The following is a 59,237-nucleotide window of genomic DNA, read 5'->3' as shown; positions in this document are numbered from 1 at the left end:
TATTTGTTTTACTTGCAATGTAAATTATTGTGCTTAAAAAGGAAAAAAAAAGAATAAAAATATGGATTGCTTCTTATTTGACCATTAGCTAACATGACGGAAAATGGAAATGTACTAATCAGCTTTACTTGGATAATTTTATCTCGCTTTACATCAACAAAATTACAGGTGATGCCACTGTCGATGAATATGACACTGGTTTTCCATTGATTGTTTATTATCTACCCTCAATAATGTCATCTCCTACTGTATCTCATCATCAAATTCCATTACATAAGCATCCAGAGATATTTAACTGCCTGTTTTTACGAACTTGTCATGGATAATACTTCTCAGAATATCTGAAATGAGTGGCAGGAGGCCTCTTAGGACCTATATTTGGTGGTATAGAAGAGTAAGATCTAGCTATTGTGTGTGTTGAGCTGTTGTTGGCGGAGAATGAGGCTGAGAAAATGAAGTACTGTTCAGACAATCCAAGGTTAAATTATATATATCGTTGGATTAGCCATTTGAGTACCCTGTAATATCATATTTATTGGTATATAATCACAGACTTGTCTTGTTTGAGTGTGTTAAACTTCTGCGCTATACTTGTGATGGTTTGGTCGGTCTTCTTACTTTATATGAAGAGTAGTAGGTTCGAGTTCAAGTCTTCTCGATTAATTTACTGAGTTAATGGAAAATGTGATGTACAGTGATGGAACGATTTGATTTTGAGAATCAAAATAATTAAAATAATTTGATCTATATATAATTGAAAAAAAGTTTATTGCTCTATATTTAATAAAATTTTGCTTCCACAATAATTTCATGCTATAATTAAAATGAAATTAGAGATAAAATACTTCTTTCACACATTTATTAAGATACTTTATTATAGACTAAAAATCTCTTCATGAATTATTACTAGTTTTTATGGAAGTGAATTGCATCTTCATGCATATGGATGTATATAAATAAATTGAAGTAATAATTATTGGTCATATATAAAGGATAAATATGAAAAAATAAATATTTATTACTTTTTAAAATCATAAATGTGATAAATATTTTGAAATAAACCATTTTCTTAAATATTAAAAGTACTGTAGAATGGAGGTTTAGATGCGAAAAGTATTATAGAATGAACGTAACAATTAATTTTATTTTTCAAATTTGGCTGTTTTATTAATCATTGGTACACTTAAAAATGTAATAATAAAACACGAGATCTTCTGGTTTCGATTAGCAAGTTTCGACGCTTTTTATGGTATTATGGGCACTCTGGACGTCGCGGAATCTTCTGGTTTTTCAAAACACGAGATCTTCTGTTTTGCAGGTGTCCTAGCTTGCTGTATCGCTTGTTACTGAGTATCAGTTGATGCTAATGATGCTACAAATCCTGTTTCGGTTTGTGGAGGCTCAGTCTGTCACTTCTATGCAGAGATGGAGCGCTCCCAGTAACGAGTTTATAAAGAACAATACTGACGCAGCTGTGCGAGTGGGTGTGAACTGTGGTTTTGGTTTTGTAGCTCGCAATTGTAATGGAGAGATTATGGCAGCAGGTATTCGCCGAGTAAGCAGGGATTTCTCCAGTGAGAATGCTGAGGCAGAAGCTATGTTGTTTGCTGTTCAACGAGCTGCGGAGATAGGTTTTTCGAAAATCATCGTTGAATCTGATTGCCATGTGCTTGTGAACAATGTGTGCGAAAAGAATGCCCCTGTGACTGAGTTTGGTAGGAGAATTCTACAAATTCTCACTTTGGTCCAACGTTTTGTTTCTTTTCAATGTCGTTTTGTCCGTGGTACATGTAATAAACTGGCCCATGAGCTAGCTGAATATGCTCTCTCTTCTGTTAGTGAGGAGCAAATCTGGATTGAGGACATTCCTCAACAGTTGATGTCTATTGTTACGGCTGAGATAGCCTTGACCATTCCTTAATGAATTTCGTCAAAAAAAAAAAAAAATGTAATAATAAATCGCCAAGTCTACGTTGTACTGCTGAGGTGTCAGGCTTATGAATACATCCCTCGGGAATTGTAATTGGACTGTCGGAAAGCGAGAGCGATAGAGAGAGGCGTAGTACACTTCCCAACGTAAAATGATTGATAGAATGAATGGATAGATATGGAAAATACTTCTACGTTCTAACAGCATACGACTCCAATGATTAGCAATTTTTTTAATTAAAAATTTTAAAATATTATTAGTATATCTTTTTTCAGTTAATAAAAATAATAAAAATTAATAAAAATAATCGTCACGGGTGAATAGAAAGTTGGATCTCACCCAAATCGTCCCATCTATCTGAGGAGAAATTTAGTTTTAAATTCCGGTTCGAAATTAATTGAAAAAAGTTACTAATGTTAAATTAGAACATAAAAAAACTTGTAGAAAGATATAAATTTATAATTATGATTTTGAAGGATGTTTCCCTCGTTTTAGGAATAAATTTTTATTATAATATTTTTGGGCAGTGAGAAAGATGATTCGATCTTGGATTTACTGTTAAGTTAGTTATACATTTGATGTGATTTTGATACGGTAATATTCAAAAAATATTTTATAATATATTATTTTTTTTTATCTTATTTTAAAATTTTATAATATTTGTAAAAAATATAAAAGTCAATAAGTACTGCAACATTTTTTTTCCTGTCTTTTACTTCTTTTTATATAACTACGACATATTCTCAAACCAACTTCCAGAAGTATAAATCAAGTTATAATTTCTCTTTATTCAAAAAAATAAAAAAAAAGTAACGGTATTGAATAGAGTGATTGAGACTCGTTCATTGATACGAGTGTTCTCCCTTAATCAAAAGTTTATGAAAATTAATATTTTAAGAGAGTATATATGGAGGTAGTTATAGAGCCAAAAAAAAAAAGACGGTTAAACATTTCCTCCAGGCAGGAGATATTCTCATAACGCAAAAAACTTTATTTATTATATGAATAAATTATAATGATCTTATCTTTTCTCTAAATTAATTTTAAAAAAATTTTAATAAATTTAAATTATCACTTTATTATCTTTATCAAATAAGATTTTTCATTAAATTACAGACAGATACCATCATCGTTTCAGAAAAAAAAAAAAAAAAAAAAACGTATCATCATAGATAAAAATAGACAGACAGACGAAGTATTATAAATAAATGATAATTCCGTTTGCTTAAATTCAAAATCCATCGGTTTCATTTCCTTTTGTCCAAATCGCAGGTAATCAATCTTTCCATTTTAATTTTTGAACTGATTTTCATCTTTCAATTCCTAATTTACTGCTGCTTACTTGACAGGTTTAATTCACTGGTATCTCTTCATTATTTGCTTCCATGGCGGCTTCTTCGGATTCTATCAATCCTCGAGGTCTTCTCTTTCTTCTCCTTTTCGCTTTCTTTCCTATTCTTTGCTTTGATTTTCAGTATTTAGTTACTTGTAGCTAAATTTCACACCGTGATCAACAGATGTTTGTGTCGTGGGTGTTGCACGCACACCAATGGGTGGTTTTCTTGGTTCACTTTCATCTCTTTCAGCTACAAAGCTCGGCTCTATAGCTATTCAGTGTACAGTGTTCTTGATTACTGTTTTTGTTATCTTGTATACGTATTAAATTTTGTTGAAATTGTAATTTTGATATGCAATTTGCAGCTGCTCTTAAAAGAGCAAATGTTGATCCATCACTCGTGCAAGAGGTCTTCTTTGGCAATGTTCTTAGTGCTAATTTAGGACAAGCTCCTGCAAGGCAGGCTGCTTTAGGTGCGGGTATTCCTAATTCAGTGAATTGCACCACAATTAATAAAGTTTGTTCTTCGGGGATGAAAGGTAGACTCTTGTTCTTTAGGGAGATGTATTTGTAATTTGCTGTTGAGTAATTACCTTTATTTCATTTTTTCTTTTTTGTGTGTGTTTTTCAGCAACTATGATTGCTGCACTAAGTATCCAAGCGGGTATTAATGATATTGTTGTGGTTGGTGGGATGGAAAGCATGTCCAAAGCACCTAAGTATCTTGCAGAAGCAAGGTTTGTATTTCTGACTTTCTGTTGTTCGTTGATTTTTTTAGTCTTTGTGTTTTTCCTTTATTCATGTATTTTTGAGGTGGATTGTACTTGTTGGGAGGTTCTTCATAAATTTTTTTTTTTTATTTTTTTTTTTATTTTATATTTTTTATTTTTAGGTAGGCATATACAGATATATTTTATTAGTATTTAGTTCATGAATCCTCTTACTTAGGATTGATAATTATGATAATGGCATAGAAGGTCTAGTTATTGGATTTTGAAGAAGATGAATTACTGATACCAATCATAAGTATCCATAGGAAAAGGAAGTATATTTAGGGGACTGTTTGCTGTTCAATAATCACAAGAAAATGGAGGAAGCTAAAGCGGGCCAGGAGGGGGGATTTGGAGGAAAATTCTTCTTGTAAGAGTTATAATTCACGAATTGTTCCTACAGATCAACAACGACACACCACAAGAGTACGTGCAATAAGGATGGATTCCAGTTGAGGGTAATACGGATGGATTCCAGTTGAGGCTTACTCCCAGCCCCATGAATCTGGTTTTGCTTATAATAGTTCTAGTAGAAAGCGAAAATCAATTTCTAAAGTGAAAATTGTGACCATTGATAAAAGAGACAACCGAGATGACAAATTCTGTTAGAGAATTTAGGCCTCAAACTTGTTACTCATATGAAAACCCATCTTAGGAAGAAAAAGAAGGTTGAGAGAACTACAGAAGTTGGCAATTTATAAAGATCATCGGAAACTAGGAAATTGTAGTGACGAGCAATGATTATCTCTGTGAAAGTCCCCAATCAGAATGTTATAATTTCTGGGAAAATTAAGGAAGTTATTTTCAAAGCTTTCTATTTCAAGCATTCTTGTCATGATTTATTGCCACACATTAACCATATGATATACTTCTGGTTTGAATATATTGCTGTTACTGCTTCATTAATAAAGCGTAAGTATCTGAATTTTAAATGAAACAGAAAATTGTTTTCCCTTATCTGCTATCACTGCTTCATTAAGAAAGCTTAAGTATCTGAATTTTAATGAAACAAAAAATTGTTTTCCCTTATGCAAGCTGTGTTTATCTCAAGTATAATGTAGTTATGTTTGTGGTATTGCTGATTTAATGGTTGATGTACTGTTGTTAGGGCTATTTCAATCCATTTAATTGCTTGATGGCTGATATTTTTATTTATCCAAATTTTTTTCATTTTGAGACCTATATCCTTTATCTGTTCTTACCCTGATCTCCAAACAGAAAGGGTTCTCGACTAGGACATGATACCATCATTGACGGCATGCTCAAAGATGGTCTGTGGGATGTATATAATGACTTTGGAATGGGAGTTTGTGCAGAAATTTGTGCTGACCAACATAAAATTACAAGAGAAGAGCAGGTATTGTTATCAGCATTCCATTTTTTCTATTTTTTAATTTTTTTTGCACCTATCCTTATGTATGACTTCAATATGTGCTGTAATATTGCTAATTATACTACTATAGCTACAAAACCGATGTTAAGTTCTCACCGTATATCATGTGCACAATTTCACAATGCTGATTTTTGTTATGATTAACTGCTTTTTCTTTCTTTTAAAAGATAGATATCCATTACTCTACATTTCTTACATTTTTTTACCTTGTAATAACTTATGTTTTGATGTTTTGTTTTTGTTTTTGCTGCTGATATACTCATGCTGCAGGATTCTTATGCTGTACGGAGCTTTGAGCGTGGAATTTCTGCACAAAATGGTGGTTTTTTTTCGTGGGAAATAGTTCCGGTTTGATCTTTGACTTGTGTTTGGAGGAAATAGTTTCTTTGAATAAATTTCAGTATTATTAACCTATTTTTTCTTTGCAAGCAGGTTGAAGTTCCTGGGGGAAGAGGGAAACCTGCCACTATCATTAATAAGGATGAAGGTTTAGGAACGGTATACAAAATGTCTAGGCTTTCAATTTTTCAATCTAGATGAGGCATGCAAAATTGTCTTAAGATGTTATTACATTACAGACCACCTTTTTTTGGATAACTGAGCAATTTTCTCTGATAAGTTCTATAAGTGCTGTACAAATCTATAAAGGTCAAGGTGAAGTATTAACTTAATCATTTGTTGGGTCTGGGCACTACGTAGCTTGTTCGTGGAGACTAATAGCTCCAATTTGTACTAACATGGTTTTGAGTTATCTATTACCAGATTTACTTGCTATAAAATGCATTCAAATTTTTTGCCCCTTCTATTCAGATAGCATATATGTGCTATTTATATCAGTTTCTGGTTTACTATTCAAGCTTGGGTTTAACTTAAAACTTGCTTGCAAATTTGCAACTTTTTTTTTTCACAAGTCAATTGATTTTCTTCTTCCATACTTGCTAGTTTGATGCTGCAAAATTGAGGAAGCTTAGACCAAGTTTCAAGGAGAATGGTTCTGTTACAGCTGGAAATGCGTCTATCATAAGGTAAATCTCTCCTCTCTCTCTCTCTCTCTCTATATATATATATATATATTTGGTCCACTAAATAAGCTACACAGTAGGTGTACCTAGAGATAAAAAATATCTGCTCTCTGAAAGAGACGGCACCCTTCCATTGCTGTAAAACTTCTGAACAAGTTGAGAGACTAATCCTGTTTCACACACACACACACTACATCATGAAATTATGGGCAACGTGTATCCTATTATTTTGTTCATTTTGCTAGATCCTATTCTCTGACAGAGGTCCTTTTATGGATGAGTTTCTAGGGTTGATATTTATTTGTGCTATTCAATGCCATTTAACTCAACTCAATTAAGCCTTGATCTTAAACTAGTTGGGACTTGCTATGTGGATCAATTTTCTCCATTCCACCTATTAGGGTTACATTTGAGACAAATGTAGGCTTCTAGATTCTTTCGCACCCTTCCATCATGATAATTCTAGGTTTGTCTTTTCCTTTCTTATTTCTTATAATTTCATTGTGCTCAACTTTGCATATTAGAGCATTTGTTGGTTCCTTAGGCACGTATTCTAAATATTCAATATCCTTTCTCTTAATTTTTCTAAATACCTTTTCTACATTTCTGTGAATGCTTTTCTTCCTTATTTAAGGATCATTTGTTTGTGTTGATTTCTGAATATTGAATCTGAATCAATAGCTTATTGAGCTGTGATTAAGAAGTTGCAAATAAAACTGACTGTTGAATGAGATTGTTTGGTAAATATGATATTTGAATCACCTGAATGAGTGTTTTCTTTTACATATTTGACATTCTAAGTACTCAACAATAAATAACATTGCTTACAATAAAAACAAACATATAAATTATTATTTATTCAATTACCAATAGTAAATAACTAATATATTTCTAAAATAATATATTTTTTGATAAATATTATTTATTTAGATATGCGAATACATGAAAAGTGCATAAAAAGTTGTTCAGCTTACAAAAATACATTAAATTTATATTGTGAGAGGGTAATTTTGTCTTTATATGTTAGAGGAGAATGGTACATAGTGTCATTTTCAATTGTAAGGGAACAATTTTATCTTTTCTTGCATAAGTTGTATAGCTTATTGAATTGATTTTGAAAAGAAGTGTTTTCATTCAGAAAAAAATTGGCTGCAAATTCAGATGCAACTTATTGGTTCGGCTCATATAAACAAAATTGTTTCATTGTTGTTTGACTGAATAAACTGAAGGTTCATAAGCTTTCGATAAGACAAAACAATTTCTTTGTGCATTCTTGTATTTTTGCATACCCATATTACCATTCTTACTCATGCTGTGCTAATCTTGTGCGTGTGTTATTCTTTTCTACTGCCCAACAATTTGCTGTACATCATAGCTGGTCAAGTTTTGATCCTAACTCCTATTAAGGAAAGTTGATAGTTGCCGCAATATACTATAACAACAATTATACGCAGTTACTTTGTTGAATTGTATAATCCCATTGTAATAGGGATTCTGTTGTAGCAAACCCATTTCTGCACGGATCTGATTTTACTCATTGATGAAACCATATGCTTGTAACACTATATATAATTGTTAATGACAATCAAAAGTCAGTGTGCCATTTTCAATCAGTTTAACAACTCTTTATAGTATCAGAGCCACAAATCAAGGTTTAAACACCAGTTTTTTTTTTCGATCCTCACTATGGCCACCCTGTCAGCATCATCTTCCTCCCTCATGACTCTTACCCCTCTTTCTGCACAATCAAACTCAATTCCTCCAATTACCTTCTCTGGAAAACACAAATTATTCCAGTTCTTTGCAGACACCAATTAATTCATCATATTGATGGATCCAAACCATCACCTCCTAAAGAAATTGACAATGCTCCAAACCTAGAATATACCTCCTGTTATATCAAGGATCAATTGTGTTAAGTTGGATCTAAGCTCTTTGTCAGAAACTGTTCTCTCTCAAGTTTTTGGTGCTAAAAATGCTCCTCATGCGCTGTCTCGGGACAGTGACTCCATAGCAACCTACATGGATCGTGCAAAGCACCTCTTTGATCAGCTGGCTGCTCTTGGTGCACCCATGTCTGAAGATGATCTTATTTATCATAGGTTGCGTGGTCAGTGTGCCATTTTACTCATTGATGAAACCGTATCCTTGTAACACACTATATACTGTTAATAACAATCAAAAATCGGTGTTTTCAATCAGTTTAACAACTCTTTAACTCCCTGTTTCAATTTAGTTGGTATTTTGCAATCATGTAGAGCCTCGGGTTCACAACCCTTTTCACGTATCCTGCTTTAATCCTATGGTTGCCTTTTCCTCTCTTCATCCTTTTCTATAATAGGGATCTGCAAGTGTGTTTTGAGGAAACTACATGATACTATTCTAGATTATTCCCACTTTGTTGTTATGTAGTGCATCATTATTTTGACTTCATGATCAATTTGGAATGCTATTGTTGATAGTGATGGTGCAGCTGCATTAGTGCTGGTGAGTGGGGAAAAAGCCATTAAGCTTGGTTTGCAAGTGATTGCTAGGATAAGAGGATATGCTGATGCTGCCCAGGTAGTTTATAGAATGTTGTATTTTTTTGGGTTCGGAAGGAGCTGCAATTCAGAGATCTTTAGTGCTGAAACAGTAATGTTTTAACAGGCCCCTGAGTTGTTTCCAACTGCACCAGCCCTTGCAATACCAAAAGCTATTTCAAATGCTGGTTTGAAGACTTCCCAGATTGATTACTACGAAATAAATGAAGCATTTTCTGTAAGAAATTATGTCTCCAGTTTATGTTTCAGTATCTTATTCAAGTGTTTATTTGCAAGCTATAAATGTTAATAAATTTTCTGCAGGTCGTGGCTCTTGCCAATCAAAAGCTTCTTAATCTTAAACCAGTGAGTTAAATAACAACTCGATTGTTCGTTTTTTTTACTTGTTTATGTACTCTGAATTTTAAGGTTGGGTTGTACTTTGGCAGTTGTATTCACTTGTAATCTTATGTTTGCACAGTTCAATATGTTGAAGTACTAACTTGTTGTTCTGATAAATGCAGGAAAAAGTAAATGTTCATGGTGGAGCAGTATCTTTGGGACATCCATTAGGATGCAGTGGGGCACGCATCTTGGTCACATTGTTAGGGGTAATTTTTGGAGGCTTTACTCATAGTTTGTTGGATTGATGGTGATTTTTGGTTTTTATAGTTTGTCTAAAATACTTTTTTCTAATCTCTCTCTCTCTCTTTCTCTTTCCACAAGTATGACTGTGAGTTAACCTTCTAGTTTTCCTTTTATTAGGCTCTCTCTTCCCCTTTTCTCCCTCAGGTTATAAACGTCCAGGAAGAGAGGCTAGCTGGTTGAGTAGATGGGAATCATTAAATTGAACTAGTTTTCATCTTTTGTGATTTGGAAGCACAAGGTTAAATGAATACATCATTTAATTGAGTATCTTGCAGGTGCTTAGACATAAAAATGGTAAGTATGGGGTTGCTGCCATCTGCAATGGAGGAGGGGGGGCATCTGCCCTTGTTCTTGAGCTCATGTAAGCTCTCTACACTTCATTAACTTTATATACTATGCTCTTGTATCCTACTACAGAGTGATAATGCAACAATTTGGAGATTTCTACAGTTAATTTGTGAAATTCTTACGTTAATTTTCAGTTGAATTTGTTGAGCTTAATTTGTTTTTCTTTGGCTCGGCATTGTGTCCCTTACATCACCTCCTTCGCCCGCGCCCCCCCCCCCCCAAAAAAAAAAAAAAAAACAAAAACAAAAAAAAAAGAAAGAAAAGATCATTCCATAAATAATGAAACACTTCCATTTTGCAGGTCAAATCCGACGGTGCGACGGTCTTCGTTATGAACAAAGTTGTTACTCTTACTCCTACATCAACAGCATATACTTTTGTGCAATTGTGATTTACTTTTTGCATGTTCCGTTACTTGAATAAAGGAAGATGTATAATAATATATTAATAAGCTCTGATTTATCTCTTAAGGTAAGCTTTTATAATTTTGTTTGGCGATCTGGATAATGTCAGTATTTATTACCTGATATTGTGGATAGCAGGCTGACTGAAAAGGAACGGTGTTATATGAAAATAGCCAATGCAATGCAACTTGTCAGAAGGTTTGCTTGAAGACTATGTTATACACAGGAATAAGCTAATATGTAGCTCCTTCCTACTCATTACACATTTAGGCTCTTTTTGTTTTATAGAACAATCAATATATGCATATATATATATATATGTTTTAATTATGTAATAATTACGGATGTGGAGAATTTTTGGATTTAAAACAAAAAATTGAATAATTGGCCTTAGGGGTATTCAATTTAGGTCCTATTTGACAATATTGTTTGTTTTAGTAATATTAGCTGTTTTAATTATTGTAATGACTATCAATTAGCTTTAGTAATTTTTGTGTGGTTTGATTGATCTTTTCATTAATATGAACAGTGAAATGTTCGAATTTAAGTCTTTTCGACCACAAGAGTCTATTGTTAATTGGACCTTCTAATGAATAAAAAATGATTACTAATTTCACCACATTTGTCAACCTGCCAGGCAACTTTCTTTATTGCTGATTTAGATTCTCGATCTCTTTTTATTTTAGAGATCAAGTTTAGCAGGAAAAAGAAAAAGAAAAAGAAAAAGAAAAACATTCAAATGGAATGCACGAAACTGCAGATTTTTAACAAATTGAATTTTATTATTTTAAATTAAATTGTTAAAATTGGTATGATGTGGAAGGTGAACAATATAATTGATGAAAAAATAAAATCTATATGTGTTGTTTTATGTTGTGCATTAATAGGATCATATCAGTCACATATGCCATCAAATGATCTTTGTTTGCATTAAATCTTATTCTAATTTCCTTCCATCTACTTATACCGCTAAACAATGGAATGAGAAACTGGAGCTCTGTATTGAAATTAAAATTTGAAATGCATTTAAAACATTGCGTTTGCCGGGAGTCGAACCCGGGTCTATTGCTTGGAAGGCAATTATCCTAACCGTTGGACTACAAACGCAAACTGTTAAGTTCCATCCAAATTTAAATTACAATACCAATACAAAAAACAAAAATCTGCAGTTCCATTAAATGGGTATATATTTTCTTATCTTTGCAGTTCTCTCTCTTTTTCTGGATTCCTCTCCTCTTTTTCCTTTGCAAAACCCTAAATCCCCATTGATTTCACGTTCTTATAAGCACTGAACCTGACAGAGGATTGAGAAATTTCTAATTTGAGTCATCGTTAATGAATAAAAAAATGACTACTTGATCTCCTTCTTTCTTATTAAATGGTTTGGGATTTTGAATTTCATATTAAGGTAATTCTTTTCAAAGCAAACATTTATTTAATTTTGCAATCAGAATGAATACAATTTCACCACATTTTTCCAAGCTGACAGGCAACTTTCCTTTATTGCTGGTTTAGATTGTCGAACTACTTTTATTTTTGAGATCAAGTTTTAGTAGGAAAAAAAAAAAAAAAACCTGCAGAATCAATGAATAAAAAAAGTATTTTAACAAATTGAATTTTAGTAAGTATTTTTATTATTTTAAATTAAAATTGTTAAAATTGGTGTCAATGTGGAAGGTGAACGACCTCATTATGTTTTGACCTAATCAAGAATGGAATGAGAAATTGGAGTTGGTTCGGTCATCACTGCTAATTATGTTTTTGTCTTTTGAAAAACAAAATCCTATTTTTACAGACACGAAGTATACCATTAATAATCACGCAAAATTCGCAATCTCTACATCAAAAATAGTATACATAATAAAGACCAAAACCTTAACCAAACCAACTTCTTTCTTTAAGGAATTTGTTTGTATCCAACAAATTTAGAGTTTTGAGACAGAGGAAAGAAAAAAAAAAAAAAAAAAAAAACACAGAAAAATCAACTTTTCTTTCAAAAATCATTCACTTATTCAGCGAATTCCTCTCCAGGAAATGCAAGATTTACATTTCCATCTTTTAGGTACTTTGTTTATATTTCATTTCATATTTATATTTTGATTTAATTTCAATATAAACATTTTTTCTGACGATTAGAAATTTATTTGCAATTCAAAGATATCAAATTAATTGATTATGAAGTTTCTTTCCTCTTCTTGAAATGATTAAGAGTTGGAACAACTCATTTTGAAATGATGTAAATTAAAATTGCAGGTAAGTATTGAAGGTGGAAAGGACTGAAAAATGGTAAACATTCGTTCAAAAGATTCACAAAAATCAGGATCTCCTCCGAAAGGAGAGGTGGGGGAGATTGACACGAGAGCACCATTTCAATCTGTTAGAGCAGCTGTTAATTTATTTGGTACAGTAGCTATCCTCTCTAAAGATAAAGATAAAGAGAAACCTACAGCCAAGAGAAAACTTTCTTCAGAGGTACGTGTGTGTATATATATATATATATATATATATATATAAAACATCATATATATCAAGTTTTATATATGTATGCTAATAATGTGATCACACGTTGTTAACTATGAAACCCTGAATATGAAGCACCTTTTGGTAGAAATCACTTTATCACCTTCGTGGCCTTATCCAGAGTAAATGCGAAATAATCAGACCAATAGATTTTGGATGTCGTATGATTAAATCACTTTATCGCATTCGTGGCCTCATCTGGCGTAAATCCGGAATAATCAGACCAATAGATTTTGGTTGTCGTATGATTTCTACTGGAGAAAAAAAAATGATACTATACATAAATAATGAATGATATGTTATAATATAGTAGATTAAGGGTTGATATTCTAACAAATCCGTTTGTTTTTCATATCTATATATATATATATATATATATCATTGTGACATTTAAGTTTCAAGACCTCAGCTTTAGCCATCAGACTAAAAGTTTATTATGTGTTTTAAATTAAATTATACTTTAGTCGTCCTTGAAATTTTAAAATAAATTCCACTTTATTCCGTAAATTATTAAATTTCACACCATGTTAGTGTCTACTTGAGCAACATTCAATTTTCATGTACTAATTTGCATGGCATGCAGAATGTGTTGGACAAAGAGACTCAACTATTGTTAGTTCAAAGAGAGGTTGACAAATACAAGGCAAAATTTCAAATGGCAGAGACAGCAAAAGCCAAAGCAGTTAGAGAGCTTGAGAAAGCTAAAATAACACTAAATGATTTGACTACAAGACTCAAAATAGCAAATGAGTCAAAGCTATCAGCTTTAGAAGCTATAGAAACTGTGAAGAAGCAAACCAAAAAACTTGAAGTAACGAAATCTCAGAGATATTTAGGAAATGCAGGCCAAGAATTAGAAGAAGCAAGAGACCACTACATGAAAATTGCAACTCAACTTGCTATTGCAAAGCAAGAACTTACAAAATTTCGCCAAGATTTCGATTCTGTAGCTGAGACGAAATCGGCTTCATTACAGCAAGCAGCAGAAGCAAAACGCTCGATGAATATAAATATAGAGAGAATTAATGAACTCTCGAAGCAACTTAAAGACATGCAAGAATCAGCTCAACAGCTAAGAGCTGCGTCTTTACAAGGTCAGGGACAAGCAGCAAAAATGGTAGCAGAAAAAGAAGCTCATATACAAGCTTGTAAAACGAGTAAACAAGAAGTTGAGAAGAAAATAGTGCTTTTAAGGAAAGAATGTAATGAGACTGAAAATCTTAAAGCTAAACTTGCAGAAAGAACTGAAGAAATCCAAATTTTACAAGACGAGATGAGAAAAGTACATGCTTTAGAAATGGATAAGGTTAAACTTGTTACTGCTGAGCTTAATGAAGCAACAAAGAGACTGCAGGAAGTTGCTATGGAAGAGAATTTGCTTCGAAATTCGGTTACTTCTATTAAAATGGAGTTAGAGGATGTGAAAAGAGAGAGAACTGAATTCGAAGAAAAGGTACTTGATAAATTATCATCTGAAGCTGAAAATGCAAGAAAAGATGTAGAAATGATACGTAGTGATATTATTAAATTGAGAGAAGAAAGGGAAAAGGCCATATTAAAAGTTGAAGAATCAAAAGAAAAGCTTGATATTCTTTTGGAAGAGCTTGAAGAAGCAAAAATTGCAGAAAAGACAGTTCATGAAGAAATGAAAAACTTGTCAAATGAAAAAGATAAAGCCTCTGATAATAATAATATGATAAATATTTCATTGGAGGAACTTGAGAGTTTAAAAAGGAAAATGGCGGAATGTGAAAGTATAGCTGAAGCAAAAGAGGCAGAAGTTAGAACTAAAATCGAAATAATTAATGAAACAAGAATTATAGTAGAAAAAAGATTAGAAGAAAATTCAAAATCAATTGAGGAACTTAAGGAAGCAACAGAAATTGCTTTGAGATCTGCAGAAATGGCAGAGTCTGCACAAAGTGTGGTTGAAGGTGAACTTAGAAGATGGCGTCAAGGTGCTTAATTAAATAATTACTCATATTCTAAAATATTAGGATTTAATACTCTTTAAGTATTCTACACAACGCCAACAATAGTAGATTTCAATTTTCATCTCTAAATTAATTCCTTGTGTTATTAATTCTTTTTTCTGTTTCTTTTTCCTTTTTAATTTTTCATTTTCAGAACTATGTTAATTAATTTAATTGTTTGTGTTGCTCTGATGAGTATGATGTTATGTAACCAATCATGGAAAGAAAGAAATAATAATGATTCATCTGAGTTTTTGTTGGATATATATTTGGACTCATGAACTTCATACTCACTTTGTGCCATTACTATCTCCATATTAGGAAAGGATATCGTAATAAAAGTCTTATTTCGGAATTTTGTTTTTAAAAATGTTAGTTTGACTTTAAATATTGAAATAATGTCATTTTCGTTATTCATTTACTATTTTACCCTTTTATTATCGTTGTTATTGTTGCCGTCACCGTTGTTACCGTCGATCACCGTTGTCGTTGTTATTGTTACTATCGCCGTTACTATCACCAATTATCGGCCGCTATTGTTGTGGCCGATCATCATTTGTTGTTGTTGTCATCGCCGGTCGTCATCTTTCTTGAATCTCAGAAGCTAAATAAGGATATTTTGGTGATTACTGATTTATTTTTTACGAATATTGACATTTTCTTAATTTTTATAATTTTTTTGACATTTTGTTAATGTAGAAACTTAATTTTTAATAGTTGTTAAGTTGCCTCTATTATAAATTTGTAAAAAATAAGTTGGTGGACGTCTTGTTAAAATGACAAATTCCTAAAAACATAACAAATTCCTTCCTTAAATCAACTTGGTTATGTTACTGTATGGTCTATAATTGATTGCTAATTAGATTCTAATTAGTCACTAATATATTTAATACAATAAATATTAATATTATTAAATCAATCTCTAATTGATCTATATCCATCCTAATTATTTAGCAAGAATTTAATTTTAATTAATAGGTTGCAATTAGTTCTACTTTTTCGTAATGAATTAAATCAATTATATTAATCCATCAATTCGGTTGCTATAATTTTCAAATGAATTAAATAATTTTGACAATCAGTCTTTAATTTTTAAATGAATAAAATAAAATCAATCACTAAATTGTGTTGCGTTGTTCGTTAAATGCTTGTACATAAAAAAGAAAGACTTGTTCTTATAGCAATTTCAAAAAATTTACAACTTGTGAAATATATCCAAAGCACATATTAATAATTTCCTACCTTCCTTCCAAGACACAAATAAAAATAAAATGGAAGGATGCAAAAAGTATTGTAAAATATTCAAATAAGTTAAATGTTCAAACAGATGAATAATTTCAAAATATAAAAAAGGAAGATAAGAACAACGCATTGTTCAAACGTATTTAAGTTTGTTATACCATCATAGCAATTCAGTAAGCGGCCAAAAACTAGTGTAGTGCTTATATCATGTTGAGGTAGTATTTATATGCAATGGACTAGGTGTAGGCTGTCTAAGATCCATTTGTTGCATCATCTGCAACTACCAAGCTTAAGCTCTCATCTCATCCGCTTGTTTCTATAGTTGCTCTTATAATGGATGAACTTGCTTAGTCAAAACTGGATCATGTGCATCTGGATAAGTAGCACTCACAAACGAAACACTGGATTGATTGTAATAAACAGAAACTTATGAGTCAATTTCATAAACCTTGCACTTTTTTTCACCTTAAATAGCCTCGAGATATCTGTGGGTCTCATCGACAGTATTAGCAACTCCAAAGTCAATTTATGAGGTCCTCTCCCTGAGAGTTTTACTGAACAAAAGAAGAAATATGAAGAATTTAGAGGTATAATCAAACGATACTTGATAAATTACTTTTTTTTTGAAAATTCATAAATATAAGGCAAAAGTAATGGTTATAAAGCTTGTCATCACATTGCGAGACCTCTAGTTTATGTAATTCTGCCCATCATGCTTTGAACGTATCTGAATATATTTATAAGCACAAGTATAAGCACAAGTTCTTTAACCTATTGAGCATTTTAGTGGAATATATTTACATCGATTGAATAAGCATTAATAATTATAATCATAAAGAATGGACACTGTACACATGGAAAGACCAGCCAGCAGATCGTTTCAAGGATCGTCTCGCCTCACATAGCAACAAATGTACTCAATTCGCTTTCCAAGTGTGCATTCCTAACTTATTCAATGTTAGGTGTCATTTTTCTTTTCCAAATGAGAGACACTTGTGTTACATGCAACCATGCATTCAAAGCACCACTTACCTACTTTTTTTGTTCTTGCATGGTATTTAAGAATTTGCATTTCAAAACCTTCTAACCTTCCATGCAATGGTAACTACCCTTCCACCATTCAAATATTTTGAAGGCCCACATAACTCAGAAACTCTCCTCCTTCCCTCTTTCTTTCAAACATTCCCAGTAAACTTCATCTCTTCAGCTGTTGGTCAACATGCATCCAAGACATGCCGCTTCTGCAAGATCGATTTACAAGCGACGTCGAAGATCTCCACCTCCTATTGCTTCCCATACTCTAGCCCAACCAAGCCAAGTTCGCCATGAATCGAATTCTCAGCCACACGAGTTTCCTCTAGTGCGACCGAGACGTCCAGTAAGACCCACTGGGTACTTTACTGAGACACTTCTAGAAAGGCTGAAAATAAGAGATGAGTTTATTGGGATTTTAGAAAGAACAGAATGGAAAAGCTTGTTTTTAGTTAGGTGTAGAACGTACAGGAGGTTAACGTTAGAGTCCTTGTCCCCTTTCAAATTTGAGTATTACCCTAAAAACCCAGACGCTTTTGGCCAAATCAACTTTGAAATGAATTTCACCCGATACCTTACTGCCATCAAGTCTATAAACTTACTTCTAGGGACACCAATGGACGAAGTAAGGGAACCACTAGTAGGATATAATGAAAATGATGTCTGGGTATTGCTTTTAGGGGAAAATAACACATTTAGAACCACTTCCACCGCTAATGCCTTGAGTAGGCACCAACACACAGGGAAAATAACAAGAGAGGAGCTTTTCCTCTTGTGGACAGCTTACAACTGTCTCAAAGTTGATGTTGCATTATTTTTGTGTAAACATTTTGCTAGGTTGCATCAAGCTGCCCATGCTACTATCATAATGGGGGGTTAATCACACGCCTAGCTATAGGGTTTAATGTCTTTGAGGATGGGTCTGTTGAGCGTCTAATAGGAGACGTTGAAAAAGATAAGTTTACAATGAGCACACTCATTGATATGAAGCTTGTAGCTAGGATTGAAGGGTATTTTTACTTTGTGGATAGCAATAGCAATATGGAAGGGGATCCCATCGCCATTGTAGGGAGGAGGTAACTGATTTGGAAACCAAAATGTCTGAAGGAGAAGAGAATGATTCTCTTATAGAAGAGGAAGAAGAATCAAATGAGGAAATATTCATACATATGAGGCGAGTTAACAACCTATAGACTTGAGAGAAGAGGAAGACCCTATAGAGGAACTTCCCATGGAAACTGAGCAAGCTTTGCCCATCATGCAAGGAGAGGCGCCACCTGCAACTAGCTCTCATGATAACACAGCAGTTTGCCTAGCTAGTATTGAGAGCAAAATCAATTTTCTTGTAACTCTCATGCTTCAACTTCTTAACTCTCAGGGGTTGAGCCCTCGAATTGCTACCTTTAATTTCTATCACCACTTCAGCACACCTTAAGCTTTTTTATTTTATTGTTAACCTAGGACATGGCCTGTATAAATGTTTGCTAAGCCATTTTTTGTTGAAAAATTATTTTGTTGTATATTCTTATATCCTAGGTTGTTTAAAAACAAAGGTTTGTATATAAAAATGAAATAAAAATGTGTGTCTATTTTGTTGTAACTTCTGCGACTTATTTCCCTTGCCTTTTCTTCGAAAAAGAAAAAAAATGATGCAAAAAATTTATTCTAAAATTTCCTTAGCAATCAGACCAGTTCTGGATCTTCAGCATGAAATAATCATTAATTATATTTTAAGTTATTGAAATATTGGCATTCATTTCTATGAACACCTAAATTTTACACCCCATATATCTAAAGGAAATTTGAAAATGCATCAAACCAGACCCAAACCAGTTGAACCAAAATTGGTGCAAAATAGAATGATAAATTGCATTGATTTGTCATAACTCTTTTCTAGATTGAATTTTTGAGTAAACTTGGTACCAATGAAAACTAGACGAAATGAACTTTCCAATGATATATTATAAGCCAAAGTTAGAGTGGAAATGAGCCACGAACTTAATTGTGCAGTAAATTTTTTGTGCCCCTTGACTTTCATTCTATGTGTATATATAGTAATAGTAAAATATAATCCCTTAATTATAGCAATTCAATTCCCAAATTATATCCCCAAATTATAGCATATCCTATTAAATGAAATTATATATTTACAATAATCATAATCTCAACAGCTGGTATTGACACCCCCTCTTAAATTGATGCTGGTGAATCAAGCAGCATCAATTTATTTATAAAAAACTAATGTCGAGCAACTGAGAGAGGCTTGGTGAGTATATCTGCAATCTATTGATGATTGAAATATGTGGAGGAGTAATAAAACCATTATCAAAAGATTCCCGAATTGAGTGGCAATTGATCTCAATGTGTTTGGTACGCTCATGATAGATAAGATTGGCTACAATCTAAATAGCACTAGTTTGTCAGCATGAAAAGGAGTAGGATCATATTGTTTATAACCTAATTCTAAAAGCAAACCATTGTAACCATGTAATTTTCAAACATATTGCAGACATGGCCGAGTGTTCCACTTCAGTTGAAGACTTGGAGACTCTGTCTTGTTTATCCAATTATAGAATGACGTGTATCAGGATATCTCGCCCAATATTAGTCACTATAATTAATAAGAGTAAGGGAAGAACCAGCTGGGAAAAAAAAAGACCATGGTGGGGAGTACCATTAGGATGGCGTATAATGCATTTTATAGTAGCCATATGTAAATGCCTCGGGGTTGCCATGAACTGACTTATCAAATTGACATTAAAAGATATATCAGGTCTCGTAATTGTCAAGTAAATAAGGCTCCCAATTAGTCGTCGATATAGTATGGGGTCTGGAAGAAGTTCAACCTCCTCATTGCGAAATTTTACATTGATTTCCATAAGAGTATCAAGTGGCATAGTGTTTTGCAATCCTGCTAATTGGATTATGTCATTGACGTACTTGTGTTGATTAACAAAAAAATTCCTTTGTTGCTTCTGTGAACTTCTAATCCCAAAAAATAAGTAAGAGACCCTAGATCTTTAATATGGAAAGAAGCAAGTAAAGATGTTTTCAGTTCTTTAAGGTTGCTAAGGTCATTACTAGTGATTAAAATATCATTTACATACACAAGTAACAGAACTATGCCCTGAGAAGTCTTGTGCAAAAACGATGAAAGATAATACTGACTTTGTTAGAATGAAATTTTGAAAACCAAGCTCGAGGAGCTTGTTTCAGCCCACATAAGATCATTTTAGATGACATACCTTATCAGGACCAGTTTTTAAACCTAGTGGTGGATGCATATAAACATTCTCTTTAAGATCCCTATGAAGAAATGCGTTTTTAACATCCATTTGATTAATAGACCAATCTTTAGAAGCTGTAATAGCCAATATTATGCGAACTGTAGTCATTTTGGCAATCGGGGCAAATATTTCCTTGTAGTCAATTTCATATTCTTGTTGATTTCCAATAGTTACCAAGCGAGCTTTACAACGGTCAAATGACCCATCAGATTTTAGTTTAACAGTAAAAACCCATTTACAACCAATGGGAGTAATATCAAGTGGACATGATTCAAGTTGCCAAGTGTGATTTAGTTCGAGAGCATCAAGTTCCTCTTGAACGACTTGTTTCCAACAAACATATTTGATAGCTTCTGAGTATGATTTTTTATGGTAATAGAGGACAATATAGCAACCATGGATGTGTGATTATCAAACCTGTTAGGAGAATAACCATACATGTCTGGAGCTTTTGAGACACGAGCAAACCTTATGAGTGTTGGAGCTGCAATGTCAGGGACTAGTGGCAGAGGAGACTCAAAAAGAGTAACTATTTCTGGGGCGTGAGGAAGAGAGAGCTAAACACCAGGTTGTTGGTTTTGCTCATCTTCTCTACTTCATCTTGTGTAAATAGTACCAGGTCAAAATCGTGTAATTAGAGTAGAAGTGCTTGTAGTAGAACTAATGGACTGATCCTTAAAGGTTAGAAGAAGAGAATGATATGAGTCATTGGAAGTGACAGCAAAAGAAGGATAAAAATTTTAGTGATCAAGAAAAATAACATTATGAGAAATACGAATCCGTTGAGTGGTAGTTCACATAAAACCCTTTTAATCTGGTGCATAGCCAAGCATTTTAGTGATTGTGGAGAAAGTTTGGTGCGTTCTTGATGACGAAGAAAAACAAAACATACACACCCAAAAGGATGTAAATTATTATAATTAGGTGGGCTTTGATGAAGGAGAAAATATGGTGTTTGATTATTGAGTGCAGGTGGAGGAAGACGATTTATGAGGTGGACTGCAATGGATAAAGCTTCAACCGAAAACTTTGGTGGAACAAATGATTCAATGAGTAAGGATCACACCACATAAAAAAGGTGGCGATTTTTGCGCTTGGCAACACCATTTTGCTAGGGAGTATATGGACAACTTCTTTGAGAGAGAGTATCCTTTGTTTGGAAGGCTTGAAATTGTTAAGACATATATTCCCCACCAAAATCTAAACTTAAAATTTTGATAGTTTCAAAATATTGATTTTCTACCAAGGCTTGGAAAGCATAAAAAACTTCAAATTTGCGATGCAAAAAATAGATCCAAGTGAAACGACTGTGATTGTTAATGAAGGTTACAAAATATTTATACTGAGCATAAGAATTAATAGGTGAAATTCTCCAAACATCACTGTGAATTAAATCAAAACAATGAGATGCATAAGTAGCATACAGAAAAGGTAGAGTTTTGCTTTTACCCATTTTGCAACTAGAACAATCAAAACTGACATTTTTATATAGAATTTTATGTCCCAACCCACCAGATTTTAACATAGATGAAAGATTCCTATCATTTGGGTGGCCTAACTTCATATGCCAAACTATACTCATCCCAGATAGCAATGGACAAAAATTGAAGACACATTTTTAAGCGTGGCCAGTTCATTAAGATTGAGAGAAAAAAGTATGCCCCATTTAGGTTCCTTTGCCATCGTCTTCCTTATCACCATCTCCTGCACAACACAACCAGAAGGAGAAAAAGTAACTTGGCAGTTATTATCAACCATTTGTCTAAACGATAATAGATTAACAGTGATATCATGAGCAATGAAAGCATTTGTCATGGATGGAGATGAAGAAATATCACTAGTAGCAATAATAGGAATATGATTCCCACTAGCAGTCTCAATTTTCAAGTTGCCATCATATTTTTTAACATTATGAAGATTATCAAATGATGGAGTCATGTGATTTTAAGCAGCCAAGTCAAAAAGCCAGATTTTAAAGAAGGGTTTATTTTTTACCTGTAATGTCGAGTGTAGAAAGAGCTGAAGAACTATATGTTGAACATTCTCTAAAGTTAGTGATTGGGCTGTTTGTTGAGAAACAATGGCTGATGTTAATTCAATCACAACCTTAGATGTTGAGGCATGGAAAGCATAAGGATTACAATTTTTTGGACGGTTTCTACATTTAGAAATAATGTCCTTTAATTTTGCAACAGTTGCAAAACTTTTGGAACTTTGACTTGCAATGTGGCAAAATCCCTTGCAACTGTAGCATTGAAGGTTTTTCATGTTTCTTGGTTTGCCTTGTGTAGCATATGCAACATTGAGAACATTGTTGGAATTCCCTTGTTGCTCTAAGATATTTTGTGTCATGTGATGTTGCTCTTCCCTGAGTAGTTCATTCAAACAATCATCCAAGGATGGAGGAGGAGACCTAAGCAACAAATTTGATCTGACAACCTCAAATTCAGGTCTAAGTTTCATCAAAAATCGATCTCTTTAACTGGTTTGATGAAGAGTTATAATGACTTCTAAAGATGTATCTGAAACAAAAGAATAAATAATGTTAGTATAATTGGTCCATAATGTTATAAAACCTGTGTAATACTCATGGATTGACAGCTTTCCTTGTGTAATTTGACATGTCGTATTCAAGTTGAAACCGCCGGGCAGAACTATTCTGATCATACACTTTATTAAGGTAATTCCTTATTGCTTTAGTTGTCTTGTACGGTCTTAAATTGATAACAATGGAAGGATCCATTGTTTGGAGCAGCCAACTTTTCACACGAGCATCTTTCGTTGCCCACTCAATAGCTTTGGTCTAATCTATTAAGCTTGTTGTCCATGCCATCCACAAGCCCTTATAATTCTTTTCCCTGAACATAAATTTGGAACTGGATGTCCCAAGCAAAATAAATCTTGCCCAAAAATTTTATACAAGGAATTTTTGATTTTCCATGACTAAAAAGCCAAGAAAAGTGCCAAAATGTCTCACAATTGATGAACCAAGAACTCAAATAGAAAGAAAAACAAGAATAGAAAAACAAAATGCCAACTAGGCTCTGATACCATAACAAAACAAGATTATTATACAGTAAACTTTTTGTCCCCTGGCTTTCATTTTATGTGTATATGTATTAATGGTACAACATTGTCATGCCCAACACCAATCACCAGAGGAATTGTCCACTTCACAGATGAAATGGGGAACTTCCCAAGTGGTCACCCATCTTAGGATTTTCATTAAACGAGCACACTTAACCTTGGAGTTCTTCCAACTCTCCAAGCCATTTCATCGAAAGGCACTTTTGTTGATTAGTTTCTCCCTTTTCAATATATGATTCGATTCATTCTTGTGTCCCGTAGTCGGAATATCACAAACATAATTCCTTGATTACAACAAATCAATTCCCCAATTATATCCCCAAATTACAGCAGATCCTATTGAATGAATCATAATTTACAACAATCATAATCTTGATAGCTAGTATTGACAGAACTATCCAGATCAAGAAAAATCAAATCAAACTAGCTAGGGCCTTGATCGCTTATATACTAATGGCTTATCGCCTAGCCTAGCGGTCGCTGCTAAAGCCAGGCCGTTAACCGCTAGTGTTTGGGCGATGATCGCACAGGCACAATGCGATTTGCACACTGAATCCCACATCAGGAAACATGCCAATCCTCCTTCACTCATTTTCCTATAAAATGAGCCTCCATTTTCACTCCAAATAACTAATCACTATGATTTACATTCTAGAAACCTTAATTGAAATGTTCCTTTGGATTTAACTCTCTTCTCATCTCCTACTCTTTTTGAGCATTCTAAATTGGCAAAACGATATTCTCTTGAATTCACTTTTCCCCTAATCTATTTTCTTCTATTAGAGGTCCTTTTCATGAGGAATTCCACTATAGTTTAAGGATTTTCCTCGCTTTTGGTTTGGTGCTTCTTTAGCCATTCAAATCATCACTAAAAAGTCGCTTCAATGGTTCAGAGCCTCTTTGCTTATCCAAAATCCCAAGTCTCTTATATATTTTTCTTTGAAAAATTAAACTATTTCTATGCTGAAGGTCTGAGAGAGAGATTCTAAGCTCGCCGATCCTGCTAAGAAGGAGGAGCCAAGCTAAGTTGCAATACGAAAAAGGCTCAGGTACGTTCTTTTAAGTCCTTTCTTTTTCAATTAAGTCCTTTACTTTACTTTAAGCTCTTCTTTTCCTTTCAATTTTTATCAAATTGGCAATGAAAGTCTAAAATATGATAATTGAAAGATAAAATATTTTCTAAGTAAAATCAATCAACCCCCATCTTATGATAGATAGAACTGTTTAGTCCTAATTTCCATTTGAACAAATAATCAGATAGGTTCGTTTAAGAAACTTGAGCTACGAATTAGCATAAAACTCTCTTTTGTCATTCTCTTATTTCTATTCTATTATTTACTTTATTTGAAAGATGTGTGATTGTGTTAGAATCCCAAAAGGGGCTAAAAGTAGTACTCCATCCTTTATTTTGCTTAGTTTAATTATTATTGCTTTATTTATTATTTTTCTTTATTATATTATCTCCATGCATAATATTCTATTTCACCTCAAATCTCTTTTAACTGAATAAAACATTAACTTAAGGCCAATTGATAGACTGTTTCAATTAGTTGATATTTTTACTAAGCCATTGCCCAAACCTTCTTTTCAGTCTTTTGTGCTCAAGCTAGGAATGCTTGACATCCATTCTCCGGCTTGCGGCGGCCGCGGGAGGGGGTGAGATACAATAGAAACCTCCTTAGTCATATCACATACTCTTCATGATCTAAGCTTCTCGAAGAAGCTATATGATTCTATTTATTTTAGTTGTAACAAACTAATAATTAGTTTTGATGAGTTGGCAGAAGTTTTATCTTTGACGCCTAAAACTCTTTCATCTATGTATAGTTTCTTCAATAAGTACGGTACTTTAATCTCCATTTTTGTTCTGCAACAATTATTTTACAATGAAATATTTATATAGGAAATCATTACATGACAGTTGATTTGGAAAAAATATATTTTAGTAATTTTACTTTAGCCATATTGAATTGAATTTTCTACACTTTTAATTGTATTTATATTATATATGCCCAATGCTCGTTTGTTTATCATATATTTACCTTAAATTGTCAGCTTTGCCCCTCTATAGTTTAGGGCCTCCGATGGGCTGAGCGTTTCTCCAGCATACTACGCCAAAGCTGTCTGCTATAGCAGGCCCAAAAATACTTCAAGAAAGGCCTATTTCACCTCTAACAGTATTGTATTAACAGCAGCAACGGCGGACGAAAGCAAGATTCTTCTTTCATCCTTACCTCAGTGCGGCAATAAAGCAAACACCTCGACGACGATTCTTCAAATCGAATAACAGTGGCGCATAAAATCTTGTGGTTGATTTACTCTTTCTTTTCAACCCTTTTGCTTTTTTGCTTCTTTTTTTATTTATTAATTAATAAGTTCTAGGTTCTTCATTGAGCTCACTTTGTTTTTTATGATCTGTTTCATTAAATATGGGTAGTTTTTATATCTTCTTTTTCCTTGCAATGCGTGCTTTATTGAACGCTTTTGAATCCTTTTCTCTGGATCATTTCGGCTTCCGGATGATGCTAATCCATGTCTCTTTTGTCTTTGATGTTGTACAATACAGAGTATTAGATTGATTCTTAGCCTTTTTAGCTGTTTAGTTTCATGTTCATTGTTTTCCTACTAATATCCTAGTTGGATTTAATTTTGTGAATTCATTTGGAATTTCATATATTTGATGTTTGATGCGAATGAAAAGGTTGATTTCACTCATATAGATTCAATTTTATGAAATTTAACGAAATGAAACAAAATTTTGTCCATTTATAGATCAATTTTATATTTTGAATTTATTTGTACTAATTAGAAGTTTCTCAGATGTTTCTCTGCTGATGTACATATGGTCCAATTCATGGTCCCCATTGCTGAAAATGAATGCATCAATCAATAGGAGATAAGCGAAAACTTTATTTATTTATTTATTTTATTTTATTTTATTTTATTTTTGGTGAATTTGCATTATAGTGTTTCTATGTGCATCAAGGTTTTCAGTTACGATCGAGTGCTAGTGTATCATGGATAAATTATAGCTGTCGTTATCAGTACCATTGTGTAACTGTTATGGTTATTCATTGTTCTGTGATGGTAGATACGTAGACCGTGATGTATATTTCAACCTCATTACTTGCTTTTGATTAACTAGTTCACTTTAGTTGATAAACATTTTAGGGTTGGCCACTGCTACATGCACATGCACTTATGCTTGATTATAAGCAGCACCTTCAATAATGAAGTGTATTCTTTACGGTATATCTACATCTTTGGAGGTTGATAAGAACTTGTCTGGGAACATATAGTTCTCGATTTTGTCTCTGTCCTTGATTTATTTTGATCATCATGCAGCTGTCAGTTGCATACTTAATGGAATTTACCATTTGCTAGCACTTCTATGTTAAATGATTTGCACATCTGATTGAATGAAGGTACTTTCAACCTGTGGGAACATGCAAAGTATAAGAAACTCCATCTTGAGCCATGTGAGGCTGAGAAGTTTTGCTGATCAGCAATTGCTTGCTCAAAGAAGAAACATTTTCAAGCAACTGCTCCAGCAATTTTGTGCATTGAGTGGTCCCAGTCCCGATCAAATCATGGATCAGGTGGTAGGATTGGTTAAGAAATTTGATAAAATTGATGCCACTAAGGTGAATATGCTCATTTCCTTTTCAATTTATTTACTCTCTCTTCGTATGTTGGCAGACCACCTTACTTTCTATTTAATTTGAAATTAAATACGCCATGTGATGATGCTGATTATCTAGTTGGCACATGACATAAAAAAGGAAGTTTCACCTATTGGTGTAAATTAATTTCATAAAATTTTGTGGACTTTGTTCAGAATTTCACGTTTTTATGTTTGTTAGAAATGAAAATGTTCAACTCTAAAGGCTAAGTTAAATGGAACTAACCTAACTAAATCAAATTCAATGAATTCTATGCTTCATATTCATTTATACCAAAAGAGGGTTAACTTTTCCTTTTCTTGGTTATAAAAGATTGAAAGGAATTAAATTGGTTGTACCCAGGTTACTGAAACAGCTGATTTTCAAAAAGACTTGTGCCTGGACAGCTTAGACAGGGTGGAGCTCGTTATGGCTTTTGAGCAAGAATTTTCCATTGAAATCCCTGATGAAAAAGCTGATAAGCTTACTTGCTGTGCTGATGTTGCAAAATATATAGTTTCTGGGGTGGAGCAGAAGTCTTCCAATTCCTGAGTTAATTAATGGTTTTAGGATTCACCAAGGATGATATACCATGTAGATTTTTTATGTGTTTTCTTTTATAATTCAAAAATGTCTCTCTTTTTGGTATTAAATTGTTGCCTATACATAGCCATTATGTCACATATCATCATTACTATATATTTATCATATTTACATGAAACCATATTTATATGCATAGTCTCTCTCTCTCTCTCTCTCTCTCTCTCTCTCCATATGATTTGTAAAACCGACAGATTGAAATTGAACCTCTGCAACTCATTGCTGTGACTAACGCGCCATCCAGATAAGCTGCAGCTCTCTACTTAGAAACAAAGTATTTATGCAACTTGTTTATAGTTGCTTTCTCTGTTAAGGCAAGCTTTTAAAGATCTAGATTTCAAGTCCAGAAATTTTATCTTTTCGGCGGTGTAAACGCGGATGCCATCGCCAGCAGATGATAATGTGAGTGCCTTGTGTTTTCTTGCAAATGCTGGTTTGCAGGCTGAGTTCTTTGGTATTCTCAGAACCTTAACTGAACATGTGCTTTCCAAATTGGGAATTGCATGGAGATGGGAAGGAAGGTCAATTTGGAAATCTCCATATTCATCGGTCACTGCCTGTGCAGAACTTGCCTTAATCCACTTCCCTTTCATGTCACAGTTGATGGCAACCAAAGCACCTATCAAGACCAAATTGGGATGTTAACAAAATTCAAATAATTAAAAGAAACAAATAATTATATCACTATCAGTAACCAATGAAATATGTCAATATTTCTTTTTTGTTGGTATAACTAGAATGTTTGAACCTCACAGTCCGTATAGAGTAAATGTTTTTTTGGCTTTTTCGAGCTTCCTAGGGATCTAACTTGTGTTCTCACCTTTGAGAATTAAGATCTCTTACCGTCCCAAATGACACCTTATTGGCAAATATGTTAATAGTTTGCTAATGATAATTTGATTACTCAAATATACCTGAGTTTAGGGTGATATTATTACATCTAAAGATTATTTTCTTTACATATTTCCTTGTTATGTGCAAGTTTATATACATCATCTTGTGCATTGCTTAAGTTTATTAATAACAATGGTTCAACTGTTTTAGCTGAGCATAAAACACTGCAACTTAAGTAACGGATCCTTTGAAAGAGAGGGGTGTTTATGTTGTTTAATTCCAACACTAAATTCATTAACACATGTTCCTTTCAACCCTTGTATGCCTATTAGAAATTAAATTTGTTTTCAATCAAATGAAAATCAAGAAATAAAATCTACTTATGTCCTAAAAATGGTATCCTTTCTTTTAATTTAAATAATCAATTTATTTCTTAATTATGAAATTGTCTTTTCTACTAAAAATTTATGGTGAGAAGTTGCTAATTGATGTGGCTTATATATGTATCTTTCAATTCTAGGCAATATGTTATAAAATGAACATAGGTCAAAGGTAAAGTTGGTTAGATCTTAGCTTTTATTCTTGACATTCTCTACCTGAGCAAACAAGATAGGAGCAAAAATAATAAATAAATAGAGAGTATTTAACAATCAATTAGGACCTCTCAATTGTAAGTTATTTTTATTTTTACTCAAAAAAAAAAAGGGCGGGTGGAGGAAGGAGAAGACATTTGATTCTCTAACCACCAGGATAATGAGGTATCTATGCATTTGATTTAACTCATGATCAACAATTATTTTTTTTATGGTAAATTAATCATATTCATTTATTTTTTTCTAAATAAAAGATCTCTTAATTGTCAAAAATATAGAAAAATTTAAAATTGAATGATCCAAAGTTTAGGTTGGAAATTAAATAGCCTTTATATGTTCCATTAATTAGTGAATGGAGAAAATGATGAAATTATCAAAATTAATTAGGCACTTAAATGCATTGGGGAAAAGAAAAAGTTTATGTTATGCTTATTTTGGCAATTGTCTGAATAATGTTTGCTGTGACCCTTCACCTATAAATGCACACATGACTTGCTCTCTAATTCTCTTCTGGGTTTTCTTTGATCACAAGTATGAATGAAAACTACTATGCATCTGTGTTATGAGGATGATATGAAATGCCCTCACAGAATTAAGTATTACCCCTATTGTAAAAAAATATAAAAGAATTAAATTAAAACTTTGGAAGCTTGTTTACTTTTTGAAATATATTTTCAAATTACTCATTTTCTATTATTTGATTGCAATGTGGAAAATTACTTTAAAAATTTTAAAAATTTATTTTGTGTGATTATAAATTTATTTTAAAGTATAAAAATTTCATTATTTAAATTTATTGTAAATATGAAAAAATATATATAAAAATGATAAAATTGTAGTAGCAGCTGGTGATTAGAAACTGATGAATGGTGACATAGTTTATTACTGGCAATGGGTAATATTGACCATCGATAATTTGTGGAATAATAAATATTTTTTTAGAAATATTTTTTTAATATAATAATAGGTTTCTCAATGTTTGAAAAATATTTCATCCCTTAAAAAATAAAGAAAAAATCATTTCAAAAGAAATGATTTAATTTTCCTTTTAACTAGGAAAATATTTTCAAAAAAAATAGAGACTTGTTAAATTTACTTTCACAAATCATTTGAACTTACATTAAAAAATCCAAAAGGTAAAAAAAAAAAAAGAAAAGAAAAGAAAAACACACTAGCTCCCATCTCAAACTCTGTTAATGAATCAAGATTCTTTTGTTTCTCTTTTGTGTATTTACAAATAACTTACAAAGAATGCTTTATTAAGAAATTATTAGGAAGAGAGAACAATTAATAAACAAAAACATTTTGAAGTACTAGCATGAAAGTATGCAAGCTTTTATGTATATATATATATATATATATATATATATTAGATGATTATATATATGTATATATAGACATGCATGGACACATACCTGAAAGCGGCCATGTTTGAAGCTTGGGTTGAGAGTGCAAACAAGCCTCGCAAAGAATTGATCCTGTGATAAGCACAGTAGATAGCTTCTCTTCTCCATAACCAGCAAATCTCACCATTTCTTCTCTGCTCGAAAACTCAAAACCTTCTGCCATTGACGATGAACGTTGAAGGAAGATCATCATCAACAAGAAGTTGAAGGTCATGGAAATGACCTTCACGACATTGCAGTAGCCGCTAAAGTAGTTCATCTTCTTTGTGTGTTTTGTTCTGTTTCGTAAGATATGGCATTTATAAAGGAGGGAATGTAGATGTGGCTGTACCTTGCAGCTTTTATAAATAATTAAACTTTCACTTTGCCATCTCTATGTCTTCTTATTTCCAATATGCCCCTCAGGTTGACCCCATTGGTCAATACATTTTCCATTAGCGTTCTCAACATAATAAGAAAAGAATTAAAGGAAAATTACATTACGATCCCTGTGATTTAGAAAATACAACTGGTCAATTTTCGTATTTTAGAAAATAGGCTAAAATTTTTCTTATAGTTTACTTTCATCAAACTATAAAGTCCTTTGTCCAGTTTTTGTATCTTTCCCGTTAAGTGCCTTATGGTGAAAATGTCACTTGTATCTCTTCTCACCTTTAGTATATCTTTAAAAACACAACGACAGACTAGTTGTATTTTCAAACAATATAGATCATACTGCAATTTTTTTGGTATAAAATTTTAATATTCCTCCTTTGACCTCTGTTTTTCATTGACTCAACAGAAAATATACAAAAATTGGACAGAATGACCTAATAGTGTAATAAAAGCAAACTATATGGACAAATTGATATATTTAAAAAATACATGGAAAAATTAATTGTATTTCGCAAACTACAAGGATCGTACTATAATTTTTCCAAAAATTAAATTTATCCAAGTCATATAGAAAGGGAGGGCAAAGTTGAAGTTTAAAGGAAGTTGAGGGGCAAATGGATGTTAGAAAGCGCAAAGTGTACAATGAAGGAGTTAGAAGTTGGAAATTAAGGAAGTGATCAAAAGTATGTAGGTAGGTTGCCTACTCTTCTCACCTAAGTATTCTATTTTATAAGTCTTGAACACAAAAAGACCGTTTACCAAGCTTTTAAGAGCACACACAATTCTTAAATAATAATATTAAGTTCATAATCTTTGGGAAAGAAGCAAAAGAAGCCCTCTCTATTAATTTCAAGCCTGCCTCAACTATCCTCATCTACAAGTACTGCCTATCTCCTTTCTTGAATATTTCCCTCTAAATGTATATTCTAGTTATGAAATATTTCTAATTATGATATATTAGTAAATGTAGTTTCTTGATATAAACCTATGGTATTATTAGAAAATGAAGATGTGCTTAGGAATTGAAAAATGAAAATAATTTTCTTCTAAAAGATGTGCTTCATAATTTCAATTAAAAGGATTTTTTTCAGCCAGTTTCATAAATTTAATTGGAAACTTGATAACTACTTTATTAAGTAAATTTAATTGCAGTTTTTGGTAAAATTGAACAAAGCGAATAGAAGTAATTTGTTCGATTCTGTTAAGAATCTCACATCGCCTAAATACAAAAACCACAAAGAACATATAAGAGTAGCAAGCTAACTAGTTAATTGGTTAGTACTAATCTTTTAGCATTAATTTGTCTAAATCCATGTAAGCTCACATTATAAATTTTTCCGATTGAGTCTAGGTTTATGAAAGCTTGAAAATCAAACTGATTTAATAAAAAATAGTCAAAATTAAAAACAAATTGAATCGATTTAATTCTATTTAATCTGATTTATAATTCAATTCCATTTAATTTTCTTTCAAAAAGTTAAGTTTATTTTATTTTTTTGGTTTAAAGGGAACGGATGGAATGTTGGCTCGTAAAAATAAAAGTAAGCCTTCTTTGGTCTTCTGAAAAAAAGAAATAAATAAAATTTGGAAAAACGTGTGACTCTAGCCACAGTCACCCAACAACTCTATTTGATATTCTCAGACGCACTGAAGTATCATTTCAAGTTTGCATTTCACGTTTGAACAATTAATTATAATTATTCCCGATGAAGGATTAATTGTCATCAATTGATTGTATATATGTTGATTACGTTGGATTAGTGAATTTTCTTTAATTAACAAAATAGAAATATTATAGCATCAATTCTATATTACATGTAAGAAATGAAATGATTTTATGAGCTTTTAATTCTTAAATTTAGATTAAGAGAATTTTAAGCCCTCAATTATGTATAACTATAGAATTTAAACGAAATCCAATTAGTAAGAGATTGTTTGCAATGAATTTAATGTAAATATGATTAGATGGTTATTAACATTTTAACTATTTTTACTAATTGAGTTTGGTCTGAGTACAAAAAACTCAGGTCTATTTAAGTACAGGGACAAACTTAAGGCCCCAAATTAAAAAATTTTTGAAAAAAAGTATTTTAGTTTTTACTCAACATAATTTGTAGGAGGGCTCCGTTACTGGTTAAGCAAGAGATCGAGTATTTTAAGCACGAGTAGAGATGTCAATACAAATCTTGTTTCTTGTTTTATTTGTGTAGTTTTATTGATCTTGTTTCTTGTGATATTTGTGTAGTTTCATTGATCGTATTATGTACTAAATAAGTTAAGCTTGCTATATGTTAGAATTAAACAAGGGGTAAACAATGTTAGTTGAGATGGAGCAGTTGGGACTCAAGGACGAAGCTACTCATTGGAGGAGGGGGTCAATTACCCCCCTCTTCTTAGGAAGACAAAAAAAAGGGTTTACATTTTCACCATTTGAATTCTAATTTCTCCACTTTTTCCAAAGCTCTCCAACCATTTTGGCTCCTTCACTTATATGTTATATGGTTTGTCCCCTTTCTATTTATATTTGGGCATTGTACATGTTGGGACTCCTTCTCTCTTAACCAAAAGTCTCGAGTTTGAGCCTTGAGCATGAAAATTGCCACGCTCAGAGAGTCGCCCCCCTATATGAACCATGCAGTACGTGAGCCAGACGTAGTCGAAGCCCAAGTAATATTTGAAAGGTAGTTGATTATGAATCTAAATGTTTCTCTATGCTTCTATGCAAGATATAATCTTTTGTAGTATATTCCCTTTGCGTTTCACGTATATGCACATATAGATGCATTCTATATTCACAAATATAAGGATTTTCCTTTATTTTTAATATTAAGTCTTAGTTTATTTTGCCTTTTGAAGATGAAAATTTATTTAAGTTACATATAGACCTACATTTTCATGATTTAGATAGACTTTAAAAGTTTCTTTAATACCAAATTTAGATAGTTAATAATTTCATGATTTAGAATTAGAGTTAGATTTATTATTATAAGGTCATTATCATTTTAAGTGATCTTCCTCCGTTCTATTTAGATAGAGAAACTTTTTTTTATTCTATTTTTATAGAGAAACTTATTTAATTTGGTAACTTTGGGAAGCATGCCAAAGTAAATAGTTCATATTATCTTATGTGGTTTCTGAGTAAACCTTTAAACGCGGGAGAATCATAAAGTAGTAGCAGACAAAAAATTAAATAGTTATTTAATATACCTATTGTTAGAAAAAATATAATTTGTAAGATGGAAAACAAACTGACTTTACTAATGTATTTACTATTCTTAAGGAATTAATGCCCCTTTATTTTGTTGTTTGGTCTAAAAGTAGAGTTCCTCAGGATTCTACAAAGCCAAGCGCATAGAAAAATTATTGAGGATGAGTAAAAATATTGCAAAGAACGTGTATTTATAATACAATAGGACTTTTTTAAAGAAACATAATTTTACGTAACATACACCAGCAATTTTAACAACTACAACTGCTAAAACCCAAGTGAACATCTTTGACTATTAATATTATTTTAAATTTCATAATCAAATTTTAATTTCCCTCCAAAATTTTTCACCATCTATTTGATTCAAATTGATATAATAAATGTTTATAACACTTACTTTTCTTGTAAGCTTTTAATATGGGATAGTTTTCCTCTTCATATAATCACTAACTATACTAATAATCTCCCACTTAGTTAGTAATTAATATGTTTGATTCAAAGACTTAGGCATATAACAGGTGTCTCTTGACTTGAACCTATTACTTGTATAAATATCTCAAGACTTGTCGAATTTGATGGTTAGATATTACTCTATTAAACCCCAATTTCTTATTTGACAAGAAAGAAAAAGTTACTATTAAATTAAGTCAAATTCTTAATTTGTTCACCATGAGTTTTAGCAGCATATATCGATCTTGTGCTAATTCTTGAATTCATAAACACTTACAAAGTTTTATATTCCTAACTTTGGTCGAAGCGACACCACTTCTTGTGTTTACATATCTGAAGTCTTTAACCAAGTCCTAAATTTAAATAGTCCTAGATTTGGACTTTCTTAGTTCTTAACAGAACTCTATTTCTTCATTTAGAGTAAAATCATACTCAACCTCTTTTTCTTAAGTGCTATATTTTATTAGTACTTACTAACCATCACAATCAATAATTTACTTTTTACCTCTTAAATCTTTGGAATTGCTAAGCGATAAGAAAGGTAAGGTTCCTGTTATTAGTGATAAATTATATCACCTTTAGACCTATAGCATTCGCAGTGCTCGTTATCATATCTCTCGAGAGTCCTTTTGTTAATGGGTGAACAAGGTTGTTTTTAGATCTTACATAAACTATGATTATGCCATCAAAAATGTCACGCCCGACTCTACCCGCCCTCTTAGGATCGTTTTGCCGGGTCGGGATGTCACAGGCCCACCAGCTTCCGCATGGTTCGTCCTCGAACCATACATCTACTAGAGGGGGTCCGGCTCTGATACCAATTGTCACACCCGACTCTAATCACCAGAGGAATTGTCCGCTTTGGATCAAGCTAAATCCCCCATACAAGATTGGCAAGACCCGCACGGTTTTTTCCCGCAGGTGAAATGAGAAACTTCCCAGGAGGTCACCCATCCTAGGATTTCCGTTAAGCGAGCACGCTTAACCCTGGAGTTCTTCCAACTCTCCAGCCATTCCACCAAAAGGCGCCTCTAATGATTAGTTTCCCTCTTTTCAATATATGATTCGATTCATTCCTGTGTCCCGCATTCCACTACCCTAGCTAGCCTGCCATCCTAGAAGCTAGCCAGGAGCTTCGCTCTACCCACCCTCTTAGGATCGCTTTGCCGAGTCGGGATGTCACAAAAAATCAGTTGCCTTATGCATTCATATCGCAAGCAATATGTGTAGATTTACCATTGTAAATCTTGTTAAATGCCTTAGACATAGTTGTTTGACCATCACAATGTAAGATAATAGTTGGCATCGGTTGTGATCATAACTCTATATCTAGTAATAAAATTCTCAACCATTCTCCTCTTTTTTTGTTGCTGCTAAAATAATAAACTCAAATTTCATTGTAGAATGAGTTACACATGTCTATTTCTTAGAAGCCCATGAAATAGCTCCTCCACCAAAGTGAAAATCCATCCAGACGTTAACTTATTATCACTAATACTAGTTATCAAACTAGCATCACAATATACTTCCAAAACAAAAGGATAAAACAATGCATAAGACTTTGTTCTTTAATATAACCAAGAACTCTTCCTATTGCCACCCAATGCTCACTACTATTGCTCTGATATACCATGTTATGAAGAAAATCTATATTTCCAGAACAAAAAGGATAAAATAATGCATAAGACTTTTTTCTTTAATATAACCAAGAACTCTTCCTATTGCTCCCCAATGATCACTAATATGGCTCTGATATACCATGTTATGAAGAAAATCTCTTTGCACAATATACTTCCAAAACAAAAGGACAAAATAATGCATAAGACTTTGTTCTTTAATATAACCAAGAACTCTTCCTATTGCTACCCAACGATCACTACTATGGCTCTGATATACCATGTTATAAAGAAAATCTCTGTGTTTAATGTGTTTCATCAAACAATTAACATAGGTTTATATACTATAAATTCCTATAATATTCAAGAATATAAATCACAAACAAATTAGGACTATCCTTAAAATCTTACTATATGATTACTCTATATTGATTTTCCTTAGCATTATCCAACTACAATAAGGATTAAGATTAACCTAGTTTATTTATATATGATAAACCATAAAAAATTTTGAATAAAGTAGCAGTCCGTATAAATTGAAGAGTAGTAACAGAGAGAAGAAACAATCTGCACTTTATAGCAGCATAACATGTATTTTTTTCACATGTTTATCGTTAATTTTAGTTTTAAGTCGTTTTAGAATACTAGTGCCTCGTAAGACAACCTTTGTTCTCAATTCCTTTATTATTGGCAAGTTCTATTAAGAAATAGGCCTTAGAACCCTTGTTCCCCATATCACGAAATATGCTCATAAAGGATCTAATACTCAAAAGGAAGAAATGATTTGAATTCCCAATCTCAAACCCACAAAACTGTATACACCTCTGTTGCTGATCCAAACTATGAGCAAGGTAAGTTGGTTATTGTATCATTTATGACTAATATTAATGTATCTCTATTGTTGAAGTTTTGAAAAAAAATGATGAAATTCATGTTTTAGAAGTCTTGTAAACTTGGATTCCTTGTTCCCCCATCATCCAAGAGTGACTGAGATTTTAAGGGCACTAGCCTCCAAGCTTCCTAAGTGACATTGATTGTAGTCATGCCAACTAGAAGAGTCGTACGTAACCTCCCCACTAGAGGGAGGAGTAAGAGATACGCTAGCCTAAGTCGTCGTTCCAATCTATCATCTCCATGGGCAAGTTCTAGTGTCTTCCTTAGATCGATAAATATACAATCTTGCAACTCAATATGCTATGGGTGTTCTTACTTCTAGTCATCGTTAAATTGCTAGTATATTTATGAAAAAATGTTTATGAAAGAGAAAGCTTAATATGTCAATTGTTGATTTGTTTCCCACAAATGATGCCAATTGATATTAAGTGTTGTTCAAATTTATGAGCAAAGATGCGCGCAACAGATAAAGATGATGGTTGTGAGCAAAAAAAAAAACAGGCTACAGGGTCCTAAAGGGGACGCACTGCAAACATTCTAATGCTTAAGTTAGAGAAAGGTTGAGGTATGTTTGTTGATTAATTGGATTGAATGAATGTACCTTGATAAAGGATATAGAGTCCATTATATAGAGTTCTGAAGGATTTCCTTTTAGTTTATGAATTAGGATGTCCTTTCAAAAGCCTACTTAAGAGATTTTATATTTAACTTGTATTTGAAATTTTCGGTATAGTACATATCAATTACATAGTAGGACATATCGAGCAACTCTAACTAAAGCGGAATTATGAATTCATGGTAGCTTAGGATGCTGAGTTTCGATTACTATATAGCTCAAGTTTTGGTCATGCCGTAGTTGCTTCGTCAATTTGGACTCTGACCATGCTAATGTGATAATTTATTCCATTTGGTAACATTAATAGTTATAAATTGATTCATAAATCACAAAATTACATCTCAATTGATTATGATTATCAATTAATACTTTCTACTCACTCATCTATTGCCACATTGGTCAAGCTCATATCAATAAAATGTCATGAAAGTTATCTTGATATTGTTTGCAAAGAAAGATCTATTTCTTTTTACTGAAAGTACGATTCTGATTTTCTTTACAGTTTCTTTTATATTGAAAGTGAAATCTATAAAAATTCTATACTAGAAAAAAAAAATGACGTGAATGACTATTAATGATATGTTTATATAGATTTAAATATTAATAATATTGTTAATTATTAAAAAAAGTGAAAGTGAGATTTTTTAAATATTAATGATATTACTATTTTTATTAATTATTAAACAAAATTGAAAATAGAAATTAATGATATTAATTTAAGCTCCTCAATTATATTAAAAGAATTTAAAATAGAAAAAATTAATACTAATTCGGGAAAATAATATATTAGTATTGTGTATATTGAAAGTAAAATCTATACAACTTCCAAAATAGTTAAAAAGAGAGAGAGAGAGAGAGAGAGAGAGAGAGAGAGAGAGAGAGAGAGAGAGAGAGAGAGAGAGAGAGAGAGAGAGAGAATGAATGCTAATGATATATTTATATAGATACAATTAGAGATATTATTAATTATTTAAAAAAACAAAGTAAAAGTTTTTAAAAATGTAATGATATTATTAATTTTCTTAATTATAAAAAAATTGACGAATGTGATTGATGATATTAATTCAAAAACTTTAACAATTATACTAAAAAAAAATTTTAAATGAAAAATTAATTTCAACTCAGTAAAATAATATTTTAGCATTATGTGATGTCAACACCTTAATAGTATAACATTATGACTCATAAGCTTCTATGCTTAAGTTTTTATATATTTAATGCAATGATATCTCTGCATTACAGGATAAAATATTAAATATTTAAATAGTTTGAATCTAGCATTAGATAGTAAATAGTTTTTGAAATAACATCAAATTCCCTATTTTCCCCCCTAAAAAACTTAATTTTTTTATAAAGAAATAAAAAATTTTGGGCAAATGGAATCTAGAAAAAAAAAAAAAGGACTTAGGGTCTCTTAGGTAAAATTAGGTGTTCTGATAGCTGTTAACTATTATAGTAGCGTTTAACTCTTATGATAAAATTACTGGTTTTCGTATGCTCTCTCTGAGCTTGTCCTCTCTTTTTCATAACGTGACCTTAGCCTCCCTTTTAAAACCTTCACCTCTCCTTTCCTTGTTTCATTTGGCCATAGACTGTTTCCTATGTTTCCTTTTTGACTTAATCCCTGCCCTAAAACCTTCCTGCCGCCTATCCCTGCCAACGCCCTGTTTGTTTAGAAGTTGAATTCCCAAAACATTGTCCTTGTTAATATTTTAATGTTTGAACCCTAACGGACATAGTGTTGTTCCCTTATGTTAAACTATTACCCATTATTAAAACCTTATTTTTGCAGCGTACTCCCTTTGACTGAGATAATAAACCCTACTTTTTGTCTGTGCACCCTTTTTTTACTTTTTTTGCTTTCATTCATAAATCATCCTATCAAACCCTGCTTTTGTGCCTTTTAGCATTTATTATGGATCCTAGAATTGACAATACATCCTTGGATGAGGATGAGGATGCCCCTTTACTTATCACAGATGTCACCCATGCCCCTGAAAAGCAATATGAATATTGCCATGTGGGAATGTTTCTCACTCTCTCGCCCATCAACTTCTCATCCATGCAAGCTACGTTTGCACCCTTGTGGCACCCTTTAGGAGGTGTGGGTATTTCAGACTTAAGTGTTAAAAGGTATCTGTTTTGGTTCTATAACAAGGTTGACTTTGCAAAGTTTAGTCTAGATCTCCATGGAATTTCAATAAGCAACTATTGGTTTGGCAGAAGTTACAAGGGACAAAAGACCCTTTATTGGTTCCTTTGCTTCGTGTGGAGTTTTGGGTACAAGTCAATGACTTACCCAAAGGTTTTATAATGGAATCGATTGCAAGGAGCTTGGGTGATTTTGTAGGCACCTTTCTTGAATATGACACTAGAGTTTTTTTGATAGCAGCACCCTCTTTCATGCAGATTTGAGTCAGGTTGGATATTAGACATCCATTGCGTAGAAAGAAGAAGTTGATTATACCAATTGGGGATGTCTTCTTTGTTCAGTTTCGGTATGAACGTCTTACTACTTTTTATTTCTTGTGTGGGAAGCTTGGCCATACTGATAGCTTTTGTGAAGTTCGATTGCATCGGAGGAAGGAGGACATTCGGTTGGAATGGGATGATAGAATTCGAGTGCCTTCTCGCTGGCTTAATCAGAGATCTAGTGTTTGGCTACAAGAATATGAACCTGTGTCTCTTTACACTAATAGGGACATAGAAGAACAAACACGAGCATTTCGAAACTTGAAGTTGCATGAATTTTGCAACACCTTTATAGGTCGACAATCGTCTGGGGGGTCTGAGCCAAGGTCTGCTAAGGTCATGGACTTGGATGGGAATGGTTTGGGGCAGTTGGAGAATGATGCTATCCTATAAAATGATGATAGTAAGAAGCGGCATAGGTAACAAAACAACACAACTACTAGTGTTTTTAAGGGTAAGGATTCACTAGCAATTCCCTCTACTAATGTATTGGCTGATCCTACAAGTCAAGATAGATGTACGCCATGAATACGCTTTGTTGGAACTATTGAGGTTTAGGTCAACCTCATACAGTTCGTGTGCTCAAGGAGATTACCTTGAGCTATAGGTCGGTGGTGGTATTCTTAATTGAAACATTAGCACATGAAAAGAAGGTTGATCAGGTTCGTGGTTTACTGGGTTTTGAGCATCATTTTATGGTGGACAGGTTGTGCAGAGGGGGGGCTTGGCAGTGTTGTGGAGGGATTCAGTGGCTTTGCAAGTTACAGGGTATACGAGTAATTTCATTGATTGCTCAGTTGCTATGAATCATTAGGTGCTTCGCGTTACTTGCTTCTATGGCTTTCCTGATAAGAATCGATGCAAGCAATCATGGAATTTGTTAAGAGCATTGGCTAGTAGAGACTCAAACCCCTAGTTGTGTATGGGAGATTTTAATGACATCCTAAGGAGTGATAAGAAAATTAGTGGGGAACCCCAGCCTCACTATCTGATGGAAGGCTTCCGCAGTGCTTTAGACGATAGCAATCTTATAGAAGTTCCATGCATAGGGCGATGTTTACGTGGAGTTAGAGGAGAGGGGTCAAGTTACTATTTAAGAAAGGCTGGATAGGTGTTTGGCAAATAAAGGTTGGATGGATTTATTTCCATATTAGAGCTATCAAGCTGTGGTGGTTCCAGTTTCAGGTCACAGACCCTTATTATTTCAAGCGTCGTATGATCAGGTTGTAAATGGCAAAAGACGCTTTAGGTTTGATAACTCATGGCTCTTGGAAGATGGTATTGAGGATATGGTTAAAAGTAGCTAGAGGATGAATATGGCAGATTTGGTTATTGATAGGAAATGAACTTATGCTCACTCTCTTCAAGAATGGGGTAGGGGCCGCAATCGTGATCAACGACTTAGAAAACAAATTATTAGGCATCCTTTTAATGAGAAGGAGGGGTCAATCTCGAATTAGGAATATGCTACTATGCGTAATGAATAGAATTTAATGAGCGAGCAAGAGGAGATGAGGTTGCAACAACAAGCTAATATTTACTAGGGGCAGTTTAGTGACCAGAATACAAAGTTTTTCCATGGGTTTATGAAGGGTAGGAGGCATGCAAATCGTATATCAAGTCTATATTCGGATTCGGGTGAATGGCATTGTGAGAAAGCCGCTATGCATGATCTAATTGCGACTTACTTTCAGCAACTGTATATGCAAGATGAAGATAATACGGTGGGGGTCTGTAGATTGATTCACAAAAAGGTGAATGCTGAGGATAATGCTTCTTTGACTCAGCCTTTTACTGATGAGGAATTTAAAGATGTTGTGTTCCAAATGCACCCGGATAAAGCGCCTGGTCGTAATGGTTTGAACCCGGCTTTTTACTAAAAGTTCTGGCATGTTGTGCTCAAAGATATTATGGATAGGTGCATGCAGTGGCTTTATTCAGGTACTTTCCCGTATTCCTTATCTGATACTCTAGTGGTTCTTATACTAAAGAATAATAATCCGGAGACCGTGAAAGACTATAGGCCTATTGCTTTGTGTAATATCATTTATAAGATTCTTTCTAAATTCTTAGCTAATAGGCTTAAGAGGGTTTTACCCCAATTAATTTCGAATAGTCAGTCTGCTTTTATTTAAGGTTGGCTTATCCAGGATAATATCTTATTGGCTTTCGAGCTTTTGCATAATATGAAAAATCGATCTAGAGGGGTTGTGGGGTTGTGTGCTCTCAAAGTGGATATCACTAGCGCATATGATAAATTGGAATTTTCTGAGGGATATGATGGTAGGAATAGGTTTCAGTGATATTTGGGTGAATTGGATTATGCTTTGTGTCTCTGATGTGAAATATTCTATCCTATTATTCTTGAGAGAGGGTTGTGCCAAGGTGATCCACTTTCCCCTTACCTTTACCCTCTCTATGCGGAAGGTCTATTTTGTTATTTTCGAAAGCTAAGAGATTAAGGAAGGTCCACGGTTGTAGAGTTGGGGTGCGATGTCTGAGAATATCCCATTTACTGTTTGCTGATGATTCTTTTTCTTTTTGAATGCCATGGATAGAGAAGGTTTACATGTCAAGCATATCCTATATGAGTATGAAAGGGCTTCCGGGCAAGCAGTTAATTTTCAAAAATCTGGGATTATGTTCAGTTCTATGTCAATATGCACCTTAGGGAGTCAGTTTCCATTATGTTGGGAGTCCATAATCACCTTGGAGGTAGTAAGTACTTAGGCCTTCCGTCTCTAGTGGAAAAAAATAAAAGGTAAATTTTTGGATATTTGAAGGATCGATTATTGAATAGGTGAATTTGTGGAATAATAGACAATTGTCCAAGGCAGGTAGGGAAATCCTTTTAGAGTCAGTGGCACGAGCTATACCTTATTATTGCATGAGCATCTTTCTTTTACTTATGTCTCTTTGTGATGAACTCCAGAAGATGATGAATTCCTATTAATGGGGTTATAAGAGGGACGGTGGTAAGAGTGTTCATTGGTATTCTTGGGACCGGATGTGCCAGAGTAAGAGGGATGGCTGTATGGGCTTTAGAGATCTCTATAGTTTTAACTTAGCCATGCTAAGCAAGGGTAAGGGTTAATTACCAAACCCAATAATCTTCTTTCACGCACTTTCAAAGCCAAATATTACCTGGTTAGGAGTTTCTTAACAACAGTTCTATGGAGAAATCCTAGCTTTACTTGGAAGAGTATCTTGCTTTCTAGGGATGTGTTACAACATGGAGTTTGATGGAGGGTATGGGGAGAGTATTAATATTATGTTGGATCCTTAGATACCTAAGAATGAATCCTTTCTTGTGGAGGAAGGGCTACATTTTATAGATCCTAATCCAAGAATTTGAGATATTTTGAGTGAGGATAAACATAGGTGGGATTTTGAGAAGATTGTAGAGCTTTTTAGTGCTAAGGATATTTAGGCCATTCTAAATATTCCTTTGAGTATGGTACATAGGATGGATGAGATCATTTGGCATTATGGGAAAAAAGGGATTTATAGTGTAAAATCTGGTTCTTATCTAGCCTTTAAGCTTTTGGGTAAAGGGGGTGAGTGTATTGTAACATCCCTTCCCGGTCCACCCGTAAACCCAAATAAACCGAGTCGAGACGCTACAAACTGGTTCACTTATATCCTGTCATGCTGAACTCATAATGTATATTGAATATAATATCATGCTGATGTTGTTTATATTAATAATGTACTTAATATTTACAAGACATGCTACTAGTTTCAAAATGGAATGGGCCCAACTGTGTGCCCTGTACATGCCATGAAAAGGATAGACAAAAGATACACATCCAAATGAGTAGCTACCCTGAAGACTGAGTCTTCTACAGATGAACTGCAGCAGTTGTAAACTGACTCTCTACGGTCCAGTCTCAAACCCTGCGAGTTAAACAGGTAACTCGCTGAGCAAATAAAGCTCAGTGGATATCTCAACATAAAAAGAAACAAGTAAGCACATACATGTGTAGAAAGAACCATGTAAACACATATGGCACATATAAGCACACATGTCATGATACCTTCATTATACTTTGATGATCTTTCTTACTGTTTATAATACTGTATGATTCATGCAATGTTATGTCAAGATATTTGTATGGCTCTATAAGGTTATAGTGAAACCGAAGTGATAAGAAAAACTGTATGAAACTGGATGAATACTGTATGCTTGGCTGCTATGGCCCATATATAATCATATCCACTCAACGGCCTTTAGCCGGAGTACCAAACTGTATGGGGTGCAGATCTGCTATCCTATGTTGCGACATAGCCTTATCTACATGGTTTCTACCTAACCTCAATGGAGCATAAGGTTGATATGTCAAGAGTATAATACAACATCACATTAATAGTTCATAACTTCATAAATCATAATGTTTATTTGATTTCACATCATTTGCATGCTTGCATGTTGTTTTGATACATGTTCTAATGTTGTCTTTTTGTTTTAAAATGATTGGAGGCATACAAATTGAGCAAAGGAATCCAATTGCATAGAAAATGAAGTCCAAAAGTGCATGAAAACACAAGTCACGAGCGCGCAAAGCACACCTAAAGGTTAGTGAGTTTCCAGGTGAAAGTCACGAGCGCGAGAAGTGCAAAATGAGAATCAGTGTGTTTTCGGGCACAAGTCGCGAGCGCGCAGTGCAAAGTCGCGAGCGCGAAAAGTGCAAACTGAGAGTCAGTGTGTTTCAGGTGAAATTCGCGAGCTCGTCATGCAATTCGCGCGCGCGCGTCGCGTTTTCCAGCCTGCGCAGTCTGTACTCTTTTGGTCATATCTCTCAATATACAACTCCGATTTGGATGAATCAAAAACCCATGTAAAGCTAACACATAGAGGAACAAATAACTCTTCTATGACACTTCCTAATGCCATCATTAAATAGGGTCAAAATCAAGGTGAAGTCACTGGTTCCTTTCCAGCAAAACCTGTTTCAGCATAAACTCAATATTGCCTTCATATATTCAATTCCTCCCCTGTTTTCTCATCATTTCCAGTCCTCCCACTCAACGTGAAGCAATAGATTGTCTCATTATCAACACACCACACAAATTCTCATGCAAAGAAAATGGTAAATGAAAAGAGATATCAAACCTCCACTCCAAAAAGCTTGAGCTCTTCTTTACCTTCCTTTTTCTACAATCTTTGAACTCCCTTCTCCTATACACATCAGAATTCTTATAACTTATCTACAATATAGCTCAATTAGAGGTTGAATAATATAAAGCTTCAAGAAATTCTACTTACTTGGAGAAAATTGAGGTTGCCTTAAACTACCATGAAAATGGATGGAGAAAGGAAGGAGATGAAGAAGATGAAGATAAAGATGAAAATGGGAAAGTGAAAATGATTATCACGGGTAGGCCATCAAAATATCAAGAAAAATGATGTGAAACTTACTAAATGGTACCTCAAGTGGAAAAAGGCTATAACTTAATACCCAAGCTTGATCTTTTAATGCAAATAAATCCTAACCCTTATACTTTGATCTTTTTCTCTCAATCAAGTAAGTCCACTTATAAACCCATTCTACCCCAACCGGGTTTGGTTCAACTCGACTCGACTCGACTCGACTCGGTAGGAGGTCACATGTATGGTAGGAGATCTATGGAGGAGAATTTGGCGATTAAATATCCCACAAAAATAAGGGAGTTTATTTGGAGAGTTTGTCGAGGAACTGTGCCTACGAGAGCAAGACTTCGAGCAAAGGGAATAGTAGAGGAGGATTGGTGTAGTAGTGTAATATAACGGAAGATATGGACCATGTGCTTCTAAGGAGCAATAAGGCTATTGAGGTATGTACCAAGAGTGGGATTGGAATTCTAACTAACGTTTCTTTTCAAGGTTTCTTATTGTAGGTCATTGCTTCTAACATGGAGGACACTCTACAATCGGTTATTTTTATTGCATGGTCCCTTTGGCATGCACATAACAACGGGCTATGGAATAATGTTAATTGTGATGCTATTGGTATTCTGCTTGCCTCGTATAAGCTGCTTCAGGAATGGAAGGCAACTATGTTGGCCACAGCAGCTCAGCGCATGCCATTAATTGGACTTGTATGGTACCAAGCTGGGGACGTCTTGACAGTTCAGGATGGCAAGGATTTGTTGATGGCGCCATATTTTCGGACCTGCGCATGGCTGGATTTGGGTTTGTATTTGAATTGCCAAATGGTTCATTCCTTAGAGCACTCTCTCACTTCTTTGACTCTTACACAGATCCACAATTGGTGGAGGTGTTGGCTCTTCGATCTTGTTTATCATGGTCACAATCTAACCTTCCCTCTCCAGGATGCCTTTGTTTAGATTGTCAATAAATGCTTTTTGCTTTGAATAACAATAATTTACATATGTCTTAATTTGGTATGGTTTTACAAGACTGTAAAGTCTTATTAGCTTCTATGCCAAATGTGGCTATTAGATGGATTTGGAAATAAGCTAACATAGGCGCTCATTCTATGGCTCAAGCTTCCTATAGGCATGCTTGTCTCCAAGAGTGGACATCGGTTCTACAATGTTTATTACCTTTTTATCAGTCTTAATGCAATCTTCTTTGTTTGCCTTCAAAAAGAAAAAAAGAAAAAAAAAAACTGTTATAGTAGTGTTTAGTTGTTAGCTGTTTGAGTAATTTTTCATAAAATGCTAAAAGCTAAATGTTATATGGGTTAACTTTTTATAAAACGCTACCTTAACCATTAAAAACCAAATGCTATATTACTGAACACTATAAAAAATAGTTTTTTAGCATTTTGACTGGTCAAAATAGTAAAAATTACTTAAAAACTATTGCCAAACACAACCTTAATATATTAGAATACCCCAAACTTTATAGTTCTTTATAATTCCATCTTATTTGGATATTTTTTGTCAATTTTACCATAAACTTTTATAGCAATAGTACCTTAAGTGCTATTAAAGATGGGATTGGAAATTAAAAAAGTGTTTAAATCATTTTTAAATCGTTATGTAATTCCAATAAAAAAATCCATTAACATAAACAAATAATGTCATATGTATTAAATTTTAATTTTTGAAATAAATGTATTAATTAATAATTTAATACTAACATAAATTTTTGTTACTTACCAAAAAAATCCTCTTATGTGGCATAAAAATCAAATTAATAAAATATAATTTTTTAATGAGATATTAATTTTATATTATCTATATTTTGAGGATGAAAAATTTTAAATATTTTTTGATTGATAATATAGTCCAATTATTATTCAATTAATAATAAATATACAAATGATTTTTTAATTATTTTAATTGCAAATGTCTCAAATATTATATCTCTAAATCTATATAAATTTGTCACCGATTAGATTTGAATTTAATATTCAAAGGATATTTAAAATTTTATTTTTATTATTAATTTTTAAAAAATAATAAAATATATTTTTATTTGTAATTAAGGATGGTATTCTTGTAAAAGATTAAAATTAAAATAAAATTAATTAAAAATCCAAATAAAGTGAAAATAAACTGTAAAGTGCCGAGTATCATGATGCATTAGGCCAAAAAAAATTATCATAGGAGAAGACTTTGTCAAATGATGACGTGACCACCATCCCTCCTCCCTCTCACATTTGCTTAAAAAAAAAATGTAAATAATACAACAAAAAAAAAAAAAAAGAAAAACATGATATTTGTGATAAATTCATCTTCTAATTGGCCCACCGCTACCACCACCACTGCCCGCACCCGCACCCACGCCCACACCCACACCCTTCGTTTCAATTCTCAAATCCCATCTTCCAAACTCGTCGGAAAATTCTTTTTACTTTTCCTTTCTTTTTTTTTTTTTTTTTGTTTTTTGTTTTGTTAGTGCTCTTTCTTTCTTCATGTTACTTTTTTTACTCTGCTGTGTATTTGCCAATTCTGTTCTTACCAAGAATTGTTGAAATTTGGCATCTTTCCAGACAATTGCTTGATGGGTTGTTATTAATTTAGTGCGATTTCGTTTATCTATAGTTGATGGGCTTTGGGTAATAGTTAATGGGTATTGGGTAAAGTCATAAATAAATAAATAATCAGAATCCTAGCAATAATAATAACAATAATAATAATATATTATATATATTTTTGATATTGTGTAAATCAGTGGAGATTGTGGTTGAGTTGATAGATAATAATTAATTATAATATGGGAAATGTGAATGGAAGAGGAGAAGAAGAAGGGTTAAATAGCCCATCAGGATCAGGTGGTGGTGGGATTGATGGAGGAGGAGGTGGCGGAGGAAGAGGAGGCAATAACGGCAGCGAAGGGATGGTTTCATCAGATGAGACCCACCTTGGGTACCTTCCGCCTCCTCCTGAGTTGATGGGTCAGTCCCCTCCTCATAGCCCGAGAGCCACTCACTCTCCTCTCATGTTCACTCCTCAGGTCAGTTATCTTTTCTTTTCTTTTTTTAATTTTTCAAAGTTTCCTATTACGATGTTTCTAATGTGGGTTTGCTCTAATTTTAGTATGCATGTGGGTGTCTATGTTTACATTGTTGTCTCTCCATAAGATTTATGAATTGTTTCGAAGAATCCGATTCAATTATTTAGTGTAGAGGATTTTTTTTTTAGGTGATATTATGCTAGCCTTAAATATTTTTTACTGTCATGGACTTACCTTTTATGCTCAACTAGTTGCATATCATTTGCTGGAAAACCTAATTTTTCATTGTTATAAAATCCTTCTTGTCATTGGTTTCTTTTTTTAGAGAAAACATGGGAAAATTAATTTTTAGAAAAAACATAGGAAAATGAATGTTGGTTATTTGCTGTGAATTGCATTGGCTTTATGATATAGTTTATGATGAGCTTCTATAAGTGTTATGTGATATTGCATTGTTGGGTGGATATTTGATTTCTGGTTATTTTTTCCAAAGCATTTAACGGCCCTTACCATTAGTGTATCGTGAAGTGCTGAAATTTCATTTTGCTGTAATACACAAAAACTGTCAGTGGTATAGTGAAAATACCGAATTTATCAGCAAATTACATTCTGTTATATGGAGTTCACTGCTTGAGGATCATTTCTTTGATTTTGTTACTTCGATTAACAGGGTAATCATCATCTCATGGTCAAATATATTTTTATTAAGCTAGCTGATGTATTAATCTTATGTTGTGAATAAATCTATAAAAGTTATTATTTTTTATTCTTACTTCATTGCTTTTCTTTTCTAGGTTCCAGTGGTTCCACTGCAAAGACCTGATGAGATCCAAAGTCCAAGCAATTCATGGATGCAAACTACTGTTGGTTATGAAGAAATGTGCGATGAACAAGGGATTCCAACAATGATTACATGGAGCTATGGTGGCAAGGATGTGGCTGTTGAGGGATCATGGGATAACTGGAAAACAAGGTTGTAGGAATTTATTGGTTTTTAGCTTTTTTTGGCTTTTTTGTTTAATGACACTATTAACTGCATTTGAAGAATCTAATATATCCTCTCACTTCGTTGCTCAGAATTCCCTTGCAGAGATCTGGTAAAGATTTCACTATAATGAAAGTACTTCCTTCGGGAGTTTATCAATACAGGTTCATTGTTGATAGACAGTGGAAGTACATCCCTGACCTGCCTTGGGCCCAAGATGATTCTGGCAATGCTTACAATGTTTTGGATTTGCAGGTAAAGATTTTCATCAGTACTTTTGTCTTGGTATTATGCATGTGCACAATAGGAGTGAGAATCTAAATCTTTCCTACCAATAATTACATGGAATTGAAAAGCTGCCACAGGTTTCATAAGGATAATGGTATCTGATGCATGAGTAATAACTTTTCCTTTTCTTTTTGATTCTGTCATGGGCTTCCTTGTTTGTACTATTGTATTGAGAATAGATGAAGATGCATGTGTAAATATGCTTTGCTGGCATTTGCATATGGGTTTCTATAGCTTACAATTTACTATTTAGAATCTTAAATTCTGGTATTTCTATGACTTCTAGCATGAAACAATGTTTATCACTGCTTATCCTATTGGTTCCTCAATTTTGTGCATTTATTCAAGCTTAAAATTGAAGAAAACAAAAGTTGAAAGGAACCATAGAACTTGTTTTGTGATGAACATGTGAACAACTATGCTGTGATTTGCAAAAATTAAAAGGGAACCGTTAGAGTTTTGCTGCGCAACTGAAGACTTCTTTTATTCTACCATTTAATATAATAATTTGATTAAGCATATGCGAAGTCAAGAATTAGAAGCAGTCTGTTGGTGGTATTGTATTTTGAAACTCCCAAGATAGATCTGAAAGCATCATTGAAATTTTAACTTTGCTCTCTCCTTTTCCATTAACTTATGTGGAACTGTTTTTGGTGCCACTGAATTTGAGTACATGATATATCCATGTAATCATTGTTTGGCAAGTGTAATCTAAGAATATTCAATTTCTCAAGATGGGCTTTTATTTATATTCTGCAGTTTTATGAAAAATATGTTAAAAAAAAAAAAAAAAAAAAAAAAAAAAACCATGCTTTACTGCTTTTGAACTAACATGCAAGTGTTGTCTCAAGATAAACTAAAATTTTATAGAAAATGCCACTTTGCTACTTCAGACAATCAAAAATGTCATTTAGCAAGATAATTCTTATTCACACTATATTCCTATATAACATGATGCTACTGCTATCCATCCATGACTCGCTAATAAAATCTATGGTGATTTTTGCCACCTTCTTTGCAGATGGAGTGGGCAGCTTTGTTCTCTAATGGGCAAATCAGCATGATTCTATTGTATGCATAGCTAGTTATTGAAAGGTTTCTTCTAGATTCATAGGAACAATTACGTGCTTACAGTGATGTTTGTGTATGTTCACATGGTCTGAACTAACAGTTCCCAAACTAAAACCATGCTGGAAAGTAAGGATTACTACTTCATCATTAAGTGCCAACCGATTTCTGTTAATATTTTGGCAGGATTATGTTCCAGAGGACCTTGAGAGTATATCCAGTTTTGAACCACCTCAGTCTCCAGAGTCGAGCTACAACAATTTGCAACTTGGGAATGATGATTATGCAAAGGAGCCGCCATTTGTTCCTCCACACTTACAGATGACGCTGCTCAATATGCCATCATCATACATGGAGATTCCACCTCCTTTGTCAAGACCTCAACACGTGGTGCTCAATCATCTATACATGCAAAAAGGGAAGGGCAGCCCTGCTGTTGTGGCACTTGGTTCAACACATCGGTTTTTGGCAAAGTATGTGACAGTGGTGCTCTACAAGTCCTTGCAGAGGTAATAACTTGTTGCACCTATGCTGGCTTTTAGTCTGCGGTCCTTGAATGTAGTCAATATAATTACTAAGGTAAAAAGTCACATCAGTGACTTAAGAAAAGCATAGGAAAAAGTGATCCAGAGAGGAACTTCAAAAGAAGATTGTATTTCAAATAATGCAAATGCTTGGTAACCATTGATTAGCCAATTTATTTACTGTTTTGCTTGAACGAACTTGCTTATCCACGCATTAGAAAATTATTTGAGCTCCAATGACGCTTTCAGTAACACGAGACTAACATTTCGTATGGAATTCATTTTGTAATAAATGAATTCCTTAGAATTCTCTTCTATTTACAAGGGAGGAGGAGACATAATCGATATTTTCTGACCAAATACATAATTTTATGCCTTTCTGAATTATTTCGGAAAAACTTATAGGCAGCCCTTACCATCTGTTTGGATCTTTTATATCCTTAGGTTCCATTTGGTGAGCAGTAATAGAATGAGATATAATGTAATATAATCAAATGAATTTCTAGTGTAATGTTTACACTAGAAATGCTTTTAATAACATTACATTCCATTATGGCTCACCAAAATATAATTTTATTTTTATTTTTATTTTTTTTCTATTCTTGTCAGTGCAATAACAATTTACATGGAGATATAAAATGCAGATGTGCCTACCATATAATGCCACATGATCTTGAAACAATCATTTTCTCATCCCCTTTCCCCACAACTTGCCATGTTATTCTCTGTCTGGTATCTATGCACTGAATTGATCCTCATCTCTCTCATATTCTGCATTTTCTTTTCTTTTTTTTTTTTTTTATTTTTTGGTTATAAAGCTCTATGCCTTTTCCTCTATGTATGGACCCTGAAAGGGTGAGAAAGAGAGATTAATTAGTTAAAAGTTGTGATTCAGGAAATGAACTAGTGAGGTGGAATTCTAGGCAAGTTTGTCCTCTAGGTTTGCTTTGCTGTTTGCAAAACAAACAAGAGTAGAAATAAAAGATCGTCATAGAAGAGATCTTTTATATTTTATATAGATATTAATTTTATATTTTGAAAATAATAAAAAAAATATTAATTGTTTTGAATATATATATATATATATATATATATATATATATAAGTTGGAAAATTAAAGAAGTTAAAATATATGAAAATTGAAAATAATGGGTTTTTATTCCTATTTTCTTCTCTTTCCCTGCAATGGGTTTGAATGTATTTGATGTTTTGATTGATTCTTTTAAAAAAATTTGAAGTTTTTATTAATTTAAATATTTTAAAATTAAAAGTGAAAAGTTTATATTCCAAATTGGTTCAGATGTTAATTTTAAGTTAAATTGCAGATTTGGTGAAATTATTTTAAGTTAATCGAATCTGAGTTCATGATAAAAGCAGCCATTAATGGGGTTTGTTCAGAAATTTTTTCCCCCTTTGGTGGAGTCAGATGTAGAAAAAAGAGGACGACGCTTATAATTAGAAACGTTCTAAAACATTGCTTCACCCTGAAATTTGACCTTCTATTGCAGTCGGACTCTAAATATAATTAGGACTTAAAATGCAAACAAAAAATGCATTACTATAATGTTCACTAAATTTTCGATTTGGGTTAATTTAATACGGTTATGTTAATAAGAAAATTTGAATTAATAGTATAGAAAATCTCTATTATTATTTTTTAATATTTTTAAATTATTTATTTAATTGCTAATAAGTAATAAATAAAAATGTATTGTTTGTGTCACGACCCGTTTCCATGGGCCGGACCGGCACTAGGGCCCAGGTAAGCTTAAGGCCTCCGAGGCCCGTAGTAAGCCTGAATCACTAATAACTATTATCTCAATATAATATTTAAAACATTCAGCCTATAATTATAGAAAAATAAACCTTAAGATTCTATTAAATTTCGGCCCAAATTTATCAATTACAACATTTCCACAGTTCGGGCCCAATTAACAATACATCATATTTTTAATATGGGCTCACATAATTATGTCGTCTATGTTAATACACGACTAATTGCACACAAATTCTACAACTGTGGAGTTCACTAACAGATGTATACAGATAAGTCTTCAGACATTTATCTACTTAATATATCAACATTAAAATTAAAGAATCTCTTTTTAACAGTGAAGGAGCAGAGTTATAGCTGGGATTTAGAAAATGCTACTTCCTGGAAGATTTAAACAAGAGATGTGAGTTTATTAATGAATAATAATTATTGCACAACACACGCATTCACACAAATGTATGAATATATCAATCTAGTCATCCGACTAGTTATATGCTCACACAGCCAGTCACACAAATGGCATATCACCAGCACTCACAATTATTAACATCTTCATATAATCACATCACGTGGAAATTAGTCAGTGGAGTCACCGAACCCCCGATGAGCCGTCCTCCCACATGGCCCATCCTCTCACGTGTGCACCAGGGAGCCGATCCCCCATACTGGCCGACCGGTCTAATCCTCACTTGACCAGCCCTCTCATTGTTTTTCCATTCTCTCTTTTCTTTTTCATACCAACAGGAGGCAACCCGGTGGTCTCCATCCAATCTAGATCATCAAGCGCTCACAACAGGAGGCCACCCTGCAGGCTGCAATCAAATCTAGACTGTCCGGTGCGCAACGACGAGAAGCCAACCCGTGGTTAACGGTAACGGTAACGGTAGGTGCACACGGGGGCGCCGATCTCCCATTTACCCGGCTAACGGTAATGGATCCATATAACAGTAACGGTATATAACGGTAACGGTAATCAGGATCCATATAACGGTAACGGTCTCATAAACCCATGGTGACCCACTTCATCCCAATTCCACACAAGCAAAGCACAGCAATATCACAACACAATTAATCAAACATTGCGATTAAATGCAGACATATCGATCAATTACATATTGGACTGCAATGTACAATTAAACATCCATTCTCAAATGCAATTAAATAATTAAATAAATAATATTAACAATAACAGCAACGATAAAATAAATAATAATAATAATAATAAACTATGATAATGACAAGGTAGTTAAAGCACTTTATTTATTATGTATCAAATTGTAGAAATTTATCTAATAAGCTTATTTGTTATGTTATTAATTAAAATTTGTCTAAATTCTGTCAAAATTTCGGCAGCACCTCCCCTAAAAATTGGGCTATCTACCTGCTCAAATATCACAATATTATCATATCTTTATCAATCAGTGCACACAGCCCATCCGTCGGGCAATCAATCAATTTAAAATCCCATCCTCCTTCCAAAAACAACAATATCAACACTCCATCAAAAATTTACAAACTAATTCTAATAATATCCATATAAGATCATTTATTAAGTCATTAGTTAACTAAATTATTAGTTTTACCGTAACTAATTTGTTAAGCAGCTAAAACATATTTTAACAATAACTAATTATAACTACTACCTATTAAAATTCGGTTTTTATATCAATATCAACAATGGCTAGGCCTCCCAAATCTTGATTAATCAAAATTTCGGATCTAACCGTTAACCAACTAAAATTTGCCTCACTTTTCTTATGCACAATCGGTTAGTTTTAAACTAATGATTATCTAATTAACTAATTAACTAATTCTAATTTAGTTTCCCCCTCAATTCACCTATTTATAACAATAACCATGTAATTTATTTAAAAATGTTCAAAATTAATTTGTAACTACATTATATCAGTTAATTAATTTCATAGCAAGGATTATATTTGATTTCAACTTAATCAATTAATAGTTTTAAATTTGGAGTTTAAAACAAAATTTAGGAAATAGGTATTAGGGCGTACCGTTTGAGAATCGGACCTCAATTCCATGATCAACGCGAAGTGGAGATCATTCTGCCTCTTGGGGCCTCGCCGGAGTGTCGCCGGCCGGTCACCGGACCGCCGTCGCCAGCCGCCGTGCACGGTGGCCGGAAAATTTAAACCGCCCAGAAAATTGCAAGGTCACCACCATCCGACTTCAATTTTCGCGAGGAGTCCAAATCTGCTATCAGTTTGTTGAGCCGGTGGCTCGTTTGGCAGGAACAAGCCCGACAGACCCTTCCTCGCCGCCGACCATGGTGTTTTCAATTTCTTCCACCAAAACCATCGTTTCTTGGATGGAAATCGTTCACACAAGGCGGAGGAATCGATCGGAGCTCACCTGGTGGCCATCAACTGCCTGGATCAAGCTTGATCAACGGAAATCCAAACTGGGAGCTGTCGGAGTGACAGTCCCGTTTCGCGCCGATGGGGGACTCTTTCCGTGTGAAGGGAGGCCAGAATCGTGGTCGTTAAGGCTTTAGGAGGCAGTCGCCACCCACCCTGGTCGTGCAGTGATCGGAGAACGTGGAGGGAGAGGGGAGGGATCGCGCGCCTGGAGAAGAAGAAGGAAAGAAAGGAAAAGAAAAAAAAGAAAGAAAAGAAAGAAGGCTAACGCTTCTAGACCATTCCGGTTCGATTCGAACCGGTTCGGTCTAATTTAATGATTTGGCTCGGTTCTTGCCCAGTTTGCAGGTTTTTCACTTGGTTTTCGGATTATTCGTGTGGTTTTCTAAAAATCAATCTGAGTTTCGGGTCCGGTTCAATTTATTTTAATTATATAATTAGGTTTCATAACATTTCCTCCATTAACTAAATAAAAAAAATAAAAATATAGTTAGTAATCATATTTGATTTTTAGGATAATTGGTTTATATATATACATAATAGATTAATTGCTGGACTTTCATATTATTACTCAAAAATTTAATTGTTCTCGATTCAAAATTTCGACATTATATTTGGGCTTGGGCCTAATTTGCAAAACTTGAACTCAAATTAAAATTGTTCACTATTTACGGCCCATACCGTCAAAAATTCAAATTTTTGATTTAATAAAAATTCAAAAGTTTCGAAAATAAAAATTCAGGGTGTTTCAGTTTGATAGACATCTTTTAAGAAAAAATTAGAGTACTTCTAGTACACTTAAACTTATTATTTATGTTTGATTTTTAATGTAAATTTTGTAATAATTAAAAATTTTAAAAAACAAAACTATTGTAAAATTATTTAACTCACAGACTATTAAAAATTATAAATATTTTTTATCAAAATAAAATAGAAGATATATTTACAATCAATTATTATTTATAATTATAGAATTAAAAAAAAATACTTATTTATGCAAGACAACAATTAAACTTAACAAATTTATACAAGTAAGAAAGTTTCGATTAAATTAACCCATAAAAGTCTAAGAAAGAAAGTTTTGATTAAATTAATCTATAAAAGTCAAGAGTGCATTTCACATTAATGTACTTTTTATTTGCAATTTAAATTCTTATTGCAATTTAGGGTGCTATTGCAATAGAAAAATCAAAATTCAGAGTTACATTGACATAAAGATCAAAATAAAGTGAAATTGTAACGCAGTACAAAAGTCGAGGGTGAAAGGATGCATTAAGCCATTAGAAACCTCTTTCTCCTATGAGATTATTCCCTCTGAAGTAGAAAGAAAAAAAAGAAAATGAATTAATAATTATGGTCAGAGTAGAAAGGGTAAATTAAATCATTTATCAAATAAATTAATTTACTTAATGTATTCTCTTTCAACTCTTTCTGTCTTATGTAGCATGATTTCATAGCATGTGAAATCTTATGACTCTGGTTTAGAACTCAAGTTCATAAGTTTAAATTAAATTTTTACTAAGATATAATTTAAATTAATTCAAAATTTACTTAGATATAAACAAAATTTGAATATGATATTGTCATATCCAGTGATGTAAAAATATATATGACTTGACAATTGATTTAAGTTCGAATCTCCTCTTCCAATACTCAAAAAAACAAAAAAAAAATCGAATCGAGCTTCTATAAAATCAAACCAAAAAAAATAAATGCTGGTACTGTTCTGACTACTTTTAAATAATAATAATACAGAAAGCGACATCCATAATTTGGTTCCTTGGCTGAAGATAGCTAATGATTTTTCTGCTGAAAAAGAAAGAACAGAACATAACGTGGAATAGCAGGCGAACCATAGTAACTAGCAAGTTGGTGCCATGTGCTGGGCTCTCCAAACTGACCATCCTACTACCTAATGAACATATATAAACACAAACAGAGATGAACATTTTATTCCCAATAAAGTTATGAAAATGCTTCTATTCTATTACTATATGTGAGGTGCACAAAAATATTACAAATCTATTACACTTATCAAAGACGCCAAAACTAAACCAGAAAGCACAAATCGCTTTCGCTTTCAATGGAAGTAAAGAAAAGAAGCCTGTATAAAATATACAAGGGTTGTTATTTCAAGTTCTTTTCCTGCTCTACCGTATTTCCCCTGCCTCTTTTGGAGCTAAACCCAATTCTGCCTTCTACTACTGCTACATTTTCTTAAGTAAAGACTGGACATCCTTTGACCTCAATACCAGGAGCTGTTGGACATGAAGCCAAAGGACAATGATCAATTTCAGTACCCCACCACTTCAAATTTTTGCCTTCGTTTTGCAAAGCAAAGAACAATAGCACACCCATGAAAGCCGTACCGGCATCTAGAGCTGCAGACAGAACATAGTTATATTTCTGCCACCAGCGTTTGTGATATCGGAATACAAAGTAGTTGAAGATCATTCCAGTGATAAGCCAGCTCGCTATATTGGTTGGAGTTGCAGGTGGCATTCCAGCAAATCCATAAGATATAACTGGTATGTTAATCAGTGGAATCCATTTCTTTTCAGGGTACATTTTGCTTAGTATCCAAATTGGTACTGGCAAGAAAGCTCCAATAAGGAACAACCACACTAAATTCCGGTACAATCCTCCAGGTCCGAACAGTCTTTTTGGTCCAATCAGGCCCCAAATGACAGAAGCATCAAAAGTGACTCGGTATTTAGGACATGTCCAAGGACTTTCAGGATGCAGTGCGTCAACATCGCAAATGTTCTCGATATTCTCTAACATCCACCACGCAACTGCAAGATTGAGAGTACCAGCAACAAAAGTTCCCACCAACTGAGGACAAACAACAGCCAAACTGTCAGAATGGCAAACTAAAAACGCAAAATTTTCAAATTCTCAATAACTCAAGTATCTGAGATCCAATACCTGAGCCGCATACATGCTCCGCGGTGGTATTTTCATGTAATGACCAAGTTTAAGGTCAGATAAGAAAGAAAGAGCATGGATGGTGCTAGTTCGCCCATAAATCTTGAAAAGCAAGTTTGCAATTGGTTTTCCTGGTAGGATATATCCAATTATGAACTGTGCTATTATGTCATATCCTGGTTGCTGCATTGTGGACACAGGAACAATTATGAGGAAAAAAAATCATAGTGTGCAATTTGCTTCTTATTTTGAATTTAAGAAGCTTCCCAAGTCTAAGAGGAAAGGCCGGAGATATTATACCTGGTTGGTTGTTGCTTGAATGACACCAATAGGAAGGGTAACAAGCCAAGCCATTCCAAAGGCAAAGAGCATACCCCACCATGGCAATTGCACATCTTGCTTCCACACAAAGCATATCAATAAAGATAGGACGATGCTACCTATCAAAAGAATGTAGAACCACCATTCTGGGACTTGTTTGTAACTTTTCATCAATTTTGCATGAATATCCAATTTCACATTCTTCATTGCCGATCTACTTTGCCTCAAAATATCACTAGACAATGGAAGTTAATCATTGTGTCATTCTCCAAGGTTCCACTGTAAAAGGCATATGATAACTTTTACAAAATTTCATGACCATAT

The 59,237-nt window shown here is 33.4% G+C and overlaps 6 protein-coding genes, 1 long non-coding RNA gene and 1 other non-coding gene across 13 annotated transcripts in view; 4 read left to right on the top strand and 4 right to left on the bottom strand.

Moving 5' to 3' along the window:
- Positions 1-3,042: 3,042 nt before the first annotated feature.
- Positions 3,043-10,582, top strand: AACT1 (Thiolase family protein). Of its 4 annotated transcripts, XR_016319587.1 has the most exons (16): positions 3,043-3,202; positions 3,280-3,349; positions 3,448-3,546; positions 3,632-3,805; positions 3,898-4,003; positions 5,255-5,393; positions 5,700-5,777; positions 5,862-5,927; positions 6,372-6,454; positions 8,914-9,013; positions 9,101-9,211; positions 9,298-9,339; positions 9,498-9,584; positions 9,897-9,982; positions 10,271-10,440; positions 10,512-10,582. XR_016319587.1 is itself a non-coding variant. In XM_012219404.4 (15 exons), exons 2-15 carry the CDS (start codon positions 3,316-3,318, stop codon positions 10,302-10,304), a joined length of 1,239 nt encoding a protein of 412 aa, XP_012074794.1. In that variant the 5' UTR covers positions 3,043-3,202; positions 3,280-3,315; the 3' UTR covers positions 10,305-10,582. The 4 variants fall into 4 exon arrangements, 3 of the variants coding, with proteins under 3 accessions (XP_012074794.1, XP_089574107.1, XP_089574108.1); XM_012219404.4 differs by having other exon boundaries at positions 10,271-10,582; XM_089717981.1 differs by lacking the exons at positions 10,271-10,440; positions 10,512-10,582 and having other exon boundaries at positions 9,897-9,986.
- An 826-nt stretch (positions 10,583-11,408) lies between these two features.
- TRNAG-UCC (transfer RNA glycine (anticodon UCC)) lies at positions 11,409-11,480 on the bottom strand. Its single transcript has one exon. It is a non-coding gene; the product is annotated as a tRNA-Gly (tRNA).
- A 792-nt stretch (positions 11,481-12,272) lies between these two features.
- LOC105636351 (WEB family protein At1g12150) lies at positions 12,273-15,132 on the top strand. Its single transcript, XM_012219612.4, has 3 exons — positions 12,273-12,435; positions 12,627-12,845; positions 13,477-15,132. Exons 2-3 carry the CDS (start codon positions 12,657-12,659, stop codon positions 14,857-14,859), a joined length of 1,572 nt encoding a protein of 523 aa, XP_012075002.1. The 5' UTR covers positions 12,273-12,435; positions 12,627-12,656; the 3' UTR covers positions 14,860-15,132.
- A 6,663-nt stretch (positions 15,133-21,795) lies between these two features.
- Positions 21,796-22,551, bottom strand: LOC110009734 (uncharacterized). The gene is made up of 2 exons (XR_016319742.1): positions 22,423-22,551; positions 21,796-22,131 (listed from the first exon to the last, which is right to left on the bottom strand). It is a non-coding gene; the product is annotated as an uncharacterized LOC110009734 (long non-coding RNA).
- A 3,062-nt stretch (positions 22,552-25,613) lies between these two features.
- MTACP3 (mitochondrial acyl carrier protein 3) lies at positions 25,614-27,912 on the top strand. 2 transcript variants are annotated; one of them, XM_089718416.1, is made up of 3 exons: positions 25,614-25,823; positions 26,940-27,158; positions 27,540-27,912. In XM_089718416.1, exons 2-3 carry the CDS (start codon positions 26,961-26,963, stop codon positions 27,726-27,728), a joined length of 387 nt encoding a protein of 128 aa, XP_089574542.1. In that variant the 5' UTR covers positions 25,614-25,823; positions 26,940-26,960; the 3' UTR covers positions 27,729-27,912. The 2 variants fall into 2 exon arrangements, with proteins under 2 accessions (XP_089574542.1, XP_012074792.2); XM_012219402.4 differs by lacking the exon at positions 25,614-25,823 and adding an exon at positions 25,893-26,081.
- On the bottom strand, positions 27,850-30,931 carry LOC105636199 (Pollen Ole e 1 allergen and extensin family protein). The gene is made up of 2 exons (XM_012219400.4): positions 30,619-30,931; positions 27,850-28,395 (listed from the first exon to the last, which is right to left on the bottom strand). The coding sequence occupies exons 1-2, from the start codon at positions 30,866-30,868 to the stop codon at positions 28,055-28,057; spliced, it is 591 nt and encodes a 196-aa protein (XP_012074790.1). The 5' UTR covers positions 30,869-30,931; the 3' UTR covers positions 27,850-28,054.
- Positions 30,932-47,881: 16,950 nt separating this feature from the next.
- Positions 47,882-51,710, top strand: LOC105636198 (SNF1-related protein kinase regulatory subunit beta-2). 2 transcript variants are annotated; one of them, XM_020680215.3, is made up of 5 exons: positions 47,882-48,647; positions 49,442-49,620; positions 49,725-49,887; positions 50,942-50,991; positions 51,175-51,442. In XM_020680215.3, exons 1-5 carry the CDS (start codon positions 48,408-48,410, stop codon positions 51,311-51,313), a joined length of 771 nt encoding a protein of 256 aa, XP_020535874.1. In that variant the 5' UTR covers positions 47,882-48,407; the 3' UTR covers positions 51,314-51,442. The 2 variants fall into 2 exon arrangements, with proteins under 2 accessions (XP_020535874.1, XP_012074789.1); XM_012219399.4 differs by lacking the exon at positions 50,942-50,991 and having other exon boundaries at positions 47,894-48,647; positions 51,175-51,710.
- A 5,919-nt stretch (positions 51,711-57,629) lies between these two features.
- OPT3 (oligopeptide transporter) overlaps positions 57,630-59,237 on the bottom strand; it is a 4,049-nt gene continuing 2,441 nt past the window's right edge. Inside the window, exons 4-6 of the mRNA XM_012219398.4 lie at positions 58,893-59,148; positions 58,593-58,775; positions 57,630-58,499 (exon numbers count right to left, since the gene is read on the bottom strand). Of these exons, the coding sequence (XP_012074788.1) occupies positions 57,882-58,499; positions 58,593-58,775; positions 58,893-59,148 (1,057 nt within the window). The 3' untranslated portion in view covers positions 57,630-57,881. The remainder of the gene's footprint in view (positions 58,500-58,592; positions 58,776-58,892; positions 59,149-59,237) is intronic.

This window comes from Jatropha curcas, chromosome 2 (assembly GCF_041381405.1).
Source record: "Jatropha curcas cultivar XTBG-Jc1 chromosome 2, XTBG_Jcur_1.0, whole genome shotgun sequence".
In the NCBI taxonomy this organism is placed as follows: domain Eukaryota; kingdom Viridiplantae; phylum Streptophyta; class Magnoliopsida; order Malpighiales; family Euphorbiaceae; genus Jatropha; species Jatropha curcas.
The sequence above is the reverse complement of the archived record's forward strand: the minus strand, read 5'-3'. Positions and strand labels throughout refer to the sequence as shown.

Excerpts from the sequence above, each read along its gene's own strand:
- LOC105636198 (XM_012219399.4), top strand. The coding sequence starts at position 48,408 with ATGGGAAATGTGAATGGAAGAGGAGAAGAAGAAGGGTTAAATAGCCCA. Across the intron at positions 48,648-49,441 it reads CTCTCATGTTCACTCCTCAG|GTTCCAGTGGTTCCACTGCA; the intron begins GTCAGTTATCTT and ends TTTCTTTTCTAG. Across the intron at positions 49,621-49,724 it reads TGGGATAACTGGAAAACAAG|AATTCCCTTGCAGAGATCTG; the intron begins GTTGTAGGAATT and ends TTCGTTGCTCAG.
- LOC105636199 (XM_012219400.4), bottom strand. The coding sequence starts at position 30,868 with ATGAACTACTTTAGCGGCTACTGCAATGTCGTGAAGGTCATTTCCATG. Across the intron at positions 28,396-30,618 it reads TCAAACATGGCCGCTTTCAG|GTGCTTTGGTTGCCATCAAC; the intron begins GTATGTGTCCAT and ends TGGTCTTGATAG.
- MTACP3 (XM_012219402.4), top strand. The coding sequence starts at position 25,944 with ATGGGTAGTTTTTATATCTTCTTTTTCCTTGCAATGCGTGCTTTATTG. Across the intron at positions 26,082-26,939 it reads TTGATGTTGTACAATACAGA|GTACTTTCAACCTGTGGGAA; the intron begins GTATTAGATTGA and ends GATTGAATGAAG. Across the intron at positions 27,159-27,539 it reads ATAAAATTGATGCCACTAAG|GTTACTGAAACAGCTGATTT; the intron begins GTGAATATGCTC and ends GGTTGTACCCAG.
- LOC105636351 (XM_012219612.4), top strand. The coding sequence starts at position 12,657 with ATGGTAAACATTCGTTCAAAAGATTCACAAAAATCAGGATCTCCTCCG. Across the intron at positions 12,846-13,476 it reads AGAGAAAACTTTCTTCAGAG|AATGTGTTGGACAAAGAGAC; the intron begins GTACGTGTGTGT and ends CATGGCATGCAG.
- AACT1 (XM_012219404.4), top strand. The coding sequence starts at position 3,316 with ATGGCGGCTTCTTCGGATTCTATCAATCCTCGAG. Across the intron at positions 3,350-3,447 it reads GGATTCTATCAATCCTCGAG|ATGTTTGTGTCGTGGGTGTT; the intron begins GTCTTCTCTTTC and ends CGTGATCAACAG. Across the intron at positions 3,547-3,631 it reads CGGCTCTATAGCTATTCAGT|CTGCTCTTAAAAGAGCAAAT; the intron begins GTACAGTGTTCT and ends TGCAATTTGCAG.